Below are 72089 nucleotides of genomic sequence, written 5' to 3'. Positions count from 1 at the left end.
TGACGCTGCGGTGATTCATATGGCAAAGAAAACTACGCTTCCTATTGACTCCATGGCGTATCTTAGAGAGCCTATGGAAAAGTGTATGGATGGAGATTTGATAAAAGCCTACTTGGCCCTGGGCTCCGCCCTTCATCCGGCAGTGGCTCTGACCACTCTCTCCAGGGCCTTAAGAGTGTGGCTCACTAATTTGGAGGAGGATATTGACCGGGGTGTCCGTAGGGAACATCTTTTGGAGAGCCTCAAGGACTTTAGCCTTGCCATGGAATTCTGTTCAGAAGCCTCCCTAGACATCACTTGCATGATTGCCAAGAGTATGGCCCTGTCTGTGGCTTCTAGAAGGGCATTATGGCTTCATTCCTGGGGAGCGGACTATGCCTCTAAGGCGTCCTTGTGTGGCCTTCCATTCCAGGGGGATCTCCTATTTGGCAAGATTCTGGAGGATGCTATTCAAAAAGCTGCAGATGGGAAAAAATAATTTTTGCCTCAAGTAAGCAGAAAGAGCTTTCCCTCCTCCTGGAAGAATAAGCGCTTCAAGGATCGGTCCTTTCAGGACAGCAGAAGCTATAAACTCTTCATGGAAATCCTTCTCACACTCTTCTTCCAATAAGGCTTCCAGAGGAAGAGGAGTTAGAACCTCTGGGAAGAACTTCTGAAGGTCTTCAGGCCCGTTGGGGGACTGTGGGAGGAAGACTGAAGTTCTTCTACCCCGTGTGGGCCAAAAATATGTGTGGGTCGCTTTCATCATAAAGGAAGGTTACAGGATAGAATTTTCCTCTCGCCCAAAATCCGCTTTCTTCAAAAAATCCAAGGTGTTGGCAGGCATCAAACGAAGCCATGAGAACCTGCATTTCTACTCTTCTGGAACAAAAAGTGGTGGAAGAAGTTCCAAGACAGGAAAGGTTCCTTGGGGTTTACTCCACAGTGTTCTTGGCCCCAAAACCCCAGGGAAAGTGGCGTCTCATCTTGAACTTGAAGGGTGTAAACTCCATGCTCGATGTAAGAACATTCAAAATGGAATCTTTACAGACCATCTTAAAGAGTGTCAAAAGAGGAGACTGGATGACCTCCATAGACTTGAGGGATGTCTACTACCAAATCCCTATAAATCAAGATCATATGCAGTTTCTCAGGTTCTGGGCGCTAGGAAGGCACTTTCAGTTCCGGAGACTACCGTTTGGCCTCAGCTTGGGGCCGAGAATGTTCTCGAAAGTTCTTGTCACCTTGATAGCCTTCATAAGGGAGAAAGATATTGAGAGCTGCCATTACTTGGACGACATCCTTATCTTAGGTCCATCTCAAAGGATGGTAGCTCATCACACGTTGGTGGGAATGAATATTCTTCAAGACCACGGTTGGCTTCTGAACATAGAGAAAAGCTCCCTGATTCCTTCTCAGACGATCATATTCCTCAGAGCAGTGATAAACACCGTATCTGCCCATGTGTTCCTGTCTCCGGAAAGGGTCACAAAAATCAGAGACAAAGTAGGGAAGCTACAAGATCTCGAGACTGCCTCTGCAAGACAAGCCATGAGTCTCCTGGGTTCTTTAACATCAACTATAGGGTTGGTGAAATGGGCCCAGTGGAAGTTTTGTCTGGTCCAGAATTGCTTCCTTCTTCAGTTCGACAGAGTGGGAACAGATTGGGAGCAAAGGATCTCTCTACCCCTGCCCGTGACGAAAGGGTTGAACTGGTGGAAGAACAGAAAGAATTTGGCAACAGGCTTCCCGTTGGAAGAACCTCCTTGGAAGGTTATTACAACAGATGCCAGTTCTTTTGGATGGGTTGTCCACTTCAATTCCACATGGACTCAAGGAAAGTGGACCCGAGAAGAGAGTCAGCTACACTCAAATCTAAGAGAACTGAGAGCTGTGTCCAAGGCCATCTTAGTGTTCCTACCACGGATCTTAAATTCTTGGGTACTGATCAAAACAGACAACCGAGCGGTTGCTTCATATGTGAACAACCAAGGGGGCACAATAAGCAGATTGCTCTTGAAGGAACTGGCTCCCTTGATGACAATCGCCATGTCCAATCTACAGGGTCTGAAGGCGATCTATCTTTCAGGTTCGGAGAACGTGACTGCGGACTTCCTCAGCAGAATGGAAATTCTTCCAGGAGAATGGAAACTTCACCCGGCAGTCTTTGCATGGATTGCGTGTCGGTGGGGCATGCCCCAGATCAACCTGATGGCGTCCTCCCAGAATCATCAGGTGGAGAATTACTTCTCTCTCCAACCAGACGGTCAGGGCAATGGGCCAGGATGCTCTTTCTCTTCCTTGGTCATTCGATCTGGGGTATGCATTCCCTCCCCTACCCATGATACCCAGGTTCCTGCGGAAGGTTTGGTCGGAAGGAAAGAAGGTTATTGCCATAATTCCGATTTGGCCTCAGAGGCCGTGGTTCCCCCTATTGTCTATGATGAGCCAGGAACAACCTTGGCCTCTTCCTGTTATGGAGGATCTGCTAACGCAGGGCCCAATATTCCATCCTCATCCGGAATGCCTCAAATTGGGGGTTTGGGTCTTGAAAAAGAAAGACTTCAACAACTAGGTCTCTCAGAAGCTGTGGTCAATACCCTCTTGCAATCAAGGAAAGCTTCTACTTCCTCATGCTACCATATGATCTGGGATGTGTTCCGGGAATGGGCTTCGGCCAAACACGTTGACTTCCTGTATCCTCGCAATACTGAAATCTTGGAGTTCCTGCAAGAGGGTCTGGAGAAGGGCCTTAGACTCAGAACCCTTAGGGTTCAGTCTTCGGCCCTTTCAGCTTTATGCAACATATCATGGACTTTAGATCCTTTGATCTCCAGGTTCTTCAAGGCAGCTTTCAGGTTGAGACCTCCTTCCAGATCTACTACCCCTCCTTGGGACCTTCCTCTGGTGCTCAATTACCTGAAAATGTATGATACAATACATACATTGGAGCACTAGTGAAGTGAGTGTGATACAACTGTAAGCACATTTGGTGCAATAAAAATGTGCATAGATCCGCAAGGACCAACGTTTAATTACCATAAGGATAGCAATAACATAAGTACATAAGAATATGCAAATATAAGAATACACATGAGCACAATAGCACCTAGTGTGCCTAGGTGTATCAACAATTCTCAAGCATGTGACAAGAGCTACAGCATGAACAGGAGGTATGTTGAGCCAAATTTATTACATTCTTAGTCACTAAACAAACTTATATCAAGAGTACGTTCTCAACTCCCCCCCCCCCCCCCATGTTAACTGGTACACGTATCCCACTCAAGGAAAGAGGATCCCGTGAACAACTCAAGGGTATGGAGGTTGGACATAGGTACATACTGATAAGTTTATATTCTCAAAACATCTGTTTTTAAATGAAATATGATCTTTTGAACAGCAAGTGCTTTGGCCATTATCATCACCTGTCTAAATTATGTTCTTTGGAAGGGGCCTGGTATTATAAAGTCGGCATTCATCTTCACTGTACATTATTTGAGGGGATACTTAAAGGGACACTATAGTCACCAGAACAACTACAGCTTATTGAATTTGTTCTGGTGAGTAGAATCATTACCTTCAGGCTTTTTGCTGTAAACACTGTCTTTTCAGAGAAAATGCAGTGTTTACATTACAGCCTAGTGATAACTTCACTGGCCACTCCTCAGATGGCTGTTAGAGATCCTTCCTGGGTCATGGCTGCCTAAAATGCATCCAAACATTCAGTATCTCCTCCCTCTGCATACAGACACTGAACGTTCCTCATAGAGATTCATTGATTCAATTCATCTCTATGATGAGATGCTGATTGGCCAGGGCTTATTATTAGTGACACTAATCTATAATTTACCTCACATTAAAGGGACACTATAGCTTAATGAAGTGGTTCTGGTGTCTATAGTCGGTCCCTGCAGGCTTTTTAATGTAAACACACACTGTGTGCAGCACTGGCGTTAGTTCATATGGCAGATCATATGGGTGGGGCATTGTGATGTCACATGTGGGGGCAGCAAATTTTTCTTTTTTCTAGGGCGGCAAAAATCCTTGCACCGGCTCTGATCCTGGGCAGGTGCACCAGTCTACTGGTGACCCACAGGAGGGGAGTGCACTGATTGCACTGCACTCTCCTCCTGCCCAGACCTGTCTTTACCGCAGTGCAAGTGCCCTCTGCCCCTAATTTACAGTGGCTCACACTCACAACAAGCAGTGCCTGGAGCCCTTTGCAGAGACGGGAACAAAGAGGTTCTGCGGCCGCTGGCCGTCCAGCAAGCATTACATCAAACAGCTGTTCCCCATGCAGCCACAGGTGGCGCTGTGCTGGGAGAATGTGATTACTCTTCACTTTCTCCCAGCCTACAGAGCAGCGCATGGGAGAGAGAGAGGAGGAGGCATGATTTACTCTTACAACAAATCCACTAAGCAAATCTTTATAAATTTGGGGGGATCAGCTCTGTTTCCACAGTTTATTAGTGTTTACTCTGATGTCTGTATTAATATTGAGGGATGTCTAAGTAGTAATGTCAGTGTGTGTCAGCAGGGCCAGCCGTTGGGGTGTGCAAGCTGTGCGGTCACGCAGGGTGCCATGACAACAGAGGCGCCCGGCGGCCAACACAGCTCACAAGTTGGGTACACCAGCATATTTAATTTAAACGATTCGCTGATGGTCCACTGGTGCGCACCAGCAGTAGGTGCAGTCATATTATATCCTCTCCCTCGTGGTTTCCGGCGCTCAGTTAGTGAGTCAGAGAGAGAGTGCAGCAACAGCAGCAGCTCCTTGTCCCAGCCAAATTAATGTATATAATATTACCCTTTTCTCTCCCTCAATAGCCCTAACGGCTGTCTGAGGGCTGATTAAGCAAGATAACTTATTCAAATAATTAATTAATATAAAGCCAGGGGAGCACTGGGGTAACAGGGGCATTTCTGACACAGAGCACTGTCTAGTCTGTCACTAATAATTTTAATAAAATGTATTGCATATACCCACCAACTTCTTTAAAGTGTTCAGTCACTCTGTATATGTGAATTGAGACATTCATACTGTGGCTTGTTGAAAAGTTGTACAGTTTCAAACTGCAGGACTGTAGCTGTGACTCTGATGACTGATTTGATTTGAGATCTAAATCTATTTAATCTGTAATGACTGTTGATTCTCTTAGCCATGTCAGCTACTTATTGGCTCCATCGTACCTTTGCAGGTTAATTATATTGCCAGCTGCAGAAGTAAAAATAAATTTACCAGTATCCTGCTTTTTTAACCCTGTGTCCTGAGAGCTAATAGTGAGTCAGGAGTAGCTGACATGGTTGGAGTATATCAGTATCTTAATGCTTTAACCATTGTGAACATTGTATGCTGAGAGCTAATGGAGTTGCTGACATGTTTCATAACAGCAGCAATATTTAATAGAAAGATAAAGTTGTCATAGCAGGAGCACTAATTTAGATGCGATCATGTAAGGAAGAGCTAAGAGAGGGCTAGAAAGGTAGAGAGAGAGATAAAACATTATGCAGATACATGTCGGGTGGGGCTGTGTTGCAGCTCTGTGGAATCCATCACAGTGATCTTGGCTGCGTGGGTTAGTTATGGGGATTTACTTATTGTACCAGATTTTCTCTGTATTTTACTCAGCTCTGTCTGTTGTATGAGTATCTCTGTAGTCTATATACTAGATACAAAAGGATGCACACCAAATACAAAAGTAATAATTAAATACCTTTATTATACAAACAAAATTAACAATAATACAAATAAATAAACAATAATCAAAAAGTGATAGAGGCAAAACACAATATCACCAATAGAATCCTCCCATAAACACTTATGTAAACACTCCAAGGGCAAATGTGCACATGTGCAAATCTAACCCCCAACATTTCGGCATCTAAACCAGTGTCTTTCTCAAGGGACAACACAATACACTTACCACCCATCATGGTTTAAATACACCCTTTCCAGCTGATGGCCATCGCCTTGATTTACAAAACATCATCGGACATGACGTCATCACGTCCAGTGTCGTAAAATAACCGCCCATTCGTCATATATTTATATACATTATAATGAAGAAATAATCCTTAAAGATGCGCATAGAGTAAGCTGTGATAGTCAGTACAGTACAATCGTGTTACTAAATAGCTCACCAAAAAAGACGAAAGCGCAACCAATTAATCATACACACGCATGCGCATTCAGCAAGAACACACCACCTGGTGAAATACACAGTAAGGACATACCCATCGCTGGACATTCGCATCTAATAACCTGCACATGTGCCTGAAACACCTTTTCCATTCTAACTAAAAACAAAAGCACCTGAATATAAAATCACATTCACTAACAAGAAGCACGTGAATTGCTAAATATTTTCTAGGGTAAAAATACTTATCGCCAAAAGAGGGCAAAATAAGCTATAGTATCTATGGCAATGGAAGTAGCATACACAATGGTAACCACCACACCTACAACTTGCAGGCAGCAACCAAAATAAAGAAAAAAATAGCATTAAGAGGAAATACTATCAGTATAAAACAAATAAATATACCAAAAATAGTGAGGAGTAATATTCTGGGGGAGGAGTCTGGTGCCCCACCATCTTAAAACTTCACCAGCTACTCTGATATGAGGGATATGCATCAAATGACTGCCATTGTGAACCCGAGCTCTTTTCTGAACTGACCCAAGGTATTGCCTGAACAAATAACCCAGCAAGCCCAGGTAAGTCCTTCGTAGTAATCCTCACTGCATCAACTTGCCAGCATGAAAAACATCTAAAAAAAAAACAAAGTTTACAAAAAATGTTTTTTCCTTTAAAATATTTTTTTTTTGACAATTTTTATTTTTCTTGCATAAAGGGTAAAAGAATAAGGGGGTACAGAAATAAAGAAAAGGGGGGGGGGGTTGCATGTACAAAGCATATGGTGTCTCTTAATGTTGTATATATATTTGTACAGTTTTGCAAATTTTTACAGGGTGTAACACTGTTTTGTATAGGACCCCTTCCGGTCACGTTCACAACATGAGCGGGACATTTGTACATAACTCATATCTCAAGTGGTGTAACTACGTCTGTCAGTAGGTGTATTTGGTCCTCAGTCAAGCTGGGGAGAGCGACCCGGTCCAGGAATTGAGAGATTTCTGTTTGGGTGGGTTGGTGCGTCGCTGCATCTTCCCGCAGGTTATAGAGTTTGCCGTGAAATTGTGCGAAGGCGTTGCAAATGTCTTGGGGTTTAATAACCTTTTTGCCCTCTTCTGTTATTATATAACCTATTTTTGACTGGGCGTTGGCCGCGCGCAATCTGTTAGCGAGCATAGCACTAGCTTTATCGCCCATGGCATACTGTCTTGCTTTCAGTGTATGTAGGGTACGCGCCGCACGCGTTATGTATATATCATTGAGCTCTTTCTGGGTTTGTTCAATTTGGGACCCTCTGGTAGTGGTCGGGTGTAGAAATTGGTGGGCAGTGAGGTCTCGCAGAGTGAGAAGGAGGGAGAGGGTTTTCGTTTGAGTCAATTTCTTAAGGTAAGAGGCCCTGCGTATGAAGATCCCACGCATAACCGCTTTGTGTGCTATCCATGTAGAGGAGGTGTGTGTGTCAGAGTTATCGTTAATGTTAAAATATTGTAAGAGTTCTGTCTCAGTTTCTTGTCTGAAGGTTTCGTCAGATAGTAACCCTGTGTTGAGTTTGCATGGGTCGCAGCCACGGAAGCGGAAATTGTCATGTAAGGATATGGTGATCGGGCTGTGGTCAGACCAAACTATGTCACCCATATCACACCTATGGATCAGATTGAGGGAGGAGCCTTGCACCAAAATCACATCAATCCTGGAGTACGACCTATGGGGTTTGGAGTAGTATGAGTAGCTCCTGTCAGAAGGGTGTAGTGTGCGCCAACTGCAGTAGCAATTGCGTCAGGGCTTTGCAGTGAGGCTTGAGCGACCTCTGTCACATGGAGTGGGCCTGCGTGGAAGAATCAAGTCTGGGATCGAGGACATGGTTTATGTCTCCGCAAATTACAGTCATTCCCTTTTGAACAGTGGTCACCTTAGTCAACACTTTGTGCAAAAAATTACGTTGGTGCTCATTCGGAGCGTACATGTTAACTAAAGTATACAACACATCATCAGCATACATATTAAAATGAGATACCTGCCCTGCTTATCAGATATTTCCTGTAGTAGCTCAAAGGCCACGGACTTGTGAATGTATATGGATACACCTCTTGATTTAGTGGCAAAGGTGGAATGGTATTGATTGGGGTAGTGTTTCATACCGAATGCGGGTATGCAGGAGTTAGGAAAATGAGTCTCCTGTAGACATAAAATATTAGCATTATGCTTACTGGCCTCCTTCAGAAGCATATGCCTTTTGTGGGGCATGTTAAGCCCACGTACATTATGGGAATAGATCTTCAGGGTGGCTTATGAGGTTGGTGCTTATTTTGCCTGAGTGGAGTCAAAGGTTGGGCCGATTTGTGCCCTCTTTTAGGTATAGGGTGGAGGACCAGGGCATGACGATCAAGATCTTGAGACTTAGGATGGGTCGAGTGAACGACTGAAACAATGGGGGCACTGCTGTGGGCCACCTGTATGGACTTCAGGTGAGTGTAATGCGGCATCCTGGAGCAGAGGGTGGTGGGGTGAGTAGAAACTGGGGGAATAGAATTAAGAAAATGTATATGCATTTCAGACCTTGGTGGGTACAAGGTACAGACAGGCTGTACGTTTGAGGGAGGGGGACCGGAGATGGTGTTGGATAGAGGGCCTGAGCCGGCATATGGAAGGCAGTGCGGCTATTCTAAGGGCGGGTATCGCAGTTTGAGGTACGAGAAAACAGCAACAACGGTGGCTGCGGGATAACAAGTTAACTGCCGCACTACACCGCTAATATGTGGCACACAGCATATAACAGAATAATAGAAAATAGCAACATAATAGGCCTATGGCAAAAGCTTAATGCACAGTGTGGGGATAAGCCTCACTCATCGTGCTAGTATGTATCGCATCAGATACTTGCGGGCCAAAGTTAAGCCTGGGACCAGTCCCTGTCAAGGCATCTGGGGGACGGTGCGTCGGCCTAGGTCCCATCTCCGGAGTAGTTGCAGGCCTTCCTCCACCGACAGAAGCACCGTGGTAGTGCCATTGCGCGTGATGATCAGGCGGATCCCCACCGGTAAGGTATGCGATGTTCCCTAAGGACCTCTGTGACTTTCTGTAACATTTTCCTGTGTCGTAATGTGGCTGCAGAGATGTCTGCGAAAATTCGCACATTGGTGAATTCAGACGGAAGGTCTTTTACTGTGCGGCTTCTGCGGAGGATCAGCTCCTTCACATGGAAGTAGTGGGCTTTAAGTAGAGTGTCTCTTGGCAATGAGGCAGCAATGTGTTTGGGCTTCGGGACCCTGTGTAGGCGGTCCAACAGCAACATGTCGACCGGGATGTCCGGCAGTAGGGCCTTGAAGAAGCTGTTCACAAAGGTAGGTAGGTCAGCTTCCAGCACATCTTCTGAGATGCCGCGGAGCCTCAGGTTGCTTCGGCGTGATCGGTCCTCGAGGTCCATAAGCTTCACCTCGTATTTAGCCAATTGGGATTCGAGAGTCTGAATCCAGTCTACAGCTTGATTGTGGGCCTCCACGATATTGTCCACTTTCGTCTCCATGTGCCCTATTCGTGACCCCAGATCATACAGGTCGCGTTTAATTTTAGCCACACTTTCTTGCCAGGTGGCGATCAGCTTATTGGACTACTTGTCCAGGGCTGCTTGGAGAAGGGAGGCTGTGAGCCCTATTTCTGGTGGTATGTCCAGATCTGAGCGGGGGGTGCTCCCTCCGGAGTACCCGGCGCCATCTTGTGGGCCTAGTTCAGCGTTTTGTGAGGCTGGCGGCTTCTTCTGAGCGAAAAAATGTATTTTGTCGTTTTTGTCGGCTTGCCTCCGTGACTTGGAGTGCGGCATGATGGCTTGAGAGGCTATCTGTTCCCTCTGTGTGCCGGATTGGGTCGGATTGCCTAGCTCGGATTGCCTAGCTCGTGTTGCGGAGCTCGGAGCTCAAGCGGCCATCTTGCTCCGTGGTTAGGACACGCCTCCCCTTTAAAATATTTGAAAGTTTTTTAAAATGTTTTTTCCTTTGAAATATTTTTTAGTTTTTTAAAAATGTTTTTAAATGTTTTTCATGTCTTTTATGTATTTAAAACAAATGAGTGTTTTTATAATAGACATACATCTGTCTAGTAGTGGGCTTTTTGAATGACAGATTTATCTTTTTATGATGAGTTAAAATGTTATCCATTCTAGTGTCCCCCCTGTTTGTTCCCTTTAATTACATTTATTCTATATATTTTTCAGATATAAAATTAAATGAAGGTTCCTTTTTTAGTTTTCATTTATACCCATGAATATTTTTTTTTAAGTGTATCAAATTTCTATATGGTTCTAACTAATATGTATGATTCATGGGTTTTTACTTTGATGAGATGTTTTACTGTGTTTCCCTGTATGAATATTTGGGTGCCATTTTATTTGAGGGCATATCCCATTTCTGGGACATTCATGACGCGAGTACGCTAATAGCGTCCTGACATCAACGTGATGAAAGTGGAAGAAGAAAGGATGAACAGTACATCAGGACGCAAGGATGCATTGCGGAACAAAAATCGCCACCAGAAGTGATGTCACAAAGAAGATGCAACAGATATCTAGCATGGACTTAATAATGCTCGCAACGGATAGAAGAGAACGATAGTTTTTTTCTTTTGTTTGTTTTTTCCTCTCCTGTTTTAGTCTTATTGTATCTCTATTCGGGATATCTACTAATATGGCCTGCCAAAACAAAAATAAATGTCCGAACCGCAAGCGTTGCCAACTTGGAGGTGGAACAATACGCATCCAGTTCGGACCATATTTGGGAATGGGCGTGCCTTTTTCAACATGTGGAATTAATTGATTGTAATGTATGTACATATATAAATGCTCATGTTTAATGTATTATGTACAGACATATGGTTTAAGCTTTTTCAGGTGAAGAGCACTCTCCATAAATGCTACAGTCCCATAACAAAGTTTTTTTTTCTATAGATTGTCGTAGCCAAGTGTTTTGTATTAGTTTGCAGATGTTTGTTAGTAATTTTGCCAACGCACTGTATACATTAAATTGTATTGCCTATGTTAAGGGACACTCTCATTATCCTAGTGGTATTTCTAAATTGGCTAGCTGTGAGTGTCTATTAACCCTATAACAACCCACTACAAAATATTTTTTTTAAAGGAACGCTGTAGTGTCACAAATGCAAAAATATATTCCTGACACTATAGGTGTAAAAGCACATTTTAGGTCCCCAGCTTCATTTTGCTTCTAATAACGTTTTGAACGTTCCTTAATTTCAGCGCCGTGCGGGTTTCGTCAAGGCTGCTCCATTTCCTTGGCTGAGATCATCAAACTTGTATCCTACAGGAAAGCATCGGGAGACTATTGCACATGCACACCAAAAAAGCTACGCTGCGTCAATCAGCACCTCCTCATAGAGATGCATTGAATCAATGCATCTCTATGTGGAACGTTCAGCATCTCCATGCAGAGGGTGGAGATGCTGAACGTCAGTTCTGCACACAGTGCTGTACATTGCCTGAGTGACTGACACTAAATGTGTTCCCATGCAGTAATGTATACATTGCCTTTTAACTGAAAAGGAAGTGTTTACATTAGAAAGCCTATGTTAAGCTGCAGTTGTTCTGGTGACTATAGTGTCCCTTTTATAGCTGTCACAAATGGTCTTGCTATCTGATCTTATGAAAGCAATCATAAATTAAATATTTAGTATTCAAATAGAGATTCCACATATGTTTTAAGCCCTGACACTTTCTGCATCACTTGACATAATGATTAAAAGTATAGTAACAGAACTTGAACTGAGAGAACCAGTCTGTTACCGTAGGTGTTGAGAGTTGTTCTATGTATCTTACAACATAAAAGAAAATGAAATTGATGAGTTTAAGAAAACAGCTACTGGGTGTTATAAATATCAGCAATTCAGTGTAGAATGTAAACTAGTCACCTCTAGAATGTGAACCATTCCACCATACCAGAATTTATAGGGAAAACACTGCAATGCAATTTCAAACCTGAAGAATATCCCCTTAAAGACACAGCTTCAGAAATAAAAGGCCAGCATGATGGAAAATGTATGTCATGTGTTCTTAAGGTGATATATAAAGACAAACGGAAGAGTTTAAAAAACTTAGCATTTTGTTCTAAAACAATGAAGAGAAATGTAACATTTTATGCTAAAGCCATATTACAATGTGCTTTTTTCAATATATTTTGTATATGTTATATATATTTAAAAATTTAAGGGGCATGCATCCCTTTGTGACAATTGTCTCAGTGGTGGGGATGGGAAATGGGGGTGGGGGGGGGGGGGAGGGGGGACACTGATCCAGCAAATCAGTGTCCCATACCTAGGAATTATAAAAAGACGAATTGTCATGCATTAGCAACTGAAACACATCACTGACAATGGCAACATTACTTCCATAACCCTAGCACTAGAGATGTTTGAGAATGACAATCATCACTGCATCTGAGTCCTTCCTCAACCACCCTACACAGTCACCATGTCTAATTCTTTCTATCACACTCACCTTTAAAAACAGGTACACCCCCACAGACAGTCACCCTCATACAAACACAGTAACCCACATACACACTCAGTCACCCCTGACACACAACACAGTCTCGCCATAAACCCAAGGCAAACATCAAAACAACAAGCAACCCCCCCATACACACAACACACTGCAAACAGTTCACACTCCAACATTTGCTCCTAGAAACAGATACACATCTCTGACACAATGATGGATATACTCAGATATACACTCACAGATTCACAAGGTTACTAACTGCCAGACACACATTCAGGAACATTCACAAATACACAATGCCAGACATGCACACACAGGTACCAAATACACACTGCCAGGCACACTGTGATTGTGTGTTTGTATCTGTTAATGCGTGTGTGTCTATGTGTAATTGAGTGTGCATGTATCAGTGCGTGCAGGGCCGGCGCTACCTGTTAGGCGGACTAGGCAGCCGCCTAGGTTGCCCCTTCAGAATGGGCGCCGCCAGGAGCGCCGGCCCCCGTCATGCTGCAGCTGCCCGAGTGCTCTGTAGAGAGATTCAGACGGCTGCAGCTTTGCCCAGGCTGGTGCGTCCATGAGGGCGCACCGCCCGGGCGCAGCATGAGGAGAGGGACTGACAGGAGGGAAGCGCTCAGCGCTCCCTCCTGTCACTCCCTCACTGTAGAGTGGCCGAGCTCTGTATGGTCCGCGGGTACAGGGAGCATCTGTCTCCTGTACCGGACTAACAGGAAGTGCACACTGAGAAACAAAAGCTCCCTGTACCCGCGGACCATACAGAGCTCGGCCACACTACAACAGAGGTAGGGGGGGAGAAATTAACGGGAGGGGGGGAAGAAAGACATTGATGGGGGGGGAGAAAGACATTGATGGGGGAGAAAGACATTGACAGGGATGGGGGGAGAAAGTCATTGACAGGGATGGGGGGAGAAAGACATTGATGGGGGGAGAAAGACATTGACAGGGGGGAGAAAGACATTGACAGGGAGGGGGAAGAAATTGACAGGGGGAGAAATAAATTGATGGGGGGAGAAAGACATTGACAGGGAGGGGGGGAGAAAGACATTGACAGGGGGTGGAGAAAGAAATTAACAGGGGGGGAGAAAGACATTGACAGGGAGGGGGGAGAAAGACATTGACAGGGGGTGGAGAAAGAAATTAACGGGGGGGGGGAGAAATACATTGACAAGGGAGGGAGAGAGATTGACATCCATCACATACACACACACAATCACACACAATGCACCCTTTACACATAAAGACAATGCACCCCTTGCACACAGAAAAACACACAATGCATGACACACAGACACACACACACAAGCAATGCAACCCTCACACACACAGAAACACACAATGCATTCCTTACACACACTCAATGCACCCCTTACACACACTCAATGCACCCCTTACAGACACACACACTGCATCCCGTACATACACAGAAACACACCTTGCAGCCCTTACACATACAAACACAGATTCACACAATGCATTCCTTACACACATATCAGGACATCCCCTACACACTCCACCCCCTGTGAACAAACTCATTGGTGGAACATGAAGATGGACCCTGGGACCCAGACCTTGAGCTGTGTAAAGGGCCCCCAAAAAAGGGAGCTGCTTCCCGTTCTCCCAGAACATAGATTTTTGTGACCACAGTTACAAACAGCCTCCAGAGATCCTGTTCTACACCAGACCAGTGGAGCCAGACTGCAGCTAGAGCCCATCATCATCCTCATCTGGTTGTAAGTAGGCAATCTAGTATATTCGTGGCACTAATCTCTAATTTACCTCACATTAAAGAAACACTATAGTCCCCAGAATCACTGCAGCTTAATGTAGTGGTTCTGGTGTCTATAGCCTGTCCCTGCAGGCCTTTTAATGTAAACACGGCGGCACTGCAGCACTGGCGTTAGTTAACATGGCAGATCATATGGGTGGGGCATTGTGATGTCACATGGGGGGGGGGGGCGGCAAACTTTACTTTTGCCTAGGGCGGCAAAAATCCTTGCACCGGCCCTGAGTGCGTGTGCCCATAGAGGCAATATGACTGCAGTGTAATGGAGAAATGTTATGAGCAATGTCATGGTAATGTGGCAGCTTATATCTAAAAAATTGTATGCAAACACACACACATATATATATATATATATATATATATATATATATATATATACACACACCCCTACTAGATGGGGCTGTAACATATTCAACCTCGCGGTATCTGACAATAATGGAAGTGCCGCTCAGCGGCCATGCGTCTGTGTACCTGACTCCTGAGACATGTTAATAGACACCGGCCACTGTGGATCCATGCCAATTTATAGCCCCATGTCCACCCAAGGTGGTGATGACGTTAGCGTGCGACGTCACGCGGGAGACGAGCACACACGTTCTGGGGTCAAAAGCCGATTTCGGCCAATCAAATCTGTAAAACACATTTTTACTTCTCCTCATTGCCCTGTCGTGGTTTTGCTTAGTGGTTGTCCAGGAGTGTGTTCCTGAGCGTTTATTTCTAGTTATTGACTTTGGCTTAGTTTTGACCTCCCTGACTATTCTCTGGTACCTTAACCCCTTAAGGACACATGACATGTGTGACATGTCATGATTCCCTTTTATTCCAGAAGTTTGGTCCTTAAGAAGTCCGGCCAGTCTAAGGCCCAGTAAGACATTACCTTTTAGTACTAGGTGTTATACAGTTCTACGTGTTGGATCAACTAGTAATCCTGACATTACGACAGAGTCATAAATCCTGTAGAATTGTGTCAACACATAGCAGCTTGCGAGAGAAAGCTAGAGGAGAATGATCAGTGTATGGATCAATTTGCCCAGGCTTTCAGTACGCTTCTTACTCGAACAGCGCATCTTCAGCCTGAGGTTTCTCCGACTCTGTCACCTCTGCCTAAATAACCTCCACCTCCATAAGGCACCAACTATCTCCCTATCTCCTCTCCCGCATTTTGATGGTAATATTCAGGAATGCTGGGAGTTTCTGAATCAAATTGAGTACCACTTTGAGGCCTCACTGGGATCTTTTCCCTCGGATAGAGCTAAGATTGGTTACCTAATGAACCAACTTAAAGGTAAAGCCTTAGCTTGGGCCAATCCGTTATGGAAAAGTATTGCACATAAGTCCCCTATTATTCCACATGAGTGTATCATCGCTTCCACTGTACTTTCCTTGTCATCTCCTCTGCTTGATGCTCTCATGGAGGCTCAGTCTCAGGCACCATGCAATAAACCACTAGATAAATTATTTGTTCCATTAGGTGGATGTCATGAGGGTTTTCCACAACAATGTGACTGCTGGACGCCCAGGCATTAATAAACTAATATCCGCGATCGTGAAATCAGGAAAGATGTTAAAGAATATGTGCAGGCCTGTTCTGTTTGTACAGTTTCTAAGGTACCTCATAAGCTTCCATGGATTGTTGCATCCACTTCCCATACCTAGTGTTCCATGGTCCCATTTGTCCATGGATTTCATTGTAAAACTTTGTAGTTCTAATGGCTATGCCACCATCCTTATGGTGGTTGACCGCTTCTCCAAGATGGCTCATTTTGTTCCACTCAAAAAATTGCCTTCCTCTCAAGACCTGGTTCTTATTTTTAGATGAGAAATTGTCCGACTATATGGCATTCCTCCCAATATTGTATCTGACAGAGGTTTTCAGTTTGTGTCTCAGTTTTGGAGGGCTTTCAAATAACAGTTGGGCACTGAATTTTCATTTTCTTCCACTTACCATCCCCAAGCCAACGGCATGACTGAGAGGGCTAACCAGTCATTTGAATTGTATTTGCATTGATTTGTTAATGGCACACAAGATAATTGGTCCGAAATACTACCCTGGGCCGAGTTTGCTAGGAACAATGCTACCCATGACTCTTCCAGACATAGTCCATTCTTTGTTAAAAACGGTCGTCATCCTACTGTTCTACCGGCTATTTTCTCTTCCACGGCTATCCCTGCTATGGATGATCACCTTACTTCTATTCGTGACACTTGGACCAAAGTTCATTCAGCTCCTGAAACTGCGGCTGATCGTTTCAAATTTCAGGCTGATAAGCAGCAGGGTGTCAACCCTATTTACCAAATGGGTGAGAGGGTGTGTTTATCATCACGCAACATCAAATTAAAAGTTCCTAGCATGAAGTTTGCCCCCAGATTCCTTGGTCCATTTCATATCATTTGAAGAATTAATCCTGTTTCCTATTCTCTGGCACTTCCTGCCTCCTTACGTATTCCGAATACATTTCATGTTCCTTTGCTCAAACCACTTATTTGCAATAGATACACTGTCCCAAGTGTTCCCCCTCCTCCATTGGTTGTTTCTGGACAGGAGGAGTATGAGGTATCCTCCATAATTGATTCCAGGTTTACTTGTGGTTCTTTGCAGTATTTAGTTGATTGGAGGGGCAATGGGCCGAGCGTTATTGGGTTCTGGCTTGTGACATTCGTGCTGGCTGCAAGATTTGTTCTTTCCACACCAAATTTCCTCTCAAACCTGGTCCTGCCCGCCAGATGGGCGGTCTTCAGGTTGGGGGTAATGTAACATATTCATCCTCACCTCGCGGTATCTGCAGTAATTGCCTTGTTGACAATAACGAAAGTGCCGCTTAGCGGCCATGCGTCTGTATACCTGACTCCTGCAAAATGTTGATGGATGCCGGCCGCTGCGGATCCATGCCACTTTATAGCCCCACGTCCGCCCACGGTGGTGACGATGTTGGCGTACGTGCGACGTCATGCGGGAGACACGCGCACACGTTCTGGGGTCAAAAGTCGATTTCGGCCAATCAAATCTGTAAGAGGCTTTTTTGAAAGCATTTTTACTTCTCCTCATTGCCCTGTCGTGATTTCCCTTAGTGGTTGTCCGAGAGTGTGTTTCTGAGCGTTTATTTCTGGTTATTCACTTTGGCTTCGTTTTGACCTCCCTGTATTCTGGTATCCTTGACTTTTGGCTTTCCCTCATCGTTGTGTCCCATTCTGTGTCCCCGGGATGCGGGGGACGCAGCCGATTTCTCAACATGTTATACACAACTCATGAAGTCTCTCCTTTCATCTCTCCCCCCTCACCCCTGCCGGTGAGGGATAGCCCGGTACCTTCTTCTCCAGCTGCAGTGAAGAGGTATCAGCACACTCATGCTAGAAACAGACAGCATGGTGGAGGCCATGTGCCCCAGTGATCAGCGGGAAATGTGATTTGGAGCTCTGTTGAGGTTATACAGCCTCTTCAAAGAATTTTGGCGGAAGCTGGCTCCTCACACCTGTCCAACAGATCCCCCCAGCACACTTACACTGGGTGGCCTTCCTGGCACTTCCTTGCATGACATGCAGTCAGCAGCCCTCTGAAGGCACGGATGCGACAGCGCACACTGTGATGGGCTGGGAACAAGCCTGCTCTGAAGCTGAGAAAGGTGAGTCATGGGGCAGAGATGCATACAGGGAGTCAGAGAGGCTGCTGAGGCACCCTGTCTACATATTGACGGCTTTCCTGACACGGAGCCATTGGAAATACATCAACATGCGGTACTCTGTTTTACCAGCAGCTGGTGTAGGCTGATTTGAACCCGTGCTGTCTTGCTTTACTTCCCCTCATACCTAACCTAGTTAGTTACATTGCATTGCTGAAACTCTGTTACTCTGCCTGTTTATACATTTCGCCCTTCATCTTAATTTTCTTTTTCTAATATACATACTGACTGGTTACATCACTGATGAGCATTGGTCTTAAGCTTTGTCTAAACATACTACCTAGCCTGTTCTTATATTCTTAAAATGTGCGGATGTCATAAATGCCATATACTGTTTTACTGTGTTTTTTTATTTTGAATGCTTACTTCAGCTCTTGTGGCATTGTAAGCAGGGCCGGATTAAGAGCACACTGGGCCTGGTGCTGACAATTATGATGGGCCTAATTACGGAATCTTATCGACCAAAAACATTAAAACAATCATACCTCCCAAGCGTCATGTATCTGATGGAGATGGTGCTGGAGGGAAACTCATAGGATGCAGCTATAAGAAAACACATACTCTATGCTAATATCTCTCTAATTTATATCTTTCAATTAAATCCATAACCCTTAACAGCAGTGTCCAGTGAAGCAGGCAGTCAATGGGCGGGATAAAAGGGTGGCCACCGGTGCGAATCACGTGACCAGACCTGCCAAAAGGGGAGAACATGCCCAAAAAGGGGGCATGTCTGTCCAAAGAATTTGAAGGACAGCCTGGCATGAATGCATGTCAGGCTGCCCGCCAATCATGCAGGCTGTCCAACTAAGGGCATACTATGCAGCACCATGAGCTTGACATAAATGCGTCTAATGATGCACTCACTCAATGCTTTCTAAGGACTGTCTCCTAGCACTCACTGGTCCACTTGTCTCCTTACCTTCTTACTAGCAGGCAGAAGTTCCTGGTATATAGTCTGAGACAGATAAAGGGTGTATGTAGTGAGTGTAGATGAATGGGGACATGCCACAGTGTTAGAGTTTTGCCACACAAGTTTTGTTCCCATACATCCCTCTTAAGCTTCCAAACTTAAAGGGACACTATAGTCAGCAGAACAACTACAGCTTATTGTATTTGTTCTGGTTAGTAGAATCATTCCATTCAGGCCTTTTGCAGTAAACACTGTCTTTTCAGAGAAAATAACTCCACTGGCCACTCCTTAGATGGCTGCTAGAGGTGCTTCCTGGGGCAGTACTGCCTAGTGTGCAGCACTGCTATTCAGTGTCTCCACCCTCGGCATGCAGACACTGAACTTTCCTCATAGAGATGCATTGATTCAATTTATCTTTATGTGGAGATGCTGATTGGCCAGGGCTATGACTTTTGCTGGCTCTGCCCCGATCTGCCTAGTTGACAGTCTCAGACAATCCTATGGGGAAGTATTGTAATTTGCTCAGACCACCACTTCTGATGATGTCAGCAGACAGTCAGTTCAGAGGCAGAGCCAGCAGCTGCAGACTTGAATACAAGTTATATTTTACTATACTTAGGGAGGCAAGAAGGGGGCAGGGTGGTGGTTTTAACATAATAGGGTCAGAAATACATGATTGTGTTCCTGACCCTATAGTGCTACTTTAAGCAAGAGTATGTGAAGAATAGTTAAGGTTGCCACCTTTCTTGGAACAAAATACTAGCCTTAATCCTTTGTATAATCACAAGGAGTGACATCAGAGTGACATCTGTAAAATCACCAACAAACTACTCACAGTTTGATTCTGCTGTATAGATGGATTGCTCCCAGTGTCTCAGTCTCGCAAGTCACCCAGTGTCTCAGTGTCGCTATGTATCACAGTGTCAGTGTCCCCATGTTGCCCAGTCCCGTAGTCTCCCAGTGTCTCAGTGTCCCCATTTCTCCCAGTGTCTCAGTGTGTCCCCATGTCACTAGGACACTGAGCGACATGGGGACACTGAGACCTGGGGACACAGAGACCCGGGGACACTGGGAGACATGGGGACACAGACATTTAGGGAAACTGGAAGAAATGGGGACACAGACACTAGGGACACAGACACTGGGAGACATGGGGACATTGAAACATTTGGGGACACTAAGACACTAGGGACACAGAGACATGGGAACACAGACACTGGGAGACTATGGGACACTGGGAGACTAGGGGACACTGGGAGACTAGGGGACACTGGCTGGGAGACAGACACTTGGGGACACTGGGAGACATGGGGACAGTTGTGGACATAGACATGGTGACACTAGGCACACAGAGACATGGGACACAGACACTGGGAGACTTGGGGACACAGACACTAGCGACACTGGATGGGGGACACTGGGAGAAACAGCGTCCCCATGTGTCTCAGCATCCCCATGTGTCTCAGTGTCCCCAAGTGTCTCAGTGTCTGTGTCCCCATGTGTCCTAGTGTCTGTGCCCCCATGTGTCTCAGTGTCCCCATATGTTCCCTAGTGTCTCAGTGTCCACATGTGTCCCCTAGTGTCTCAGTGTCCACATGTGTCCCCTAGTGTCTCAGTGTCCACATGTGTCCCCTAGTGTCTCAGTGTCCACATGTGTCCCCTAGTGTCCCCATGTATCCCTCACTTATCTGAGCTGTCGAGCTGATGTCTGGACTCTGTGCTGTGTTGCTGGTCCCCACGGGTCAGTGAGTAGTACAGAGAAGCAGGGATATGCATAGACATAAAATACTAGACGCCGCATTGACTTGGATCGGTCACAGTGTGATCTGCAGCATAGACATGTCTATGATCTGCAGAGCAAGGTCCTCAAAGTAAACATGGTTAGTCTTAAAATCCACCTGGAGGGTGTATAGATCCAGTAGCATGATGTTTAATCCTGGGATATTAAATAAAATTAACTGACATTTGCTGCTTTAAGACCTCTGTGGTTATTTACGTTATCGACTAAGTTTACTCAATACATTGAAATTATTTGAATTTCCTGATTGAAACTATGCGTTGCATTCGGATTTAGGTTTGCTAAAATTATACGTTTAGTGAACTAACCCCACAATCTATCATCTTAATACACATGTTTTAAACTGGGACTGGATCTTTGTCTGATTTGTAATGTATTTACTTTTCACCTATTTTTAACTAATATGGATTTTGGAACTGTGCAAAATGAAATGTAGATATTTACAACTCTTTATTATTGTCAGCTCTGTCTTTTGCCCTTTGAAGTCCGCATGGAGATAGCATAAAGAGAATAGGAGAACAAACAATCACATCACTATTTACTAAAGTGAGATTTGTCACTAAGGCAAAGTAAATTAAAAAAAATTAGGGACAGAAGTCCTAATATATAGACATATAATACCACACCGGGTGACCGGCCCAAAATGGCGCCCGCATTTCATGGCCCCCCGAGGTCAATGCGGCGTCTAGGTATTATATGTCTATGGGGATATGCTGTAACTTCCTATCCCTGCCTCCCTCCACACACAGTGACCCCTACTGGCCGGTGCTGGTATTGCAGAGTAATCTCTACTTATTCTGAGAAAAATACCTGCATTTGTATTGCCAGTATTACTGCAATACCGGCACGGCCAGGCAGTCTCAAATACCGTCTGTGCCAGTAAAATACCAGGCAGGTGGCAAACCTAAGAGTAGTGTGTGTGTAAAAAAAAAAAAAAATGTAAAAAAAATTTTTTTTTTTTTTTTTTTTTTTCAATGGGCCTATTCTATGGGCCTGGGCCTGGAGCTGCAGCTCCATCAGCCCCTATGTTAATCCGGCCCTGATTGTAAGTATACATGTTGCTCCTGCACTTCAAAAAAAAAAAAGAATAAAAAAAAAAGAAAGCAGGTGAAAGCTCAAAAAATAAAGAAATATTTGATTTTGTAATGACTAAATTATGAGTCATAAGTCACCACTTTTAACATTGATATATTTTGTTTCGGTTCTCATAACTCTTAAGAAGCTACAAAAACTACAGAAGGAAATGAATACAATGATATTTAATGATGATACAAGTTATAAATATTGATCTTGTTTAAAATAAAAAATAAGAGGATATGATATTATTCAAATACATACAGGGTTAATACAAACAGGTTATTGTTTGGTCACCTGCAACCATGGAAATGTTAAGCATGCATCTTACAATAAGAATAATTAATATCTAACATTTACTGCCTAAATAAATTGTTCCGTCAAATGTAATAGAGCCTAGAGCTTGTTTCCATGTTTGTTGCAATCATTTAGCGATACGTCAGTCATTTCAGTTTTATTGTGATTAACAGGACCTTCCTTGCTACAAAAAATAACATTTGGTGCCTAATATTTAGCAGCTACAATTTTTGGCTCCCATAAAGACTAATATATGTCGCTATATGCTAAGTAGCACTTGGTTTTCACGTTAGATGTTAAAATGACTGTCTTTCACTATGTGACTAAAAATTACACTTGTAGGCATAAACAGACAAGGTTACAAGCAAAAACGACAACTTAACAAAGTGCAAAATCTGTATGCATACATCATTTAAAAATACATTAATCCTTGAAGTACATCTACTCACAAATGCCTATCTATAAACATGGTGCATTTAGTTTTCAGTGAATACTGTGAAATTGGCAAGTCGTGTATGGTAGGGCAACATGTGCTGAGCTAGCTTTTTATTGCTTTATAGAGGAATTTCTGGCTCTCCAGTGACAGCAGCACCTGGCAGACTCCAGGTAAGAAGTCAAAACGTTCAATAACATTTTGACTGCTTACAATTGGGGGTTGTTAGGGCACTCAAGGCACCACAATCAGCACAGTAAGCTGTAGTGGCAAAAATGTGGACAGTGTTCCAGAATATGTGTTCTGTGTTCAATGTAGAGACATATAGTGTGCAACCCCTTGCCTTTTAGTGCAGTTGATGTATAACTGCCACAAGTGTTAACAATCCTCTTTGTGGGAGTTGTAGTTCAACTACTTCTGGAGGGATAACAGCTGCTCAATGATGTCTAGACCATGCAATAGATTTGTTGACCTTACTAAATACTCACGAACGTTTAGAATACACATTTTTTCATACATTATAAATCTGGAATTCATTCCATATTTCTGGGATGTAAATTGCTTCTATTATGATGAATGAACTCCTTCTGATCTTTTTGGTGCATTCCAATTATAACTAGGCATTTTTGTTATTAATATAGGATATTAACGTACATTTATTTTGAGATCCATAACAAATTTTTACTTTATCTTCCAGTTCTCAGCACAAATGGTATGAGAAAGAAAATGAGGGAGGGTGGGTGTACGACAGATTACCCCAAAATGCACTGATCAGCATCAACATTAAAACCACTTACAGGTGAATTGAATAATATTGATTACATTGTTACAATGGCACCTCTGAACAGTCAGTTCTTGTTTATAAGCAGGCAATATAGACAAGCAAAAAGTTCTGAGTGACTTTGACAAGGGTCAAGTAGTGATGGCTAGATGACTGGGTCAGAGCAAGTGGGGTGTTGCAGGTAAGCAGTGGTTAGTACCTACCAAAAGTGGTGCAAGGAAGGATTACCAGCAAATCAGGGTCATAGGCACCCAAGGCTCATTGATGCCTGTGGGAAGTGAAGGCTAGTCCGTCTGGTCCTATACTGCTTACTGCTAGGTTAACCGTAAACAAAAAGTTTAAAAACAAGTTTTAAAAAGTAAAAAAAGGTTTAAAAAGTTAAAAATACATTTAAAAATGCTCATTACCACTACACCTGGAACTAACTAGAGAAAAAATAATCCCACGCTAAGGTTCAAAATATGCCTTTTGAATTATTCCAGGGTGTTTTCTTTAATAAATAATATGTGTTTGTGGGGAAATTCGAAATAACCAACTAGCTAAACTACTCCGAAATTAAACATGGACACAGCGTAAAACTTCAAAGTTAGAAAAAAAGCTTGAATGGCTGTGTCTCAGACGTGCCCCTTCAACATCCACATACACCTGGCAAAGGTACATATTGGGGTATTGCTGTACTCAGACGACATAGCTGAACAACATATGAAGTATTATACAGTCGTAGCACACATAAGGTTGGCAAAATATACTGTGCAAACTCGCTATGTGTGTCAAAAATGCAGAAAAAAATGCTAATTACCACTACACTTGGTACAAGCTAGCGGAAAAATTATCCCACGCTGAGGTTCAAAATATGCCTTTTGAAATACCCTGGGATGTCTTTTTTAAGAAATGGTATGCTTTATGGTGTAGCTGGAATATGTAGCCTGCTCAAGTGCTCCAAAGTGGGACACAGACACATCAAAACCCTCCATGAAAATTCACACTTTAAAACCTGAACTTGTCACGCCTCTTTTACAGCACTGTAACTTTACAAAATAGTGTCTAGGTCATACATTTGACATATTGTTTTACTCAGAAGATGTAACTGAGCATAATTTGGGGGATTTTATGACAGTGGTACATATCAAGTTTAAGAAATACTCAGCAAAAATGCAACATGTATGTAAAAATGCAATTTTCTCCAACCTCACTACAAACTGACATAAATTGGTGAAAAAAATGGTGACAAGTTAAGGCACAATATACGCCAAATAAGATACATATAAGATACCCCTGGGTGTCTACTTTATCAAATGGAATCCTTTTGTGGGGTTATTTGAATACTCACACTGATATAAATACACCAATATGAGACTTAGGCCCGTCAAATCCAGCTATGAAAATTCTAACTATAGAAACTGAAATAGCTTTGTCTCTTATATGGCATTGTAGCTTTACAGAATAGTGCCAAAGGCATACAATGGGAGTATCGTTATACTCAGCAGATGTAGCTGAAAACAATATGGGGTTCTGACTCTGTACAGGAATAGCACACACTAGATTCCAAAATACACATTACAAAAACCTTGTTATATGTGTATATGCCAAAATAGAGAAAAAAAAAACATTTTACTCCAATATTTAGAAGAGATTGGCGATGAAATGGCTACGTAAAAAGTGTCAAAATGACCTTAAGTAAATAGCCTGTGATGTCTACTTTATATAAATATATACTTTTGTTTGGCAATTTTGGTTTCTGCGATGGCTACTAAACCTATAAGACAGACATGCCAACTTCTAAAATTGCTTCAATTGTATTTTAGCCCTTTTATTTTGTGACCTGTGACTTTCAAAATAAGCTGAAATCCTATACATATTATGTAATTTATAAATCAAGAAACATAAATGAATTTATTTTGAATAACTTTTTCTAAGATGGACGTATTATGCACATGCTATTATTACCAAAACTGTGGAAAAAAAAATTTGTTGGTTTTTTTCCCCATTTTTTTGGCATTTGTTTTATAATTAATGAGAATTTATCTATGTATATGTCACATCAAAAGCCCAGTTTGCCCTTTAAAAAATGCAAATTGCGTTTGAGCACAAACAGCAAAAAATGCAAACATGGCTTGTATCCTTAAAGGTAAGTCCAATTTTTGAAGCTGCATCCTTAAGGGGTTAAATACAAGAGCAACATATCAATTTAACTGGGACAGGATAGTTCTCACAAGAGAAGACAATACATATATGAAGTAAAATAAATTACATGAGACAAGAAGAGTGACAACCTAACTTTACTAGCGTTGAGTAAGTCTGGTGGTATGAAATACAAAAAGGTTTTGTGGCCAGTGAGGAATGCAACTACGCAACAGTGTCCAACATGTGTTTCTATTCCTTTCTTCCTCATCGGACACAAGCTCTATTTTAAAAATTACTCTAGGCAAGGGTGAGGAAAATCCATATAAATCTAAAGGTGTTTGCAGGGACAAAACTAACCTAAGCCTTACCTGGACCCGTGCACCTTGTGGTATCATGATGCACTAATGTTGGTATTGAATTTTTTTTCTCTAAAATATGTTAAAATGTTGATGGATGATAGGCCACCTGCTCCCATCTAAGTCAAGATCCTCAAACTTAGAGAAGACTCTAACAAACTGTCAATTACAATTAGAAATACCATGACTTCTCAAGATTTCAGTATGACTTGGATCTTCACTCCCAATAATTTTTGTAGTCAGTTGGTACAAAACTATGGCACTTTAATTTGCAATTTAATACTCAGGTCAATTCAGATGGTAGGCCTTTGAATTTCCTCTGAATTACAATGTCGATTTATCCACAAATGCTGATAGAAGTTTGGGGACTTTTGTGAATCACAGCACACCATCTGCAAAGTACTCACTCTGCTGTCATCAAAGCAGCTAGTAAGCTAACACATGTCTGTTTAGAATGGCGTGCATATGGTATACAATGTGAACCAATTTAAATGTCATTAACATACCTTTTAATAGCTTCCCTTAAACAAAACCATCAATGGTTTAAGATTTATATTTCAAAAGTCATTAAATGCTTCTTAAAAAGGAAAAAAGCAATAGTACATGGTAACATGGGTTGTATGGCAAAGCGCTTTCATTGTATCCTGCCTTTTCAATAATCCATACTAAGTGGAAGCTGAGACGTGTTTTTGTAATGTCCCCACGAAGCCGTTGAGTGATGTGAGAGTGGAAACCAGAGCCAAAATCCCTGAGATAATTTCCATTAAGCTCCCCATAAATTCGCATTCCCATTTAGTTCCCAACCCTACCCCAAGTGTGAGAATGTCCCTGCTCGCTCGCTTCCTCTGTGTGGGTGACACACGTGAGTTATGGCTGCGTTATTCAACACTCGGCGGGGAAATAAGAAAAATAGCATATTAATTACACTTACTCTCATTCTTGTGCTGACATAATATCCTTTTCAGAGGGGTTTGAAAGGAGAGTTTTAACTCAGTCCCCTTGGATCTTGTTAAAAAGCTAAATCTGGGGAGGTACTAATTGGTTTATTTAAAGAAAGTTGTGCTTTTCATGTATTTAAAAGTGCAGTAACTCCCATCTTTTCTTTCTGATACATCTAACCCTTTCACTGCCTTTAGGAGAGGTTCTAGTAGACCCATCTGGAATTGAGCTTTTCCAGGTCTAACATATCGTATCTATCAACAAACCATGTTTTATATATATATATATATATATATACATATATACATACATACATACATACATACATACATACATACATACATATATATATATATATATATATATATATATATATAATTCTGAGGTCCCAGCACTCGTTGTTCCCGGTCTTTCAGCTGCTCCAGTGCTGAATCTCCCACCAAAATGTATATAGTCCAGGTAGAGAGCACTTTGGAGTCTTTGTAATAAATTCAAACTGTCGCTTTATTTTGCAAAAACAGTGGTACAACGTTTAGGTCAACGTTTCAGTCTATGCAGACTTTTTTCAAGACAATTGTTACAGTGTAATAGTGGCAGTTAAATACAAAGAAGAGAAGATCTGATTGGAGGGTGAGTGAGGCAAATACGAAACTAGGTGATGTCAGAGATGACGTAAAACAGATGTAGATTACATAAAATGTGAGATTAACCGTTTGTATATACAGAGAGACAAAGTAATACTACATCAAAAGGAAACATAGGATATATACAAAATATATACAAAATATTTACAAGGAATAGACCCGATACCAAAGTAAGGGTATAGTGAGAGAAATAGTGCAAATCGAAATACGTATAACAATGTTGCATATTAGAAAGAAAGTATACATGGGTCCTAGTAGACGCAACATACTTTACGGGATTGTAACATGTTAATGTGGCACTATTGTTCACGTAGGAGTGGAAGCAAAGGATCATAGGCATACATACTTTACAGGATATCAAATTATATGCAGACATAAAATAAATTTTATGCAAAAAACAAATATCTGTATGTTGTTCGGCGGTATAGAGAATGTTCATCTCTGTTGTAGAAAGCAATAAAATATTTTTTCTCATTCAGTCCAGTGGGCGATATAGTGCCCAGGGTGTGAATCCAAAATGTTTCTCTCTTAAGCAGTGCTGTATCGCGATTACCACCCCTGGGTGAAATCGGCACATGATCAATGCCCATGAAGCTTAGTGAGGCAAGGTTATGTCCCCTATCAAGGAAATGTCGGGACACCGGGGTGCTAGCTGTGCCACTGAATAGGGCACTACAGATAGTTGATCTATGCCCTCGCATTCTCTCTCTCAGACCATTAGATGTCTGCCCCATGTGAGGCTGCAGGGACACACAATCCTGTAGACTACATGGGTGGTCTTGCATATGATTCAATGTTTCATTTTGTAAGTTTTGCCCGATCTCGGGTGGAAAAATGATCTCCCCGTGATCATGGAGTTGCAGGCTATGCAGTTTAAACATCTGTAGCAACCAGCATTGGGGGTTATGGTGTGTGATTGAGTCCTTGTGATCTGGTCGGTATGTACCAGGTAATTTCTTAGATTCTTACCCTTTCTGTAACTCATAATCAGATATGTTTGGAAGGGTAGAGGTAGTGATGGATCTTTATACAAGATGGTCCAATTTTCACGGATGCTAGTGCTTACTGCTCGTGATTGAGGGTGGTATACTTGAAGGAAGATGAATCGTTCATCGATAGCTTGACGGATCTTGTTTTCTGTGATAGATTTGACAGCTTTGGTGTATGCCAAGTTCAAGCATGTTTTGGAGTATCCTCTGGTGAGGAATTTTTGAAACATATCTTCGATTTGTGTTCCTACAATGTTATGATCAGAGTTATTGCGTAAGACTTTGATAAACTGGGATACCACCAGTAAAGACTCTTTCAAATTTGTTGGATGAAAGCTTGAAGCGTAAAGAATAGTAATCGTGTCGGTAGGTTTGGAGTAGAGTGTATACCCCAATTGTTTCCCTGTAACAAAAATCTGTAAGTCCAATTTGTTAATGTGTGTGGTACTGGTTTCAAATGTGAACCTTACAGGGGAGGGTAGAGAGTTGAGATTTTGCATCATCAAGTTGAATTCTTCCGTGCTGCCCATCCAAAGAAGGAAGATGTTGTCGAAGAAATGGAAGTAATGCAGTATATGTTCTCCATACTGTGTGAGAATATGTATTTTTTCATATATATACATAAATGCTTTTGCATACATGGGGGCCATAGGTGCCCCCATCGAGGTACCCAAGTGTTATATATAGAATTTAGATTCGAACCTGAAATAGTTCAAAGTCAGGCTCAGATGAAGAAGTTCCAGTATGTACTGTAAGGGAGGTTTTGTACTTTGGAAGTTCCATAGGACTTCTTTCATCGCTTATATGCCTTCTTGGTGAGGGATAATAGTGTATAAACTACATACATCTATGGTATCTAGAAGAATACTTTCAGTGGGTATAGAGATGTTCTTGAGTATTGCTATGACCACACCGCTGTCTTTCACACAGGTAGGTAGAGCCATAAGTGGAAGTTTAACCCCTTAAGGACCAAACTTCTGGAATAAAAGGGAATCATGACGTGTCACACACGTCATGTGTCCTTAAGGGGTTAAACAGCTTGTCAAGCCATTTACCAATGGGCTCCAGTAAGCTTCCAATGGCCGATACGATCGGACGACCCGGTGAGTGATTAGGGTGCTTGTGTACTTTGGGTAATGTGTATAAGATCGGACATCTCGGGTGGGTTTCAAATTAATACTCATACTCTTCTTGTGTGATGTAGTGGTGGTCAACCCCTCATTGTAACAATCTCATGATGATTTTGTTGAATTCCGTGACAGGGTCTTGATCTGACACTTTGTACACATTGCTGTCTGAAAGTTGTCTTAAAATGGATTTTTTATAGTCCTTATATTGCATGAGAACAATGGCGCCACCTTTGTCGGCTGGGCGGATAACCAGGGATAAATCCAATTGCCAGACTTTTCAGTGCGTCCCGTTCTTGTTTAGAGATGTTTTCTCCCTGTCTAGTTTTCTTTAGCAAAGTTCTGCTGTCTGCCTTTAAGTTCTGGGCAAAGACTTTTAGGGAGACATTGTTGCTGGATGGGTCAAATAAACTGTGAAGTTTCATAGGTTTTTCGCCAGTATTTATAGGCATATCAGGTCTGGATTTGAAATAATCAGCCAGTCTCAGTTTATGTAGAAATTTGTATTGGTCTATTTCCTATTCAAAGTCATTGGCATCAATAGTAGGTATAAAAGATAGACCTTTAGATAGAAGATTGGTCTCTATTTTACATAATACTCTTTGGGAAAGTTTAATAATGGGGTTGTCATCTCACCAGGTCTTTTTTGTATAGTTTTAAGTCTTCTGAGAGTTTCTGTATGAGGGCATCACAGTTTGGTGTGGTGATGATCGCTGTGTGTTTCAGTTCATATTCAGAGATTTTATATTTGGTAATTTTAAGTTCCCTGCCAACCTCCTCGATGACCAGCATGAGGTCCAACGAACATTTATGCAGTACTCCGATCCACTTGCGGCAGACTTCAGGATTATTGTTAAACCTCCTGGGATTATATTCATTCTGTAATAATCAGATAGAAATATAGCATGCAGTTCAAGGTATATTTCTCTTTGTAGTTTTTGTAACTCACGTATAATGTCTTTTGAGTCTGATGAAGCAGGTAAATTGACATCAGTTTGAGACCATAGGATTGCTGCAGCTTGCTCATCTGTGATTTGTACGACTTCTGCATGTTCCAAGTAAGCTCCCGCTTTGGTGAGGAAGTGTAACATATTCATTCTCACCTTGTGGTATCTGCGCTCAGCGGCCATGCGTCAGTGTACCTGACACCTGCAACATGTTGGTGGACGGCGGCCTTGCGGATCAACGGCAAATTATAGTCCCACGTCCGCCCACGGTTATGTCGACGTTGGAGTGAGTATGACATCACGCGGGAGACGCACGCACACGTTATGGGGTCAAAAGTTGATTTCGGCCAATCAGATTTGTAAAAGGCTTATTTAAATGCATTTTTACTTCTCCTCATTGCCCTGTTGTGGTTTCCCTTAGTAGTTGTTCGAGAGTGTGTTCGTTAGCGTTTATTTCTGGTTATTGACTTTGCCTTTGTTTTGACTTCCCTATATTCTGGTATCCCTGACTTTTGGCTTTCCCTTATCGTTGTGTCCTATTCTGTGTCCCCGACCTCGGCAAGTTTTCTGACTATTGTTTGGTACATTAAGTCCGGCTATGCTAAGGCCCGGTAAGACGTTACCTTTTAGTCCTAGGTGTGATACAGTTCTACATGCTGGATTAACCAGTAATCCTGACATTCCGACAGGGCCACAGGTCCTGGAAAATTGTGTCACATAGCAGCTTGCGAGAGAAAGCTAGAGGAGAATGATCACTGTTTGGATCAATTTGACCAGGCTTTCAGTACGCTTCTTACTTGAAAAGCACATCTACAGCCTGAAGATTATTTTCAGATGGACCCTCATAAACGAGAGGCTTTTCTACATTGGCCTCTGCCTAATGGAATAAAAGCCATTCAAAGGTTTATTGGGTTTGCCAATTATTACAGGAGATTTATCAAAGGGTTCTTTTCTGTGATAGCCCCCATCACCAATATGACATGCAAGGGTGCTAGCAGTACGATATGGTCTAAGGAGGCAAGAGAAGCTTTTGAACTTCTCAAACAAAGGTTTGCTTCTGCTAACATATTGATACATCCCGACACCAGTAAAGCCTTCATACTGGAGGTTGATGCCTCTGAAAGCTGTTCTCTCTGAGAGGGAGAGTCAGGATACCCCTTTGCATCCATATGGGTACTTCTCTAGAAAGTTGTCTCCTGCTGAGCATAATTATGATATTGGCAACAGAGAATTGTTGGCCATTATACTAGCACTTAAAGAGTGGCGACATCTTTTAGAGGGTTCCAAGGACCTCCTTTTGATCATTACTGACCACAAGAATTTGACTTATATAGGGGATGCTAGACAACTATCTTCTAGACAGGCTAGATGGTCTTTGTTCCTATCTCACTTTAAGTTTCTTATAACTTACAGACCTGGTCCCAAAAATGTGAAGGCAGATGCCTTATCTAGACAGTTTGATACCCAATCAGTACATCACTTCCACTGTCATTTCCTTGTCATCTCCTCTTCTTGGCGCTATCATGGAGGCTCAGTCTCACGCGCCATGCAATAAACCACTAGATAAATGATTTGTTCCATTGAGTGAAAGGGAAAATGTCATGAGGGTGTTCCACAACAACTTGACTGCTGGACACCAAGGCATTAATAAATCCACATCCGTGATCGTGAGATCATTTTGGTGGGATTCTCTCAGGAAAGATGTTAAAGAATATGTGCAGGCCTTTTCTGTTTATGCAGTTTCTAAGGTACCTCATGAGCTTCTATGTGGATTGTTGCATCCACTTCCCGTACCTAGTGTTCCGTGGTCCCATTTGTCCATGGATTTCCTCGTAGAACTTCCTAGTTCTAATGGCTATACTACTATCCTTATGGTGGTTGACCGCTTTTCCAAGATGGCTCATTTTGTTCCACTCAAAAAATTGTCATCCTCTCAAGACCTGGTTCTTATTTTTATACAAGAAATTGTCCGACTACATGGCATTCCTCACAATATTGTATCTGACAGAGATTCTCAGTTTGTGTCTCGGTTTTGGAGGGCTTTCAATAAACAGTTGGGCATTGAATTGAATTGTTAATAGCACTCAATATAATTGGTCTGAATTACTACCCTAAGCCAAGTTTGCTAGGAACAATGCTAAACATGACTCCAGTCATAGTCCATTCTTTGTTAATAATGGTCATCATCCTACTGTTCTGCCGGCTGTTTTCTCTGACACAGCTATCCCTGCTTTGGATGATCACCTTGCTTCTATTCGTGATACGTGGACCAAAGTTCACTCCACTCTCAAAACTGCTGTGTTAGTGCTATATGATAGCCTTACAATAGGCAATCAATATGAGTGTGAATACCAACAACTTATAGCTGTGGATTAGTAGTATATATATCAGACCATATATGACACAAGAAGTTTGATTACACACAAAACATATATACAAAACTTGCTTAAGGGTCCAAATGTCCTGGGTAAAAGTCTTTAAAGGGTAAATCTTGTATTGCAGCATCTGCAATACAAGATTGCATCTATGGATACACTGTAGCTCAATGAAGATTGCACCCTGAAAGGAAACAAAGAAACTTTCCATAGTATAATACCGCTTTTTATTCCTATAAAAAGATCCCTTTCCCCCAAATAAAAACCCTTACATCAGCGAGTGGTGGTACTTGTGTCCAAGATACCACATGCACATTTAAATGAATCAGAGGCTTGACAGCCGTTTACCGTCCACGGTCCCTGCAGTGCAAACTCCCGTCCGATCTCAGCGCTGATAAGGCAGAATATTCGTGCAGGCAGGAGACCTTCGTTTGGAGTTGATGTCAATCAGGCTGTGAATGCCGATCGCACATATTTCATGCTGATAAACGGCAGGTGCCAACCGTGTTTACCAAGTGGGTGAGAGGGTGTGGTTATTATCGTGCAACAGCAAACTTAAAGTTCCTAGGATGAAGTTTGCTCCCAGATTTCTTGGTCCGTTTCGTATCCTTCGTAGAATTAATCCTGTTTCGTATTGTTTCGTATGACTCCTGCAACATGTTGGTGGATGCCAGCCACTGCAGATCCATGCCAAATTATAGCCCCATGTCCGCCAACTGTGATGATGACATCGGCGTGCGCATGACGTCACACGTTCTGGGGTCAAAAGCCGATTTCGCACAATCAGATTTGTAAAAGGCTTATTTAAACGCATTTTTACTTATCCTCAGTGCCCTGTCGTGGTTTCTCTTAGTGGTTGTCCGAGAGTGTGTTCCTGAGCATTTATTTCTGGTTATTGACTTTGGCTTTGTTTTGACTTCCCTGTATTTTGGTATCCCTGACTTTTGGCTTTTGGCTTTCCCTCGTTGTTGTATCCCATTCTGTGTCCCTGACCTCAGCAAGTATTCTGACTATTCTTTGGTACGTTGTGACGAAGTGCCCTTCGCCACTTTGTCCTGGAGAGGCCTGCTTGCCTGCCTCCTCCACTGCGACTATGGCCCTGGACTGTATTGCCCTGTAAAACCTACATTTGGGCATAATCGATTTGTGTATACTGCTCCTGGCCGTTTAAATACTTGGGAGCAGTGTTCCAACTTTTTAACTGGCACTTCGAATGCAGTCGAAGTGCCGAAGCCGTCGAAGTGCCGAAGCCGTCGAAGTGGCCGCCATTACAATCGAACACGTGGCGGCGGCCATTTTAATGCAGTCGAACGCGGTCAGCGGTGACCTGTACCTTCCCCTATCCTTCGACACCACAGCTGGAGACTAAGTCCCGTTCGAACGTTCGAACACCCTTCGAATGGGACTTTGTCATCTTTTCATGGGAAATAGATCGTCACTCGACTAGCGACCACCGCTGAAGTTTTAACCGCGTTTTACTTCGACACTTCGACAAAAGTCGAAGTGCGTTCGACTATTCGAACACCGCCTTCGGATGGGACTTTACCGATTTTCAGGACAGAAATAGACCGACCACACAGCCTGAATCTGTGGAACTGTTTTTGGGCATGCAAACAGGCGTGCGGTCGGTCCAAAGAGACTTTTTAATATTTCTGGAACCACTGGACGGATTCTCACGAATTTTGAATATGTTGTTCCACAATTTCTGTTGTTCATAAAAATGTAAGTTTTATTAATGTACTATGTAAAATGGGAAAGTTATAAAAGTGCATAAAAATTTATAAGTTTTAGCTTGGAGATAATTGCGTAGATATAGTAGGAAACTCAATTATCTCCCAAGCAGAGGGGAGGGAACCTGTGGGCTGTACTATTCTGTTATTGGTTGTTTTATACCTCCCCCAGGGTGTGGTCTGTTTGTACCTGACTGTAATAAAAAGCAGGCTGGGTGTTCCAGACCTCAGAGTTCTTCTTGACCCTTCAAAACGTAGCCTCGTCTCGTTATTGGAGGGAACTGCTGTATCACACTGGGGATTGCTATGCTCTGCATATTCCCCTGAGCTTAATCACTTAGCTCTTTTAAGAGCTTGTTCCGGATACGCTCTCCTGGAGGAGAGGTCTTCCCCACACGGTCCTGGAGGACAGAAGCCGATCCAGGGTGGAAGGAAGACGGCGCGGCTCCAGTTAAGCTTGTGGAGTCTGCGGTGGTTGTGGTGTCGTCTGCAGTGCTTGGAGTCCTCTGTAAGCGCTAGGAGCATCCATCAACGGAGGGTACTCGGTCGGAGTACACGGAGCTCCGTTACATACGTTAAGTCCGGCCCTTCTAAGGCCCGGTAAGATGTTACCTTTTAGTCCTAGGTGGGATACAGTTCTACGTACTGGATCAACTAGTAATCCTGACAGGAAGTCCTCCATGATAATTCTTAACAATGGTTGGGTTCACCCTCAAAGGGTCTGGTGCATGGGTAGAAATTTGTGAAGAATTTCTTTGTAATACAATTCCAAGGTCCCAGCACTCGTTGTTCCCGGTCTTTCAGCTGTTCCGGTGCTGAATCTCCCACCAAAATGTATATAGTCCAAGTAGAGAGCACTCTGGAGTCTTTGTAATATATTCAAACCGTTGCTTTATTTTGCAAAAACAGTGGTACAACGTATAGGTCGACGTTTCAGTCTGTGCAGACTTTTTTCAATTGTTACAGTGTAATAGTGGCGGTTAAATACAAAGTAGAGAAGATCTGATTGCAGGGTGAGTGAGGCGAATACAAAATTAGGTGACGTCAGAGATAACGTTAAACAGGTGTAGATTACATAAAATGTGAGATTAACCCTGTAAACATACAGATAGACAAAGTAATACATACATTAAAGGGACACATAGGATATATACAAAATATATACAAAATATTTACAAGGTATAGACCCGATACCAAAGTAAGGGAATAGTGAGAGACATAGTGCCAATCGAAATACGTATAACAATGTTACATATTAGAAAAAAAGTATACATGGGTCCTAGTAGACGCAACATACTTTACAGGATTGTAACATAAATTAATAAAAGAATTCCCGGGCTGTTTGTCACCCCTATGAATTCATATACGACAAATATATTTGAAGTATACTCTCTTTGAGTTTAAATTTTTTGTACACCTGGGTGACTAGGTAAAGGAAAATGATTAACCCTGGCTTCCTGTTTCACAGGGGTGTATATATATATATATATATATATTCCTTAGAGTTACTATAAGTCTGAGGGTATTGACAACAGCAAGGAAAAAGAAAAAAAAATCCCGCTTTTTCTTTCACTTTATAATTTAATAGAGATCTGACATATCATTCATTAGTCACTTTTTCCTTCCTTTTCCCCTCCCTTCCTACTTTTTAATCTCTTCATTGTTATCGCCCCTACTTCAAATTCTTATGCTTACCCTTATTAAATCTCTACCAGATACCTATTGCCTTACTTTTTCACCACCTATTTCCCCTTCAAATCAAGAAAATACAAAACAAACCAAAACCAAACACATTCACATATCCTGTTGCCACCACAGCCACTCCCCCCTCCCCATGGACACCGTGATACAAAAATATTGGTACCATGGAGTTATATGAGAGCTCCAATTAGCTATTTTAATACTGTATATGTGAAAGACAGAGGTAGATAACATACCAGTTCTTGACACAGATGCACCTCTAAGCAGGGGAGGGCTGGCAGCCTTTGGCCTGGGGGGCAAATCCAGTCAAGTGGCCCATTGCACCAAGAGGAGAGTAAAAACACCTTTCCCATGTGATTGAAAGGGGGCGGGGGGAGCAGTCACCTAAACAGACACTCAATGACAAGCACACACACACTTGCTGATTTGGCGCACACTAAAAAACACAAACTCACTGACAGGCACACAGACACACACAGAAAGACACACTGTTACAGGCATACTGACTCAGACAGACAGACATACTGACACACACACACACACAGGCATACTGGCTGACATACACACACACAAACTGGCACACACAGAGACATACTTGCACGCACACACACACAGACATACTGGCGCACACACAGACATACTGACACACACATACACCCAAACTTTACACTTTTAAAACCAGTAGACAGTGGCTGAGTAAAGGGACAGGGCTGTAATGGGGGGACAGGGGCTGTAGTGGAGGGTATAAACTGTAATTGGGGGGTTTAGGAAATGTAGGGGGGGATAGGGGCTTAAAGGACCACTCTAGTGCCAGGAAAACATACTCGTTTTCCTGGCACTAGAGTGCCCTGAGGGTGCCCCCACCCTCAGGGACCCACTCCCGCCGGGCTCTGGGGGGAGGAAGGGGTTAAACTTACCTCTTTCTCCAGCGCTGGGCGGGGAGCTTTCCTCCTCCTCCTCTTCTTCCTCGCGACGTCATCGGCTGAATGCGCATGCGCGGCAGGAGCCGCGCTCGCATTCAGCCGGTCGCATAGGAAAGCATTCATAATGCTTTCCTATGGACGCTTGCGTGCTCTCACTGTGATTTTCACAGTGAGAAGCACGCAAGCGCCTCTAGCGGCTGTCAATGAGACAGCCACTAGAGGCTCTGGAGGCTGGCTTAACCCTCAGTATAAACATAGCAGTTTCTCTGAAACTGCTATGTTTATAAAAAAAAGGGTAAAAGCTAGCTGGACCTGGCACCCAGACCACTTCATTAAGCTGAAGTGGTCTGGGTGCCTAGAGTGGTCCTTTAAGTAGGTTGATGGCTACAATTTGGGAAAGGGGTTGTGGTGTGGGTGATATGGGTTGCAATTGAGGGAAGATGAGCTGTAGTGGGGATGTTATGGGGCTGTAGTGGGAGGCATGGGGCTGAGAAAGGGGGCAGGAGCTGAGAGGGGGGAAAAAAGGAGCAGGGAAAGGGTAGGACAGAGCCTTACTAAGGGACCAGAGCCTGACTAAGGAACAGGGGATGGCTGAGGAGGGGGACAGGGGCTGAGGAGGGGGGGCAGGGCTGAGGAGGGGACAGGGGCTGAGGAGGGGGGGCAGGGCTGAGGAGGGGACAGGGGCTGAGGATTGGGGGCAGGGCCGAGGAGGGGACAGGGGCAAGGAGGGGACAGGGGCTGAGGAGAGGGGGCAGGGCTGAGGAGGGGGCGGGGGCTGAGGAGGGGGCAGGGGCTGAGGAGGGGGGGCAGGGCTGAGGATGGGGGAAGAGAGGGGGCAGGGCTGAGGAGGGGACAGGCGCTGACGAGAAGTAGGGCTGAGGAGAGGGGAGGTAGGGCTGAGGAGGGGGGAGGTAGGGCTGAGGAGGGGGGAGGTAGGGCTGAGGAGGGGGGAGGTAGGGCTGAGGAGGGGGGAGGTAGGGCTGAGGAGGGGGGAGGTAGGGCTGAGGAGGGGGGAGGTAGGGCTGAGGAGGGGGGAGGTAGGGCTGAGGAGGGGGGAGGTAGGGCTGAGGAGGGGGGAGGTAGGGCTGAGGAGGGGGGAGGTAGGGCTGAGGAGGGGGAGGTAGGGCTGAGGAGGGGGAGGTAGGGCTGAGGAGGGGGGAGGTAGGGCTGAGGAGGGGGGAGGTAGGGCTGAGGAGGGGGGAGGTAGGGCTGAGGAGGGGGAGGTAGGGCTGAGGAGGGGGGAGGTAGGGCTGAGGAGGGGGGAGGTAGGGCTGAGGAGGGGGGAGGTAGGGCTGAGGAGGGGGAGGTAGGGCTGAGGAGGGGGGAGGTAGGGCTGAGGAGGGGGGAGGTAGGGCTGAGGAGGGGGGAGGTAGGGCTGAGGAGGGGGGAGGTAGGGCTGAGGAGGGGGGACAGGGGGGGCAGGGCTGAGGAGGGGAATACAAAAAAAAAACTAAAGTGTATTTCCCCCTCCCTGAGTCTTACCTGACGCCAGGGAGGGGTGGGCAACAATCAGTGAAGTCTGCAGCCTGCAGTCAGTGGAGTCGGCCGGCCTCTCCTGATGATGTCAGGAGGAGGGGCCGTGGCTTCCTCTGCTCTTCTCCCAGACTCCCCAGCGGTCCTGGGAGAAGAGCAGTGAAAGTCACGCCCCCTCCTCCTGACATCATCAGGAGAGGCCGGCCGACTCCACTGACTGCAGGCTACAGGAAGAGTGAGGTAAATTGGAAAATCTGAGTCCCCAGCCAGAGGCAGGGCCGGAGCCAGAGTCAGGGGATTCAGATTTTGCTTTGTTTGCTGGATGTGGGCAGCCCTGGCCCCTGGGTTTAGGGCGGCCTGGGGGGCAATTGCCTCCCTGCCCCCCTTCCCAGCCCGCCCCTGCCTCTAAGTGACTGTCAGGAATTCAGTCACTAGAGGAGTGTTAACCCTGTAATGAAAACATTGCAGTTTTGTACAAAACGACAGTTTTACATTGCAGGGTTAAAACTAAAGGGCCACAGCACTCAGACCACCTCATTGAGAAGAAATGCTCTGGGTGCATGATCTTTAAAAAACTTTTTTCCTCTCTCATAATTTAATCTTATATCTGTGTCTGTTGTTGAATGCTGTAGGTTCCTCAAGAAATGTTGTGCCTTCCTTATATCCCCAAAAAGGGTTACTTCAAGCATCATAGCCACAACATTGGGTTGTATTGGTTATGATAATGGGAGTACCCTGGCGCAGTTTCCTGGTAATGAGACAAACCTTCTACCCTGCAAGGCTCTGATGTTCCCTGGTGGTTCAATTCAGGGCCGGTGCTTGGATTTTTAGGTACATAGGCGAAGATGCATTTTTCCGCCCCCCCCCCATCCCCCCCAAAAAACATCTTCACCTATGTGTCTCTTAACCAGCCCCTCTCCCCTCCCCGACCATTAAGGGTCCCTTCCCTGTGTGTTCTTCTCCCCTCCCCCCTCTTTTCCCTGTCTCTTGGTGTTTCTCTCCCATTCCCTCCCTGTCCCTTGGTGCACCCCACACCCCTTTAGTGGTCACACTCCCCTTCCTGGTGTGTCAGTGTGTACAGAGTGTAGCGGAGCGGAGCGCGGTACAGGAGCTTCAGTTTTCTGTACCCGGCCGAACTGACAGGGAGTGCTCTCTCTGTGAGCACCTCCTGTCAGTCTGGCCAGGTACAGGAAACAGAAGCTCCTGTACCGCGCTCCGCTCCGCTACACTCTGTACACACTGAAAGTCACACACTCAATGACAAACACACAGACGTCACTGACAGACACAGACTCATTGACAGACACACTGATAGTCACACACAGACTCAATGACAAACATACTCTCACTGATTTGACAGACACACACTCATACACTGACAAACACACTCATCATACACTGACAGACACACTCATACACTCACATGCACACACAGACGCACTCACTCACACACACACGCTGTCACTCACAGACACATACTGTCACTCACAGACACATACTGTCACTCACAGACACACACTCTGTCACTCACAGACGCACACACTGTCATTTACAGACGCACACGCTGTCACTCACAGACGCACACACTGTCACTCACAGACGCACACACTGTCACTCACAGACGCACACACTGTCACTCACAGACGCACACACTGTCACTCACAGACGCACACACTCTGTCACTCACAGACGCACACACTCTGTCACTCACAGACGCACACACTCTGTCACTCACAGACGCACACGCTGTCACTCACAGACGCACACGCTCTGTCACTCACAGACGCACACGCTCTGTCACTCACAGACGCACACGCTCTGTCACTCACAGACGCACACGCTCTGTCACTCACAGACGCACACTGTCACTCACAGACGCACACTGTCACTCACAGACGCACACTGTCACTCACAGACGCACACTGTCACTCACAGACGCACACTGTCACTCACAGACGCACACTGTCACTCACAGACGCACACGCTGTCACTCACAGACGCACACGCTGTCACTCACAGACGCACACGCTGTCACTCACAGACGCACACGCTGTCACTCACAGACGCACACTGTCACTCACAGACGCACACGCTGTCACTCACAGACGCACACACTGTCACTCACAGACGCACACACTGTCACTCACAGACGCACACACTCTGTCACTCACAGACGCACACGCTGTCACTCACAGACGCACACGCTCTGTCACTCACAGACGCACACGCTCTGTCACTCACAGACGCACACGCTCTGTCACTCACAGACGCACACGCTGTCACTCACAGACGCACACGCTGTCACTCACAGACGCACACTGTCACTCACAGATGCACACTGTCACTCACAGACGCACACTCTGTCACTCACAGACACACACTCTGTCACTCACAGACACACACTCTGTCACTCACAGACACACACTCTGTCACTCACAGACACACACTGTCACTCACAGACACACACACTGTCACTCACAGACACACACTCTGTCACTCACAGACACACTCTGTCACTCACAGACACATACACTCAGACACACACACAGACACATACACTCACACACACACAGACACATACACTCACACACACACAGACACATACACTCACACACACTCACACACACACACTCACACACACAGACACATACACTCACACGCACTCACACACACACACACAGACACATACACACACACAGACACAGACACAGACACTCACACACAGACACTCACACACACACTCACACACACACTCACACACAGACACAGACACTCACTAATTATTTTATAAATAAATATTTTCCACCCAGCCTCCCTACCTGGAGAGCTGGTGTGGATGATGAATCCTTCCCTGGGGTCCAGTGGGGCTGCTGGGCGGCGTGCGGCTGTGCTGAGATCAGACACGGCGAGGGAGCTCTAACCTCGCTGCTCTGCTCCCTTGCGCGCTGTCTGCTGATACCGCGGGAGCCGGAATATGACGTCATATTCCGGCTCCAGCTGCATCAGCAGACAGCGCGCGAGGGAGCAGAGCAGCGAGGTTAGAGCTCCCTTGCCGCGCCTGATTACAGCACAGCCGCACGCCGCACCGGGGGCCGAGATTGTGGCCCGGCAGGAGGGAGAGCTTCCCTCCTGCCGGTCACTGAAATCTTGCGCCCCCAGAGCCCGTGCGCCCTAAGGCGGCCGCCTGTGCCGCCTTATGGACGCGCTGGCCCTGGTTCAATTACATGTTTTCTTCTTCTACAGTGCTGCAGAAGCCTCTGGGTTGGCATGCATTGGCTAAAAGTATTAGCTGACCTCTCTAAGCTAATGATTGTAATTTTGAGCAATTCAATTTGCACAGGATTGACATTAGACAATATGACTATGCCTCCAGCAGCAAAGGGCTTAATCCCTGTATGTGCAGCGTTTCAAATCACAAAAACTGGTCACGGTGCATGGAGTAACCCTTTTTAAAAAAGAAGGGAACTTCAGGATTCTGAAAGAAAGGATGTCATTATACAGTGAAAAACATATGTATCTATATTTATAACAAACATTATCAGTAACATAGCCATATGGCTCTAAATAAATAACACACTTCCCCTACTCAGTAACAGACCTTCCAACCCCTGCACTTAACAATAGCATATCACTTCTTTTCCAGCTGTCTTCTCAGGCAAACTGGTCCCTATTAGTTACATTTACTTATGTTTTATTTATTTTTTTTATTCTTTATTTTTCAAAATTTGAGTTTTTTGGGAGATGGTTACAGAAAGAAGAATCTGGGGTACAAGTGTTTGATATTTACATCTCTTGACATATGCCGAAATCGGCTTTGTTGAGTTGTCACGGTACAGATCATTGATGGTTGCAACATATAATACAGATTATAGGTGGAAGTATTGTCAAACATAATCATTGGCTGAGAGTGGACCAGGTATTATTGCTAATTAATATAATCAACACCTGTTTAATTGAATCATGCCCCCTTGCCTTATCTCAAGTCTTGTTCTCCTTGTGTTTCACAATTTCTTCACACCTTTACATAAATTCTTAGATCGATCCCTTTGGTTATCATACTAGTCATCTGATTATAAAAAAAATACACAAATTTATAAGGTAAACGTATATTATTCTGTATTAGCACTCTATATTGCTATAAATGTCCTCAAAAATAGCTCTATAATACACTGTATAATCCTATCTGTAATACACTTTAATACAGCTATATTATACACTTTATAAATAACTCTATAATGTCTCCATCTTTATAATACCTATATATAACAAACATACAGTTGTCCTCCTATATGTATAAAATAAATAAAGATTATATTAACCACTTAGCAAACCCTTTTATAGAGACAGCAAGATAATATAAAGAATGCAAAATGTTGTACAACTCTCTGATAGCACAATCAACTTGAGCCTATAGATGTTTTTTTTTTTTAAATGATTATTTAGACATGTTAATAAGCAGGGAAAACGTTTGAACTAAAATACTACTGAAATTTCCAAGCTATTCTGAGATTATTTTGAATTTTTAGCAGACAAGAAACAGATGAGGCATTCACAGAGAGATATTTTCAAACAATCAAATCTCCCTGAACTTAATTTCAAGGACATAGTGGAAACCTATAAAATTATTGCACTGTTGCTTGTTCTGCATTTAATAGTGCTGTACAATATAATTTTTTTTTTTTTTTTAAATTCTTTATTTTTGTTGAGGCATACGATTAAAGGGGTACAGAAAAAAAGAGGGAGACTTTCAAGAGTTGTACAGGATAGGGTCGTCATAACATTTTGTCAATGTCTCCTATGATTATCAACCTCATTTTATATATAGTAACATGTTATGGCTAAATACTGTTAACTCTCGCTTTAATACTGTTGACTCTCGCTTTAATACTGTTGACTCTCGCTTTAATACTGTTGACTCTCGCTTTAATACTGTTAACTCTCGCTTTAATACTGTTAACTCTCGCTTTAATACTGTTAACTCTCGCTTTAATACTGTTAACTCTCGCTTTAATACTGTTAACTCTCGCTTTAATACTGTTAACTCTCGCTGTAATACTGTTATCTCTCGCTTTAATACTGTTATTTCTCGAGTAACTCTGTATAGATGCACAGGTGATAAGTGAGTTAAGTAGATTATATGACAAGGCTAATATATAAGCGAAGTATGCCACCCTGGGTGGTCTTATAGGCAAGTGCTAGCATTAGGGTTTTTAGGACAGATGATGCAAGGTCAGCTGAAAAGTCACACGTGCAACAAAAATGTCAACAATAGTACACAAGTATGTTAAGAAGGGAGGGTGTCTCCTGGCTGTGCGTGGTGGGAGGATGAGCCAGCCGACCCTCCTGGCATTCAGCCTATGCCCATCATGGGGAGGGTGCAGTACCAGGTAATGGAGTGAGTTGGCAGACGTACTGACCCAGACATGCTTGATGCAGCCTTCATATGGTTTGGTAGCTTTTTCGGTATCCTCTGCTTTCCTCTCCCTGTTGCATCCCTCTTGACACTCCAGCTGCTGGCTCTATAGGCACCCCTTCCTGATGCATGCCTGCACCTCCCGTCTCTCGAGCTCTGTCGACCCGGTCTTCTCCGCCATTTTCGAACTCTCCCTGTACCACGCTGAGTTGGAGGACGCCGGGGAGCAGGTTTAGGTAGGTGGTCCTGGGAGGGTTGTAGGGCAGGTGCAGGCGGTCGGAGGGACAGCGTCCCCCAGAAGTCGGCAATAAGTTTGTCCAGGAAGGACAGCGTTGTGGACATCACACCTCCATAGTCAGGCTTGGGGCCTGCAGCATCCGCCATGTTGGATATGCCACGCGGGGTATCCTCGCTTTTTGAGGCAGGATCCCACAGCCCTGGTAATGTGAGTGAGCCTCCAGGGTGGGGACCGGGATCTCCCGCACCGGTCCAAACGGGGGGGTTGCAGGGCGCCATCATTAGCTGGACGAGAGTCCACCGGAGCCTGGGAGGGAGAGCGGCCGCCTCTCCCCTCCACACTGCTCGCTAGGCCTCACCCCAGCCCGCCGAGGGCTTAGTCTGGACGGCTGCCAAGGACCACACAAAGCCGGTCAACTTTCGCTGGACATGCAAACTGCACAGCTGGCCCAGAAAGAGCGCCGGGAACACGGCCAAGTGGTATGAAATCAATATTTTGCCCGGAGCTCTCTGAAAAGGCGTCCAGCCGCCATCACAGTCAGGCCCCGCCCCCCTGTACAATATAATTTTGAATGGTCACCCACCTCCTACAGAAGTTAGTTAATCCCATGTGTTGGTCCTCTTAAAGTCATATCTGGACCCAAGCTTCTCACTTTATATTAAGCTGAAATGTTCCTTTAATAAATACCTGACAATACATACCAATATAAAGGCAAAGGCCCAAACAGATCTTCTATTGTCTAGTCAGCCTGTCATAAAGGTTTTGTCTGCCATCATATACCCTGAAAACACTATAAATCATTTGACAGCTTAGTTATTAGATGTGATGAGGACTTAGATGGGATATCTCAGAAAGTTTTTCAAGGTCCACTTTGTATGAAAAATTAATATTTACATTTCTTTAGGGCGTTGTATTTAAACCCTGAGGCATGTGTTACAACTAACACTATTAATTCTTTCTTCTTCACCATATATAGGAGGGCGAGGCAGGGATGCCCACTGCCGTCTCTGCTTTTTAATATGGCCTTCAAATCATTTCTATGCATATGTACAGCATGAACCACGTTGAGGTTGTCCAGGTGGGAAGAGAGAACCTAAGACTCTTTTATGGATGATTTAATCTTATTTGTATCTCAATGTGGGAAGGAGATACCACAATTAGTGTTACTTTTAAAGTTCTTTAGAATTGTATTGTCCTCGGTCTTGATGTAAAATTAATTCTGCTTTATTAAATATACATTAAAAAAAGATCGACGTTTCAGCCCCACTCTGGGCTTTCTTCAGAATCAAAAGTTACACATATTAAACAAATACATACTGTGCTGACTTATATACTATAAGAGAAACAAATCATGAACTCACCACAGCTGTTGATACCTCCCGATCGGCGTCCCACTGTTCACAATGCGCATGTGCATAACCAGCCAATTGAGACTGCTCTGCAGCATGACATAGCACGCATCACCTCGGCAACCTGAATACACATTAACGCGCTGCCATGGTGATTTGTAGACGCCGTGCGGGCTGTATACTAACACACCGGTCTATTAAATAGCCGATCGGTGCGCAACTGCTATTGGAGAGAAAATGGATAAAAATTCAAGTGTAAAGCATCATTATTAAATGCATGTTGTATATACACATGTACCTTGTAGATTTATGATCCATTATGTTTTAGTTAAGTTTATTTAATAAAGCAGAATTGATTTTACATCGAGGAGTGCAGTCATCACTATTGAAAAAGTTATGTGATTCAGCCAGCTGACTTTGGCACCCGGCAATAATGAGGAAAAACGTGAGTGCAAGGAACCTTTTTGTTTATATATATATATACAGTGGTTTACAAATTTAATGCCTTCTCCGGGACGTCTCTTATTGCGAAAAAATTTGTAAACTGAAACACGGATTGAAAACCAATTAATCCGTTCTGGAGGTCAGAAAAAAGTCAAAGTGAGCTGGCATGGAAACAACCCACAATGCAGAAAACACTATAAAAGACATGCAAACGACCTAGCTCAGCTCCCTACCTTTCCACAGCTTGAGAAATGCACAAAAAAGTCCCAAATCAACTGCAATTTCCAGAATGGCTCCAAAACTCGATGCAAAAGCCGCTCTAACATATCCACATTCAACGCCACGTGCTACCCACAGGCTCCAGCATGCAGGGGGCGTTGCTATAAACCTCCCAGTTGCAATGCATGCTGGGGAAACTTGCTTTGTATAAACCGAGGCATTATTTTCAATGGATTTTCATTTGTAAACTGAAAATTATGTTAATCGAGGCGTTTGTAAACCGAGTTCCCACTGTATATATATATATTTGTGTTAAGGGCTCATGATAGTACAGAAGATACAAACACTGATAAGTGTAGGATGGTATTAAAAGAGCAAGTCGGTTGTGGTGTGCCGGAACCGACGATGAGGTAGGCCTGTAAATAAAGAGGGCCCACCAAGAAGAAATGTAAAGAGAAAAGGAATTAATAATGAGGAGTGGGTGGGAGGGTGATGCAGCGCTGACCTTGAACGATATGGAGCCAGGTAAGGGGTGTCCCTTAAGTAGGGAAGAGGTGTGTCATACGCCCCTCCCACAATTACAGGCCAAAAGGCCTTAATACTTGTGTTAAGGGCTCATGATAGTACAGAAGATACAAACACTGATAAGTGTAGGATGGTATTAAAAGAGCAAGTCGGTTGTGGTGTGCCGGAACCGACGATGAGGTAGGCCTGTAAATAAAGAGGGCAAAAGTAGAAAATCAAATTTATTACATACCAGCAATATACATACTTTAACCAGACATGTCTTGAAAGGCATTTCTTACTTCTTGTACCGGGTTAGGTATGTATCTAGAGTAAGCCGATGATTTCCAGCGCCCTAGTGACTTGATAACATGAACTGGAATGTTTGCACTGGATGCTGTGGAGGCCGCTCCTATGCGGAAGGAGTGGCCCAAATAGTTAGCTGATTTGAGGCCCAGGTGTGTAAGTAAAGACCTGACGTGTGTCATAAAGGTGGTGGTAGTGAGTACCGAACCTTGTAGACTGAAAGTGGTTGAGATGGTGGTTCGTTGTTATGCTGGGTATATGAGTCCAGTAGTTTGACGGGGCTGTTGTGAGTAGGATAGTACTTAACCTCTACTGAAAGTGCATGTTGACTGGTTTTGGAGTGAGGCAGAGTCAAGATATAATAGTCCATGTGTTTTGTTAAGTGTGAATGACGTAGGATGTGAGTGGACTGTGTTGTGCTGATGGCGGTAAATTCTCTTGGTCTCAAGAAACCATAAACAAGGCTACGTATATGGCGGTTTTAATGATGAGGTTTGTGTTGTTGGCAAAGGGTTTAAATCTAGTGAATTGTATAAGTCTTCAAAAATATGGAAATCTATGGGTAGCCTCTGGGCCGTACGTGGGGGTTCGGATCTCTGAATACCCCTAAGGATGTTCTTAATTGGTAGGAGGACACTTGATTTGTCTTGTTGTAAAGTTAGCATGTGATGTTGGATGCCTGTCAGATATGGTTTGATTGTGTTGTATGATAGTTTGAGTTTGAGGTGGCAAAAAGAAGCAAAGCCCAACCAGGATGTCACGATGAAAGGTTGTAAGATGTTGTGTTCAGAAAGGAATCTTTAAATCAAATGAAAGCTCTATCGTAAGTTTCCCGGGTATTAGTAGACAGTGCTAATTGGGACAATGTTCTGCTATGTTGCATAATAGCATCTAGTCCATTACTAGATGGTGGAATAGTGGGGTGTTCGTGGCTGTGAGTGCGGCTGACGGGAGTATTCGACGAAAAGCCTGGAAATTAAAGCGAGACAAATTGTCAGCAGCAGTGTTACATACACCTGGAACATGAATACAAAACAAGAGAAAATTATGACATGCAGCCAGCCAAGTGAGTTTCCTCAAGAATCTCATAATAGTCAGTGATTTGGATCGGCCTTGTTTATAATGTGACAAGTTACTTGGTTGTCTGAGTAGCAACGTACAGACGAACCTGCCCATAAATGCACCCATGCCACGGCAACCGTCACGATGGGATATATCTCAAACAGAGCTGAGGTAGTGGAAAAACTCTCCAGGTCCTGAACTTCTGAAGGCCAGCTGCCCCAAAGCCATTCGTTCCTGAAAAATTGCTGCAAAACCTGTGGTAGACGCCGCGTCTGACCAAATGGTAGGTGAGGAGTCAGACAATTTTGGAAGGAACATGCTTTTACCATTCAAGGTGGTTAAAAAATTTCTCCACATAATTACGCCTGCCGTGGCTTGGGTATCCAGGGGTGGCCTGTGTCCATCATGTCTAAAAGTGGGAAACATGTAAAGGAGTTGTGAGATGAAAGCCCGGCCTTGAGGTATGATGCGAATGGCAAAATTCAGTGACCCAGGCAGAGACTGTAATTCTTGCGGTTGCAAGTACAGAGTTGTATGTAGAGATTATGTTGATCAGAATGTTTTCTACCTTGGGCGTGGCAGGCTAGCTTGCATGGTGGCTGAGTCTAGTATGATACCCAGGAATGTGATGAAGGTATCTGGTCCTTCAGTCTTGGTGGAGGAGACTGGGACACCCACCTGTTCAAATAGACTGATGGTTTCTTTTAGGCTACTGGGAGGGGAAATATTCTCCTCGACCAGTAAGAAATCATCCAGATAATGTATAACTGTAGGGCATCTGGCTATATTTAATAAAACCAGCATAGGGTTTTGGCGAATACGTCGAAAATGGCCGGACTACTTTGGAACCTAAATGTTAAACGTGAGCAAAATAGTAGTTCCCTGCCCACTTGATACCATGCAGGTGACACAGTGTAGGGTGGATAGGCAGTAACTTGAAAGCATTGTGAGATCAGTCTTACTGAGCCATGCTCCGGCCCCTGCCTGCATGATAGCCGTAATGGCGTGATCTATGGTGGAATATTGCAGTGAAAATTCCTCAGAGGGTATGAGGGAGTTCAGACTAGGAGTGGCAGAGGTGTGAGGTGTTGATAGATCAATGATAAGTCTCTGTTTGTGAGAAGATTTCCCCGTGACAATACCGATGGGGTTTGTCCGCCATGTGGTGAACGGAGGGGACTGGAAGGGCCCCCATAGGAAGTCCTCTGCCACTTCCTGGCTATGAGTGTCTCCACCGCTGTAGGGTTTGTTGTGCGGATTGTAAATTAGGACATTCCAGGATTCCGGAAGGCATGTGTATGAGGCCTGTGTGAATCCTTCTGATAGACCCGAGATAATGAATTCCACCAAATGTCTAGATGGATGATGTGGCAGTAATGTCATAAGTACAGAAATGTTTATTGATGTTAAGTATAGTTTTGGGATACATTTTATTTGGACACAGATTTAGCATGTGCCCTGAAACAGATGGCTGGAGAAAGTGATTGCAACTCAACCAGTGCTGGAGGGGTCGCAGCGGCCGACCCAGCCATGGTAAGGGGTGTAGTGACCGATTCCCCAGGGGTGATACTGGCAGGCTAACTAGGCCTGAAAGGCGAAAAATTAATCTTGTTTTGTGACAGGTGAGGCCCTGCTAGTTGCCAAGTGGCTATGAGAGGCTCTGTCTATGAGTTGGCGCGAGGGGTTATTGAGGCCACCCGTCGTAGTGGCAGGAATCGTAGGCCTCTCGGTGATAGTAAAAGAAAACAGGGGGAGGGAGTGACAGGTGAGGCCCTCTCTATAATATTGCGAGGCGGCTAACTCACGTGTGGCCCGATGGCGTTTGCCTCCGAAACGTTGAGGCGGGGTGTTGGCCTCGCGGACCACTAAACGATAGGCAGAAATGCCAAGAAGGGAGGTACCTATTTGGGCCTATACCCCTAACTTGCCAGTACTCTATGGCCTAGAAGAATGAAACGTATGTGAACTACAACGTGAGCAGGCTTACGTACCTGGTAGTATGTATGAAGTTTTGAGATTCGACAGGTATGAAAACCTGGATAAACCTAAAAAGGGATAGAGTGAGAATGGATCCTGTGAGACCTGTGTAATCTGTATAGGCTGGGATTAGGGCTTCTAGCAGTATGTGTGGGAGGTGTAAATCTACTAGTATGATAGTGACATGACTGCCCATGCTTGGTGACAAGCGTTACGCTGAGTCCGATACCTGGCAGCAGGGGATTGGCCGTGTAATGTGTATATATGGAAGGTGATCAGATGATATGCATGTCACTAAACTGATCTGGGAATGCAAGGGACTTTTTAATGTGAAGTGACAATATGCAGAATCATAAATGTTGCTGTAAAGTGACGTATGAATGTATGAACCAGAACGTGTGATTCAAAACCGAAAGTCTTGTGAGACGGATATGCCGTGTTCTTGAATACTCGTGTTACGTCGTCTGAGTGTGTCAAGAAAAGGCCTGAGTTTGTAAATGCCATGTGAAATGACAATCTATGCAGAAAATGTTGTAACGTGACATATGAGTGGTTGAACCAATGCGTGTGATTCAACCCGAAACCCACTGTGGAAGGTAGGACCGTGTTCTTATATACTCGTGGTATATCGTATGAGTATGATAAGAAATGGCCTGAATAGTTAGTGCCATGTAATCGTAATGTACATGGTTGTAATAACATCATATCTCCATTATACTCTTTGAAAATAGGACCGTGTCCTTGAACTCGTGGTATGTCGTACGAGCATGACAGAAAAAGGAGCCGTAATGTAGGCTAACCATAACAGTACAATACATGTAATATCTGCATTGTAAAATAAAATAACTATTATTATTATTAAAACCATATATATATAATAAGCAAACTGAAACAAAATAGACAACCTAAGATCGTGTAAAATAAGTATTTGAAAGTTTAACCGATTACTGTGCAGGAAACGTATGATTGGTTGGATCAGTACGTGTGATTCAACCCGAGTATGCATGAAAAGGAATTAAATCCTTGTGTCATGGTTAACAATAAAGAAATGAGGCCTGTAATGTAGGCTGATTTAATTGTAATGAAATGGATAATTATATATAAAAAAAAAAAAAAAAAAAACTCCAGTAAGCGTGGGAGTCCAATGTCTATACAGAAATGTTAGCTGGTTTCATACCCTGATGTAATAAGTGATACCTTAAAAATAGCATGAAAATGGTCTGTCTATTTAACGAAGCAACTTTTTAACCAAATGTAAATACATGAAATGATGAAATGTAACTCACGAAAAAGATCTATGTGAATACATAGCAGAATAACTGAATCTTAGTATGAAGGGAAACAGAAGTTAGCATGAATAGCTTAACCGTATGCATTTTAATGCGAACAGCAATCGTGCATAGAATATACTATGAATAAGTGCCGACCAGAAAACACAAACCGAAATGACAATCGTTTAAATGAAGCAAGGTTGGTTTTTACATGAAATGCAATAATGTCTGAGAAGCCTGTAGTACACTGAATGACCGGTAGGGGTCAGTGTGTAGGCGAAAATGCAGTGGTTCGATGGTTTGTACATGAAATGCAATAATGTCTGAGAAGCCTGTAGTACACTGAATGACCGGTAGGGGTCAGTGTGTAGGCGAAAATGCAGTGGTTCGTTGGTTTGTACATGAAATGCGATAATGTCTAAGAAGCCTGTAGTACACCCAAAGACCAGTAGGGGGTTTAAACGAATGATATGCATGAACATGCAATGGTTTTAGAACAGACTTAGACAAAATGCAGCGTAAAGTGAGGACCTGACCCGTGCATGGTGCCGTGGGACTGATGCCTGGCATAACAGGTAGGTTGACTTACAGTTTGTGAGTCACTTGGACACCATCCACGGCGATGGATTGAAGAAAGAAGGTGGTAGGCCGGAAAAGCCTGTGGCTGGATTCCTGACACAGCTCTGCTTAAAAAACCTCATGGAGTAATCAGGTAAAATGGCGTCTGGATGACCCGGAAGTGGAAATGATGCAGCGCTGACCTTGAACGATATGGAGCCAGGTAAGGGGTGTCCCTTAAGTAGGGAAGAGGTGTGTCATACGCCCCTCCCACAATTACAGGCCAAAAGGCCTTAATACATATATATATATATATATTTTTTTTTTCTCTCCATTGAAGATTGAGACCCTATACTCAGTTAATGTAAATCCTACACTAACTATAATATCTTGTACCACTGTAAAGCTCTAGTAAAACCTCCCCATGTCATCTCTAGGCAGGATTAAATGTTAACATTAAATATATTATATATATATTTTCCTAAACTGCTATATCAGTTACAAATGTTACCAGTACATTTAGCTAAACATTATTTAAATATCTTAAGCTGTACAGTGCAATCCTTCATTTGGAAGAATGATGGAATAAAGGAACACTATTGGGTCAGGAACACAAACATGTATTTCTGACTCTATAGGGTTAAAAACACTATCTGACCCCTCTTTTGTCTTCATTGCCCTCCTAAATATATGCTGCGGCTGGCTCTGCCTCTGATCTGCCTGCTTGGTAGACATAATTAGAAGTTGTGTTCTGAGCCAACCACAATGTTTTACCATAGTGAAGCATTGGATTGGCTGAGACTGTCAAGGAGGCTGATTAGGGGCAGAGGCAGCACAAGCCAAACACAGCCCTGGCTATAACGAACTACATGTAATTCCAATCTTCCGAAATCCCACAAGGTAGTGTGAATTATAGCTCTCAGTCATTCGCATACCCAAACATCAGTTGAGACTTGATGAAGGGTGCAACAGGAATGTTTTATTATGTCCAAATGGCCACTTTTATACACAGATCCCCAGCAGGGGTCTCCAGCCAAAACATAGTAGTAACAACACACCCAGGCGTCTCTGTGTCTGGGAGATAAGTGTGTTTACTTTGCTTAAATTAATTATCTCCCACTAGAGGTACAATGCATAAATTTAAAACATCCCAAAACATACATAATATTAATAGGAACCCCTACAAGTCTTGGAATTCCAGACACTCAACGACCAACTACCGCTGCCTGCGTTTGGGAGATAGGATTGCCGCCGTTTTCCATAGCACGTGTCCTTCAGTTATACAAATGGCGGCCACCCAGAGAGAGCACTTAAGTTTGTGGTTGCTATGAAGATAAGGAGCCAGGGGGTGGTCTGCATTCGGTAGATAGAAATACCAAACCAAATGGAAAACAGCTTGGGCTTAGGGAAAATAAAAGAATTCCCGGGCAGTTTGTCACATTGCTTCCCTCCAGTTCAATGGTGCAGCATACCTGCCTAGACGCCGACAGGTTGGCTTGTGGATGTCCGGGAGTATGAATTAGTGTTCCAGTTCGGTCTGTCGAGATAGTACATCCGCATTGCCATTCTGCTTGCTTGGTCGGTACTGCGTGGTAAAATTGTGGTCAGTCATTAGGGTGAAGGAACGTTCATAAAGATAGGGCTGCAATTTCTTTAATGCCCATACAAGGGCCAAGCACTTTTTCTCCACTGTGGCATAGCTGACCTCTCAGGGTAAAAGTTTTAAGAGAAATGTCACCAGGTGTTCCATTCTGTCGTCCCCCACCTGGCTTAGCACTGCTCCCAGCTCAAACATGGAGGCATCTGTGTGGGCAAGAAACATTTTAGTATGGTTTGGGGTAGCCAACACAGGTGCCTCACTTAACGTTGACTTTAGCTTTTGGAAGGTGGCCTCGCACTCCGGTGACCACACTACTTGTCTGGGAAGGGACTTCTTGGTAAGGTCATGAGGGTTTTGGCCAGAGCGCTGTACTCAGGGACAAACTTGCAGTAGTAGCCTGTTGTCCCTATAAAAAGCTGGTACCTGGGTCTTGTTACTGGATTGGGCCAGTTTACAATAGCCTCGACTTTGGCTGGTTTGGGCTTTGATCGCCAGAGCCCACTCTATGACTGAGATACTGTATCTAGACATGGCAATTGTTGGGCTTCAATGTAAGCCACGCTGCTTGAATTCCCTCAAGTAGCATAGATATGTGTTTGAGATGGTCTTTCCATGTAAGGCTGTAGATGGCTATGTCATCTAGGTATGCACAGGCACAAGTCCTGAAGTCCCTCCAAGAGTCTGTTTGCCATTCACTGAAACGTAGCTGGGGAATTTTCCATCCCAAACGGTATAACTTTAGACTGGTTAAGCCCGAACGGGGTGAGGAATGCCGACTTAAGAATGGCCCATGGCTCAAGTGGGATTTGCCGATAACCCCACAAATCTATGGTAGTCAGGTAATATATAGGTAGGATATAACAGCTAATCTATCCGGGGCATGGGGTAGGCATCGTAACTGTCCTGTCATTATGGTAGTTGATACAGAAGTGAGTTGTACCATCTCTCTTAGGTACCAACACTACCGGGGAAGCTCATGGACTCTGGGGAAGTTCTATGACCCCTATCTTTAACATGTCTTAAATTTCCTTCAACATGTTTTCTCTAACAGCTTCAGGGATATGATAAGGCTGCTGACGTAGTGGGGTTTCTCTCTGGGTCTCTACTCGGTGGACTACTGCAGACAGTGGTGTACATACCAGGGTCGCAGGGGTCGCGGCTGCGACCGGGCCCGGCCCACCAGGGGGCCCGGCCGCCCTGCGACCCAGGTATGTACCCACAGGGCCAGCCTCTTCTGCTGGGGGGCCCAGGAGTCGACCACCTCCGGGCCCCCCGAGGCTGGCCCTGCTGTCACCCGGCTGGCTGGCGGGCGCGCGAGGGAGCACTGTCCCCTGGGTGCTCCCTCTTCATGACGTCATGACGTCATGACGTCATCTTCCGGCTCCGGCATCAGTACGCGGCGCGCGAGGGAGCTGAAGAGGGAGCACCCAGGGGACAGTGCTCCCTCGCGCGCCCGCCCACCAGCCCGCCAGCCAGCCAGCCCGCCAGCCCGCCAGCCAGCCAGCCCGCCAGCCAGCCAGCCAGCCAGCCAGCCAGCCGGGTGACAGCAGGGCCAGCAACACCACTGGACCCCAGGGAATCCCCCCAGCTCTCCCACAGGTAAGGAGGCTGGGGGGATTAAATAAAAAAAAAACGTTTGAGTGTGTTAGTGAGTGTTTTAGTGTGTGTGTTAGTGAGTGTGTGTGTAAGTGAGTGTGTGTGTTAGTGTTAGTGAGTGTGTGTGTGTTAGTGTTAGTGAGTGTGTGTGTTAGTGTTAGTGAGTGTGTGTGTTAGTGAGTGTGTGTGTTAGTGAGTGTGTGTGTTAGTGAGTGTGTGTGTTAGTGTTAGTGAGTGTGTGTGTTAGTGAGTGTGTGTGTTAGTGTTAGAGTGTGTGTTAGTGTGTGTGTGTGTGTTAGTGTTAGAGTGTGTGTGTTAGTGTGTGTGTCTGTTACTGAGTATGTTTGTGTGCGTCTGTCACTGAGTGTGTGTCTGTCAGTAAATGTGTGCGTCTGTTCATGAGAGTGTGTGTGTGTGTCTTAAGCACTTACCTTTCTCCAGCGCCGGACTCCCTTAACGCTGGGGATCTCTCCGTCCCCATCCGCCTCTCAGCTCCGAATGCACATGCGTGGCAAGAGCCACGCGCGCATTCAAACCGCCCATAGGAAAGCATTACTCAATGCTTTCCTATGGACGTTCAGCGTCTTCTCACTGTGATTTTCACAGTGAGAATCGCAGAAAATCATCTAGCGGCTGTCAATGAGACAGCCACTAGAGGCTGGATTAACCCTCAGTGAAACATAGCAGTTTCTCTGAAACTGCTATGTTTTCAGCTGCAGGGTTAAAACTAGAGAGACCTGGCACCCAGACCACTTCATTGAGCTGATGTGATCTGGGTGTCTGTAGTGGTCCTTTAAGTGTATGTGTTTATGCATGCACTGGCATACATACCGCGGTCGCACGGGTCGCAGCCCTGCGACCAGGTGCCCGCCGCCATGTGTTGCGGCCCCAGCCTGCGCAGAGTAAGCGCTCGCGCAGGGGGAGGGGGGGGCCCCTGATCAGTTTTCGCACCGGGGCCCCATGGGTTGTGTGTACGCCACTGACTGCAGAGGTGTACCCAGGTAGGGCAGAGAACATCTTGTTGTACCCCTGGAGTAGCCAGGAGACTTCCTCTTTCTCTATTGGATTAATTTTTCCCCCCAGGCCAACACTCCCCACGGATGGGGTGAGTAGGGGAAGGTTCTCGCTGTCTTTGAAAGAGGGGGCACATACTGCGGCCACTTCCTCTGTCCTCTCAAAATATGGTTTCAACATGTCCTTTCATCTGAACATTTCCTTAACCCCTTAATGACACAACTTCTGGAATAAAAGGGAATCATGACGGAATATATCCGTCGTCTGTCCTTAAGGGGTTAAGATGTTGGTAGTGTCGCTTATGCATTCCACTACCTTGAAGGGCCCTTGCCAGGCAGCCTGTAGCTTGTCCTTTTTTCATGGGCTTGAGGGCAAGCACTTTTTGCCCCACTTCTAGGATCCTATCTCGGGCTCCCCTATTGTACCACCGTTTCTGGCGCTGTTGGGCCGCCCGCAGGACTCTGTGAGAGCCTGTAGGTGGTCCCTCAGCTCCAGGACGTATGGCATAATTGGGATCCCCCCCTGTGTCTCCCTCCCAGTGTTCCCGTATGAGATCTAGGGTTCCCTGTACTTTTCTCCCATATGGGAGCTCGAAGGGGGAGAACCCTGTAGACTTCTGAGTTACCTCTCTGTAGGCAAACAGGAGGTGGGGTAAAAATCTTACCAACTTCGGCAGGAGTCTGCAAACATTTTCAGCATCTGTCTCATCGTGCCATTGAAGCGTTTGCAGAGCCCATCGTCTGGGGTGGTAAGGGGAACGGAGGATCTGCTTTACCCCATAGCTTTGCCAAAGCTGCTGGGTGATGGTGGCAGTGAATTGGGTTCCTTGGTCTGACAAGATTTCTCTGGGATATCCCACTTGGATGAATATTTTTACCAGCGCCTCGGCTACGATTTCGGCATTTATATTGGACAGGGCCACTGCCTCGGGATACCGGGTGGCATAATCCACTATGGTGAGGATATACCTTTTCCCCGATGTGTTGGGTCTACTGCGGGGCCCGAATAAGTCTACCACTACTCTGTAGAAGGGTTCCTCGAATATGGGTAAAGGAAGCAACTTGGCCTTCAGATGGTCACCCCTTTTTCCTATCCATTGGCAGACATCACATGTCCTGCTATAATCGTGCAGATCTCATCTGGGTGAACCAGTCTTTCATCTTCTGGATACCCAAATGCCCTACAAACAAAATATCATGGCTAAGCTTCAGTAGCTCAGTCCGGTACTTGTGGGGGAACTATTAGCTTCCTCTATGCTACTTGAGCTGCTCCACTCCCAGTCCCGCCTGTAACCTAGTATAATAGTCCATTTTCCCACTTAAATCTTTCCTGCTTAATATCTCCTTGGGGGGACTCTGCCTGTCTCCTATACCCCTCTAACGTGGGATTTGCCCTCTGTTCCCACTCAAAACCTTGGGGGGTGGGAGGGGTGCCCCAGTAGGGTGGGGGACTCACAGATAGGATCGGGATATAGGGTCCTACCTGAGGGTCCTAGAAGTGCCTTGGTGTCATGCCTTAATTCTGGTATCCTCTTACTTCCGGGTTCCACGGAGCTTAGCCACACCCCCTTATGACACGGTCTCCTTACTTAATGCGACCGCACCAGCTGATAGACGCTGGATTATTGAACTACGTACCGCACTCACGAACCGGCTACAAACTTCTCTGTGAAAGCCATCTGTTACCGGACCAGACTGGAAGACTACTCACGTCCCCTTCACCTCTCCTCATCCTCGACTAAAGCCTGAACTCTCTACACACATATCATCGGATATAACCGCCTCTGAGGAGAACTTGGGAACCTGTTTTCTCTTAACCGGAAGCTAAGTAACATTAAACCTCTGTGATAAGAGTTACATATCTAAAGCCTCTATTGCCTGTTACCAAAGTCTTATTATCAACTGTAACGGATCACCTGGCACCCCGACTTGGTACCTCCGTTAATGGATGCTCCTAGTGCTTCCTGAGGACTCCAAGCACTCTGGCAGACACCACAATCACCGAATCCGAGAAACCTTTTAAATTCTCCCAAGCATATGAATGCTGTAGACCATTGAATAGGAACCATACGAATAGGCTTGTACTCCTAGCAGTCAACTGGAACAGCATGCAATAAATCCTTCCCCCCAATAATGAGACGACACATCACTTTGAGGGTAAAACAGGAACTCTGGACTGGCTCATCCAGCCTGGCTTTTATTACACTAATCCACATACAGGCCACACCCAGGGGGAGGCATAAAATAACCAATCACATACATGGTTCAGCCCACACATCCCCTCCCCTCAGATAACATTAAACTCAATTATCCGGTACACTTTTTCAGCCAAGTTCTGGATGTACCCCAAAACCCGGGGGTACACCTTTAAATCCAGCATCGCTGGATAGCCCTTATTCAGGGGGACAACATATCCAAAATTCAAGTAATTCGGATGAATGGTTCGTGAGATATGGGGTTCCAAAGATTTGACCGACCGCATGGGTAAAGTATCCGAAAACAGTTCCATGCATTTTGGCCCTGCGGTCGGTCACAAACAAGGGAATGAAAACAGGCGAATTGCCTGTGTTATAGAGCCTGGAGAGGGTTTGAATGAATTCCCTTGTTTATGGGGTTCTTTCTACCGAACGGCGGTTCATTCGGTAGTTTCCATACGAATTTCTGGAAGTATGGAGGTCTCAGCGGTGTTTGCCTAGTCAAGTGTCCGATTTTAGTTCCAGACACTCGACGGCAAAACACCGCTGTTCGGTAGTTTAAGATGGCCGCCGCCACGTGTTTGTTTCCCGAATGGCGGCCACCCAGAGGACAAAGAATACATTACACTGATTGCCAATTACCCGTTTGCAACATTGTTGCAAACTGTAATTGGAGGCACACTTATTCCTGGGTGGTCTGGTTGTTCGGTAGTTTCACTCAATATAATAAATGGAGTGATTCTACCGAACAATCAGATGAATGCTGCATACATATCCCAGGTTAAACTTAATACACATATAATATTACAGGCAGTACACTAGAATATGTATCACAGTCTTAAAGGGACAGTAGTCCCAAAAGTCCCAATTTGTCCATAGATGCTGTTAAAAGGGCCAGTAGCAGCAATATACAGTACAATATGCCCCAAATAACCCAGGGGCCATAGTCAGCAGGTAGGAGGCTAGCAAACAGGCTTCTCCAGGGCCCAGTGGCGAGGTTGGTTTCGCCACATTTCTCCCCTTTTCCAAACAGACTAACAGGGTACCTGACCTCTTGCCGGTCAGTGCCCTTGTTAGTCCAGCAGCCCACCCACAAAACAGAAACAGCAGTACAGCCCACCCACAATAAATGGTTACTACACCTGAGTAAGAGAAAAACTTGTCCAGGTCCAGGTGCCTCACCATGGCTGTGTGGGGGACTGGTAGGCTGTTTTGGTGGGTTGCTGAGTGGGCAGAGCCCAGCGGTACTCTGCCCTGGTGCCAGCACTACCCCGGGAGTAGTCTGGTTGGAGCCTTGCTGGAGACCGACTGCCTCCCCTTTAGCTGCGCAGCTCTGCTGCTGGAGACCGACTGTCTCCCCTTGAGTTACACAGCTCTGCTGCTGGAGACCGACTGTCTCCCCTTTGGCTAAACAGCCCTGTTGTGGGGGGGCAGGACCGACCGTCCCTACCCCCTGTGCTGGAAGTGCAGAGACCACGGTCCCATCTGCACAGGTGTGGGGCTTACAGTCTCCCCCTGGTACATTAAGCTGTCGCTGGGGAGAGGTGGTAACTAGCTCCTCTCCCATTAGAACACTCTGCCCATCGATGATCCGTCGCTGGGGAGAGGTGGTAACAATCTCCTCTCCCAGGCCTACTTTCAGTCTTTGTGGAGGGAGACCGACTGTCTCTCCTCCCAATTCAGTGTCCTGCTGCTGGGGAATAGAGACTGGGCTCTCTATTCCCAAACAATCATGCTGCTGCTGGGGGGTAGGACCAACTACCTCTGCCCCCTGTAACTCAGCCTTCCGCTGGGGAGGGAGGACGCTGCTCTCCTCTCCCTGCACTTCACACTGCCTTCCCGGCATATCACTCTGCTGCTGGGGATCAGGGCTGACCCTCTGTACTCCCTGTAGGCAGGGCGCAGAGACCACAGTCCCATCTGCGCTGGTGAGGGGCTTACTGTCTCCCCTTGGTGAGCTGTGCTGCCGCTGGGGAGAGGTAATAACCGGCTCCTCTCCCTGAACCGTAGACTGCCGCTGGGGATCTGGGCCAACTGCCCAGCATCCCTGTAGGGCCGGTAGAGAGATCTCGGTCCCATCTTCACCTGCCATCTATGGGTCTCTCCAGGACCAGTCTATGAGGTCCCCAACTTCTGCAGCTGGTAGTGAAGCAGGGGGTACCTCAGCCACCTTTTCCCAGCTGTAGGCTAGCAGGTCTGGGTCTGCCACCCAGTTTTCCCGGTCTGCGTCCCTGCTCTGCGGCTGGCAGGAATTTAATAGTTCTACATAGTCCATCTCCAGCTCTCGTTCCATGGCAGCGAAACGGCGGAGGTCTTGTCCCAGTCCAATAGATCTCAGGCCCTGTATCATCTCACCTCGGTAATGAAAGATAGCCCAGTACCGTGACTCTGCTGGACTGCCGAAGTCGACATCCTCCACTAAGGCTTTCCACAACAGGCCAGGGCTCGTGTAGTTCTCCCCCTCTGGCTGGATGCCCTCTGCCCTCCACGTCTCTGGCTGGACAGTGCACCACCACAGTGCCCGGTATGAGGTGTCCAAGCTCAGTTCCCTTTCCACGAGGTACTCGAGTTGTCTTACCCGCTGCCCTCCAGGTTGGTCTCCCAGAAGCGGCATCCGCCAGGCCATTTGTTCCTCCAACCGGTATGCGACACCAGGAAGGCGCTGCTGCCGTTGATACTGGACTTCCTCCAGGGCATCGTACCATAATTCTATCCGGGCATTATCTCTCCATTCTAATTCACTCTCTTCCTCAGGTGTGTGTGTTGCCCAGGGGTCTACGAACCCCATTTTCCCAAATCTTTATGTAAACAGGGTCGCTGTATGCACACCAGCGTCGCCCTCAATTGTAAATCCAAACGCACTGTGTCTCCGAGCTGCTTTACCTCGCACTAGGACGCCATCCCACCGCTTGCCACCAATGTAACGGATCACCTGGCACCCCGACTTGGTACCTCCGTTAATGGATGCTCCTAGTGCTTCCTGAGGACTCCAAGCACTCTGGCAGACACCACAATCACCGAATCCGAGAAACCTTTTAAATTCTCCCAAGCATATGAATGCTGTAGACCATTGAATAGGAACCATACGAATAGGCTTGTACTCCTAGCAGTCAACTGGAACAGCATGCAATAAATCCTTCCCCCCAATAATGAGACGACACATCACTTTGAGGGTAAAACAGGAACTCTGGACTGGCTCATCCAGCCTGGCTTTTATTACACTAATCCACATACAGGCCACACCCAGGGGGAGGCATAAAATAACCAATCACATACATGGTTCAGCCCACACATCCCCTCCCCTCAGATAACATTAAACTCAATTATCCGGTACACTTTTTCAGCCAAGTTCTGGATGTACCCCAAAACCCGGGGGTACACCTTTAAATCCAGCATCGCTGGATAGCCCTTATTCAGGGGGACAACATATCCAAAATTCAAGTAATTCGGATGAATGGTTCGTGAGATATGGGGTTCCAAAGATTTGACCGACCGCATGGGTAAAGTATCCGAAAACAGTTCCATGCATTTTGGCCCTGCGGTCGGTCACAAACAAGGGAATGAAAACAGGCGAATTGCCTGTGTTATAGAGCCTGGAGAGGGTTTGAATGAATTCCCTTGTTTATGGGGTTCTTTCTACCGAACGGCGGTTCATTCGGTAGTTTCCATACGAATTTCTGGAAGTATGGAGGTCTCAGCGGTGTTTGCCTAGTCAAGTGTCCGATTTTAGTTCCAGACACTCGACGGCAAAACACCGCTGTTCGGTAGTTTAAGATGGCCGCCGCCACGTGTTTGTTTCCCGAATGGCGGCCACCCAGAGGACAAAGAATACATTACACTGATTGCCAATTACCCGTTTGCAACATTGTTGCAAACTGTAATTGGAGGCACACTTATTCCTGGGTGGTCTGGTTGTTCGGTAGTTTCACTCAATATAATAAATGGAGTGATTCTACCGAACAATCAGATGAATGCTGCATACATATCCCAGGTTAAACTTAATACACATATAATATTACAGGCAGTACACTAGAATATGTATCACAGTCTTAAAGGGACAGTAGTCCCAAAAGTCCCAATTTGTCCATAGATGCTGTTAAAAGGGCCAGTAGCAGCAATATACAGTACAATATGCCCCAAATAACCCAGGGGCCATAGTCAGCAGGTAGGAGGCTAGCAAACAGGCTTCTCCAGGGCCCAGTGGCGAGGTTGGTTTTGCCACATCAACCAACCCAGCTACAGCTATCTTCAACCTATCCACTATTCAAGTTAGCTGCACCTGTCTTGCTTCAGATAAATGCTAATGGAACAAACTATTGTAATTGCTTATCACCTAACTTGTTAACTCAACTAACAGACTCTAAATGATTCAGAACCTGCTAATTGCAACAGTTTATTAATTAAAGCTACAGTGCCTGTAATTCTGGACTTAAGCAACCGTTTATTATTTAAAGCTACAGTGCCTGTAATTCTGGACTTAAGCAACCGTTTATTATTTAAAGCTACAGTGCCTGTAATTCTGGACTTAAGCAACCGTTTATTATTTAAAGCTACAGTGCCTGTAATTCTGAACTCAAAGTCACAATATCTTCTAATTTGTTCTAATAAATATTCAAGCTCTAAGAAATCTGCAGTTGTGTTCCTTCATAACAAATGTTAAACGTGACAGAATAATCCAGCCCTTGTAATGGATCCAGCAGATTTCAATTCTACGATAACTACGCTGAATCAACGAGTCGATACACTAGCCCAAGGTGTGCAAGACCTGCAAGTTACTAATGAAAGAATTCTCACTTATGTCAGAGACTTACAAACTCATACTCCTCATACTGTTCTGCACTCAGCTAGCGATCCTGCTGTATGTAACCCTGAAAAGTTCTCTGGAGATCGTTCTAAATATAGGGAGTTCCTTAATTCTTGCAAATTATTAATTGCTTTACAACCTAGATCTTATCCTACAGAAAGAACTAAAGTTTGTTCGGTTATCTCCTTTCTAAGAGGTGAACCTATGTCATGGGCCCATTCCTTTTTGGAAAACGATGACCCCATCTTAGACTCACTGGATGAATTTTTTGAAGCCATGTCTCTTCTCTATGAAGATCCTAACAAACAAGCTACAGCTGATTTAACAATCAGAACCCTACAGCAAAAACATAGACCCGTTGAAGATTACATTGCTGAATTTAAAAGATGGGCAGTAGAAACGCAATGGAATGACATCACATTGCGCAACCAGTTTCGAATTGGCTTATCTCGAAGCTGTAAAAGATGAACTATCCAGAACAGAACTCCCTACTACTTTGAACGCTCTGATTCACCTATCAATCAGCATTGACAGAAGACTTAGAGAAAGAAAGGCCGAAAAAGCCCTCTCAAGTTCAAAAGAAAGAAAACCTTTCACTCCTTCAAGGACTCCTGAAAAACCATCCTTACCAAGCGAACCTATGGAAATAGGGGTAATAAGAAGTCCTCTCACTCCTGAAGAGAAGAACCGAAGACGTCTATTAAACCTCTGCATGTATTGTGCCTCTCAAGATCATTTGGTCCCTGATTGCCCTTTGTTGAAACGGACAAGGGGCGGTAGGCAAGTCTATGCCTCTGCTATCCTAAGTGCACTCCCCTCTACACCAACCTCTCAATTCACTCCTATAATTCTCATTCTACAGTGGGATAAGGAAAGAATTATGACTGAAGCCATTATCGATTCTGGTGCAAATGGGGTGTTCATCGATTCAACCTTTGTAACAAAGAATAAAATTCCTTGTGTTCGTAAAAACACTTCTGTTCCTGTTAGAGTGATTGACGGCTCCCTTATCTCCTCGGGACCGATTCTTCATGAAACCATTCCTCTAAAAGTAACCAACAATCATATTCATACTGAATATTTAATATTCGATGTTATTCCATCACCCCTCTATCCCGTTATAATAGGGATCAACTGGTTAAGGAACCACAACCCTCAAATTTCTTGGTCGCCCTTCTCTCTCACATTTAACTCCAATTATTGTAAGGAAACATGCTTACAACAAATTCCAATCTTTCAGATCTCCAAAGAACCAACTATACCTTCTTGTTATTCAGACTTTTCAGACGTATTCAGTAAAAAGGAAGCTGAAACGCTCCCACCTCATCGTTCCTACGATTGTCCTATAGACCTCATACCTGGTGCCCCCGTACCTTTCGGGCACATCTACCCTCTCTCTGAATTACAAATTCTTAAAGAATACCTGGATGAAAACCTACGGAAAGGGTTCATTAGACCCTCCAGTTCACCTGCTGCCTCAAGTATGTTTTTTGTGAGAAATAAGGACCAGACTATACGTCCCATCATTGACTACAGAGCTTTAAACAAAATAACAGTTAAAAATCGTTATCCTCTTCCCCTGATCAATGAACTGGTTGAACGATTAAAAACTGCCACCATCTACACTAAGCTTGACCTTCGCGGGGCATATAACCTCATCAGAATAAAGGCTAACGATGAATGGAAAACTGCTTTCCGAACAAGATATGGCCTCTACGAGTATCTGGTGATGCCTTTTGGCCTCTGCAACGCCCCTGCAACTTTTCAACATTTTATAAATGACATCTTTAGAGATCTATTGGACGTCTGTGTTATCATTTATTTAGATGACATTCTCATATACTCCAACACTCCTGATGAACACAGAAAACATGTCAGATGGGTGTTATCCAGACTCAGAACTCACAAACTATTCGCTAAACCCGAAAAATGTATTTTTCACGTCAATGAAATAACCTTTTTAGGTTACGTTATTTCCCCTCATTCAATAAGCATGGATAATTCAAAAATCGATTGTATCATCAATTGGCCTGTTCCCTCTACAGTAAAAGAATTGCAGCGGTTTCTAGGGTTCGCCAACTTCTACAGAAAATTTATTAAAAACTACTCGGAGGTAGCTCACCCACTCAATCAACTTAACAGTAAAAAACATCCCTTCAATTGGAACGAGAAGGCTCAAACTGCCTTCGATGAATTAAAGAGAAAGTTTACAACAGCTCCTGTTCTTCAACTTCCAAACCCCTCATATCTTTATGTCCTTGAAACGGATGCTTCGGAAACTGCAATTGGAGCTGTCCTCTCTCAACATAAAACTCCTCAAGAACCTCTTCATCCAGTCGCCTTCTTCTCACGCTCATTATCTCCTGCCGAAAAGAATTATCCTATAGGGGAAAAAGAATTATTAAGTATCAAAGTAGCTTTAGAAACTTGGAGACACCTTCTTGAGGGTGCTCAAACCCCTTTAATTGTGTACACTGACCATAAAAACCTTGAATATCTTCACTCCAACAAGACTCTTTCTGCTCGACAAGTAAGATGGAATCTCTTTTTTTCACGGTTCAATTTCCAAATCGTCTTTAGACCTGGGTCTAGGAACAAAAAGGCAGATGCCCTTTCCAGGATCCATAAAGACACTGAATTGGAACCTCCCCCGCATACAGTCGTTGGAATCTTATCTTCCCTAATTGACGACATTAAAGACCTCAGTGAAGATGCTCTTGAACTTCCTAAATCAGTTAAATTATCCAAGAAAGGCGGTCTCTACTATTTCAAGGACCGGATTTACGTACCTCCCTCTTTCAGAACTAAAATACTTGAATTTATTCATGATTCTCCTCTGGCAGGTCATCCAGGTATAAAAAAGACCCTTGAATTGTCTAAGAGATACTATTGGTGGCCTCGCCAAGACGAAACCATTGAATCTTATGTCAAATCTTGTTCTACCTGCCAAAGATCCAAACATGAACATCATCACCCATTCGGTCAATTATTGAATCTACCGATTCCTGAAAGGCCTTGGCAATCCATTTCTATGGACTTCTTGGTGGAACTACCCCCTTCTCAACATCATACCACCATTTTAGTGGTAGTGGACCGCTTCACGAAAATGTCTCATTATATTCCTTTAAAGAAGTTACCCTCATCCTCTGAACTCTCAAAAATATTCCTCGACAATATAGTGAAACTTCATGGACTGCCAGACGAAATCATTTCAGACCGAGGAACTCAGTTTACCTCCAAATTTTGGAACTCATTATGTGCTTCTCTTCATATCCAACGTAAACTGTCATCCACATATCATCCTCAAACTGATGGACAAACTGAAAGAGTCAACCAATGCTTAGAGCAATATCTACGATGTTATTGTTCTCACTTACAAGATGATTGGATAACATGGTTACCCATGGCAGAATTTGCATACAACAACTCTTTTCATACCAGTAGCAAAATGACTCAATTTTTCTCCAATTATGGATTTCATCCCTCCTCATTTCCAGCTCAGACAGTTTCTTCATCTAACCCCTCCGTTTCGAATCAAATCTCTCACATGTCCTCTTTATTCAAGAAATTACATGAAAATCTGGAATTGGCGTCATCCAATCAAAAGAAGTTTTTTGATACAAAAAGACAACCTCCTCCCGCTTATGTAATTGGTGATCTTGTCTGGCTTTCCTCAAAAAACATCTCCACAACCCGTCCATCAAAGAAGTTAAGTTCCCTTTTTCTTGGTCCTTTTCCAATCATATCGATTATCAACCGTAATGTTGTTAAATTGAAGCTTCCACCTACTTTGAAACTCCATCCTGTTTTCCATGTGTCCTTGCTTAAACCTCATCATCCTGACCCTTTCCATAGAGATGTCACTTCTTCTCCTGATCCTGTATTAGTCCAGGGTGAAGAAGAATACGAAATTCAAAGAATTCTGGATTCAAGGATTCATCGTGGCTCTTTACAATACCTCATTAGATGGAAAGGATATGGAATTGATGAAGATACTTGGGAAAACTCCTCTGTCATTCATGCTGACAAATTAATTTCCGCTTTCCATAAACGCTACCCTTCTAAACCATGTTAATAGCACCCAGAGGTTGCTCATTACGGAGAGGGTACTGTCATGCCTTAATTCTGGTATCCTCTTACTTCCGGGTTCCACGGAGCTTAGCCACACCTCCTTATGACACGGTCTCCTTACTTAATGCGACCGCACCAGCTGATAGACGCTGGATTATTGAACTACGTACCGCACTCACGAACCGGCTACAAACTTCTCTGTGAAAGCCATCTGTTACCGGACCGGACTGGAAGACTACTCACGTCCCCTTCACCTCTCCTCATCCTCGACTAAAGCCTGAACTCTCTACACACATATCATCGGATATAACCGCCTCTGAGGAGAACTTGGGAACCTGTTTTCTCTTAACCGGAAGCTAAGTAACATTAAACCTCTGTGATAAGAGTTACATATCTAAAGCCTCTATTGCCTGTTACCAAAGTCTTATTATCAACCAACCCAGCTACAGCTATCTTCAACCTATCCACTATTCAAGTTAGCTGCACCTGTCTTTCTTCAGATAAATGCTAATGGAACAAACTATTGTAATTGCTTATCACCTAACTTGTTAACTCAACTAACAGACTCTAAATGATTCAGAACCTGCTAATTGCAACCGTTTATTAATTAAAGCTACAGTGCCTGTAATTCTGGACTTAAGCAACCGTTTATTATTTAAAGCTACAGTGCCTGTAATTCTGGACTTAAGCAACCGTTTATTATTTAAAGCTACAGTGCCTGTAATTCTGAACTCAAAGTCACAATATCTTCTAATTTGTTCTAATAAATATTCAAGCTCTAAGAAATCTGCAGTTGTGTTCCTTCATAACAAATGTTAAACGTGACACTTGGTTCCCTCCTTCGGGCTTGCATTCGAGTAGTCACTTCATTATACTTCAATAATGGTATTTTCCCTATTGCAAAGATACAATGTACACATAGGGTTAATACATATACGCTAACAATGGTACTTTCCCTATTGCATAGAGATAATGCATACATAGGGTTAACACATAACCCTTACACAACTCCACCCACAATTCGTTATCTAGTTACTGATTGGTAATAGACATCCAATCAATGACAGAGGAGCCTTATTTAAAACCTCGGTATTATTATATTCAGTTCCCCTGGAAGTGCCGTTAGGGCGAAACGCGTGTCGGGACTGTAGTGTATGGTGTTGGTTTAGAGATGAGGGATTACCACTCATACCATATATTTCTTTTATTTTAACTGTTTTGTTTTTTCCATTTTCTTTTTGTTGTTAATGACTTAGCCAACTTTACCTACAAGATGCCTTTATAGCTTCTCTGTTCTCAATAGAACTTTCAGTCTTTGCTCCAGAGAGGAGGTGGGGGGAATAGCGTTTTTTAAGGGGTGCCCTCGAAGGCACAGCAGAGTAGGAAAATCAGTATTTTCATTATCTTTACCCTGGAGGGCTCCACTTTGCTCTGCTAAGTAATTTGCTACTTTGTTTCATCTCTCCCTCCCTGGTTAATTAGTGAGTGGACACGTGTTACTTTATTTTCCGTCTATATATTTCTTCTGCACATCGCAGTTTACAGTGCTATTATTTCCACTAAATTACTGAGTTATAGCAAACAGCTTTTGACTTATCGTATCTTTTGTCAATTTTTGTGTAATGATTTCTGTTTAATATTATTTTATCTGGATTTCTTGTCAATTTACATTTGATATTCCTTGTAGGATTCTTTACCTACCACAGACATTGACTGGATTTACTATATTGGTGTCCAGGTTTTTTAAATATTTATACGATTACATTAAAAGTTATGTTTTATTAAGGTCACTCTCTGCACATTAGGGCTTATCTCCTAAATGGTCGGCTCTTGAGTTCTCTCTTTTTTTGTTTATAGTGTATTCATCCTGGGGGTTATCCACCCTTACTGTTAGAGTAACTTGACACTCTCTCCTTAAAGGTTTCTTTTGCTTAGTTTTACTCACGAGAACAAATACAATAAGCTGTAGTTGTTTTGGTGACTATAGTGTCCCTTTAAGGATCTCTCTCTTCAAATTACGACAATCAGTACTTTCACTCATTCACAGGGCTCGAGTCCTGCAGGAACGCGTGGGAACGGCGTTCCCGCACTTTTTCCACAGCAGGAACGCCGTTCCCATTACTAGTCCTGCAGGACCCAGGACTGGCACAAGCGGCTGCCAGAGCAGGGGGAGCACAAATCCGAATCCCTTGCCTCTGACTGGGGACTCGGATTTTTAAACTCACCTCTCCCCCTGCAGTCAGTGGAGTCGTCCGGCCTCTCCTAATGATGTCAGTAGGAGGGGGCGTGGCTTCCTCTGCTCTTCTCACAGGACCGCTGGGGAGCAGAAGAAGTCATGCCCCTTCCTCCTGACATCATCAGGAGAGGCCGGCTTACTCCACAGGCTGCAGGCTGCAGGTTCCAGGTCCTGTCCCACCCCTCCTGGCCCAAGGTAAGCCTCAGGGAGGGGGGAAGGCACTTTAGGTTTTTTTTTTTAATCCCTTTCCTCAGTCCCTGCCCCCCCTCCTCAGTCCCTGTCTCCCTCCCCAGTCCCTGCCTCCCTCCTCAGTCCCTGTCCTCCCTCCTCAGTCCCTGTCCCCCTCCCCAGTCCCTGTCTCCCTCCTCAGTCCCTGTCTCCCTCCTCAGTCCCTGTCCTCCTCCTCAGTCCCTGTCTCCCTCCCCAGTCCCTGTCTCCCTCCTCAGTCCCTGTCCTCCTCCTCAGTCCCTGTCCCCCTCCTCAGTCCCTGTCTCCCTCCCCAGTCCCTGTCTCCCTCCCCAGTCCCTGTCTCCCTCCCCAGTCCCTGTCTCCCTCCTCAGTCCCTGTCCTCCTCCTCAGTCCCTGTCCCCCTCCCCAGTCCCTGTCTCCCTCCTCAGTCCCTGTCCTCCTCCTCAGTCCCTGTCCCCCTCCCAAGTCCCTGTCTCCCTATTTAAGGCCTTGTCCCCCTCCTCAGTCCCTGTCTCCCTCCTCAGTTCCAGACCCCCTCCTTAGTCCCTTTCCCCAGTCCCTGTCCCCCTCCTCAGTCCCTGTCCCCCTTCTCAGTCCCTGTCCCCCTCCTCAGGCCTGTCCCCCTATTTAAGGCCCTGTCCCCCTTCCTCAGGCCTGTCCCTGTCCCCCTATTTAAGGCCCTGCCCCCCTTCCTCAGGCCTGTCCCTGTCCCCCTCCTCAGTCCCTGTCCCCCTATTTAAGGCCCTGTCCCCCCTCCTCAGTCCCTGTCCCCCTATTTAAGGCCCTGTCCCCGCTCCTCAGTCCCTGTCCCCATATTTAAGGCCCTGTCCCCCCTCCTCATTCCCTGTCCCCCATCTCAGTTCCTGTCCCCCTCCTCAGTCCCTGTCCCCCTCCTAAGTCCCTTTCTCGAGTCCCTGTCCCCCTATTTAAGGCCCTGTCTCCCTCCTCAGTCCCTGTCTCCATCCTCAGTCCCTGTCTCCCTCCTCAGTCCCTGTCTCCCTCCTCAGTCCCTGTCCCTTTCCTCAGTCCATGCCCCCCTCCTCAAGTCATGTCCCCTTACTCAGTGCCTGCCCCCCTCCTCAGTCCCTGCCCCCCTCCTCAGTCCCTGCCCCCCTCCTCAGTCCCTGCCCCCCTCCTCAAGCCCTGTCCCCCTCCTCAGTCCCTGCCCCCCTCCTCAAGCCCTGTCTCCCTCCTCAGTCCTTGCCCCCCTCCTCAGTCCCTGTCCCTTTCCTCAGTCTCTGTCCCCCTCCTCAAGCCCTGTCCCCTTACTCAGTCCCTGTCTCCCTCCCCAGTCCCTGTCTTCTTACTCAGCCCCTGCTCCCTTCATCAGCCCCTGCGCCCCTCCTCAGCCTCTGTCCCCCTCCTCAGCCTCTGTCCCCCTCCTCAGCCCATGGCCCCTTCCTCAGCCCATGCCCCCCTCCTCCTAAGCTCCTGTCCCTCTTCCTCAGCCCTGCCACCTAACTCAGCCCATGGCCCCTTCCTCAACCCATGCCCCCCCTCCTCCTAAGCTCCTGTCCTTTTTCCACAGCACTGTCACCTTACTTAGCCCCTGTCCCCCTCCTTAGCCCCTGTCCCCCTCCTCAGCCCCTGTCCACCTTACTCAGCCCCTGTCCACCTTACTCAGCCCCTGTCCACCTTACTCAGCCCAGTGCTCTTACTCAGCCCCTGCATACGAGCATCAGCCCCTGTCCCCATCCTCAGCCCCTGTCCCCCTCCTCAGCCCCTGCCCCCCTCCTCAGCCCCTGTCCCTCTTCCTCAGCCCCTGTCCCTCTTCCTCAGCCCCTGTCCCTCTTCCTCAGCCCCTGTCCCTCTTCCTCAGCCCCTGTCCCTCTTCCTCAGCCCCTGTCCCTTTTCCTCAGCCCCTGCCCCTTTTCCTCAGCCCCTGTCCCTTTTCCTCAGCCCCTGTCCCTTTTCCTCAGCCCCTGTCCCCCTTCCTCAGCCCCTGTCCCCCTTCCTCAGCCCCTTTCCCTCTTCTCAGCCCCTGCCCCCCTCCTCAGCCCCTGCCCCCTTCGTCAGCCCCTGTCCCCCTCCTCAGCCCCTCAGTTCCTGTCCCTTTCCTCAGCCCCTCAGTTCCTGTCCCTTTCCTCAGCCCCTCAGTTCCTGTCCCTTTCCTCAGCCCCCATCCCTTACCTCAGCCCATGTCCCCTTCCTCAGCCCATGCCCCCCACCCCTCCTAAGCTCCTGTCCCTCTGCCTCAGCTCCTGTCCCCCTCCTCAGCCCCGTGCCCTTACTCAGCCCCTGCATACAAGCGTATCATTTTTTTGTGGTGTGAGGGGGGGGGGGCGGGGGGAAGGGGGCGGGGAGTGGGTCTTGGGTGAGTTCCTGCACTT

Source organism: Pelobates fuscus, chromosome 1 (genome assembly GCF_036172605.1).
Source record: "Pelobates fuscus isolate aPelFus1 chromosome 1, aPelFus1.pri, whole genome shotgun sequence".
Classification (NCBI taxonomy): domain Eukaryota; kingdom Metazoa; phylum Chordata; class Amphibia; order Anura; family Pelobatidae; genus Pelobates; species Pelobates fuscus.
The sequence above is the reverse complement of the archived record's forward strand: the minus strand, read 5'-3'. Positions refer to the sequence as shown.